Source organism: Lathamus discolor, chromosome 2 (genome assembly GCF_037157495.1).
Source record: "Lathamus discolor isolate bLatDis1 chromosome 2, bLatDis1.hap1, whole genome shotgun sequence".
Classification (NCBI taxonomy): domain Eukaryota; kingdom Metazoa; phylum Chordata; class Aves; order Psittaciformes; family Psittacidae; genus Lathamus; species Lathamus discolor.
Genome location: NC_088885.1, coordinates 113,047,111 through 113,108,058, shown reverse-complemented (window position 1 = coordinate 113,108,058; position 60,948 = coordinate 113,047,111). Strand labels below are relative to the sequence as shown.

General features: G+C 40.4%; 1 protein-coding gene across 3 annotated transcripts; it reads left to right on the top strand.

Annotated features, from left to right (window-relative positions):
- Window positions 1-2,665: 2,665 nt before the first annotated feature.
- On the top strand, window positions 2,666-45,062 carry SS18 (SS18 subunit of BAF chromatin remodeling complex). 3 transcript variants are annotated; one of them, XM_065668155.1, is made up of 11 exons: window positions 2,666-2,841; window positions 6,711-6,787; window positions 8,098-8,182; window positions 20,937-21,090; window positions 26,497-26,718; window positions 34,333-34,500; window positions 35,236-35,340; window positions 37,503-37,595; window positions 38,337-38,459; window positions 41,151-41,284; window positions 43,377-45,062. In XM_065668155.1, the coding sequence occupies exons 1-11, from the start codon at window positions 2,773-2,775 to the stop codon at window positions 43,401-43,403; spliced, it is 1,257 nt and encodes a 418-aa protein (XP_065524227.1). In that variant the 5' UTR covers window positions 2,666-2,772; the 3' UTR covers window positions 43,404-45,062. The 3 variants fall into 3 exon arrangements, with proteins under 3 accessions (XP_065524227.1, XP_065524229.1, XP_065524228.1); XM_065668156.1 differs by lacking the exon at window positions 37,503-37,595 and having other exon boundaries at window positions 2,667-2,841; XM_065668157.1 differs by lacking the exons at window positions 35,236-35,340; window positions 37,503-37,595.
- The last annotated feature ends 15,886 nt before the right edge of the window (window positions 45,063-60,948 follow it).

The following is a 60,948-nucleotide window of genomic DNA, read 5'->3' as shown; positions in this document are numbered from 1 at the left end:
TGGCTTTAAACTGAAGGAGGGTAGATTTAGATTAAACATTACAAAGAAATTCTTTATTGTGAGGGTGGTGATGCACTGGCACAGGTTGTCCAGAGAAGCTGTGGCTGCCCTGTTCCTGGCAGTGTTCAAGGCCAGGCTGGATGGGGCTTTGAGCTATCTCTAGTGGAAGGTGTCCCTGCTTATGGCAGGGGGTTGGAACTGGATGATCATTAAGGTCCCTTCCAACCCGAGCCATTCTATGGTTCTATGATATTAAAAGCAGTATGTATGTGCCTGACATCGTACCCACATTGTGTCAAATGCTGTGATCACCAAGAAACCCCAATATGAAGTATTCTTTAAACAGTGGTTGGGTAACCAGGCTATGAGAGCAAGATGTTAGACTTGTGGGAAGAGGAAAACATTTTGGGGAATTCCCAATGTTCCAAGTATTTCATGAGAATATGCTTGCCCTCCAGTTGCTGAAGATGCCTGCAGCCTTGGGGCACTTTCAGACACGTCACCAGCTCTCCAGAGCTAAGTATATACTTCTGCTGAAGAAATAAATCCTCCTAATTCTATTTGCAACTGGCTAAGAGATGGTACTTCTGATTACATACATATTGGGCCACGGCTGTCTTGCATTTTTCATTCCTATGATTCTTTGTTGTTGTTTGTAGTAAATAGCAATAGTATCAGTTTGAGCACAGAGCTATTAGGACAGTTATAAGTTCACTCCAAGATCCTACAATAATAACCATGAATCACCATGAAGCATATCAACTTTAGAAAAAACAGGTTTCTTCAACCCTTTTTTTTTTTTGCTTTTGGTTTCCTACAAGTGGAATAGTGATGATGATGATAAAGTGTGTGTGGGAGACAGAAAAAAAAACCCAACCAAACAACCTACTAGTCCAAAAAATGGTCACAGATATCATGGTGATGAGTGAAATGGTTAGAAACACAGCCTAATGGATATGCTGGCATCACTCCTCCTCCTCAGCATGATGTACAGTGCAAGGACTGGGCCAGAGACTTTTTCTGGAGAGGAGAGCAAGTGAAATTAGTATCGTCAAGTCAGGGCGCTGTATAATCTGAAGAGACAGGGCAGAAGCAGTGCCATTTTGGTAACAGAGAGCATCAGGCCCAGGCGGTGGGCCTTTGGAGAAAGGGATGGTGTAGGAATACAGGAACAGCTTGGGGCCAACAGCCTGGGAACTGGCTGTCAAAGAAAAAAAGCAGGGGGTGAGGGGCGGTCTCAGTAAATCTTACAGCAGCAGAGCTAGGAACAGTGATCTTCACGGGGCTGGGGAAAGGAGCCAGCCTAGGAACAGTTTGAGGGGAGAGCATGACAGTTGGGAAGCAGCTGTACAGCCACGGGGTGGCCATGGCTGCCACTGACAAATATGTGCCGTAACCAAAAGGGTTAGGGCTTGAGGGAACAGCCAGGGACTTCAGCCAGCAATAGCTGAGAAACAGAGCAAGCAATGCACTGAGTAAGGAACAAGATTCACTTTTTATGGTGGTGTGTCATGTTACTGAGTAGTGCCCCACCACCAACAGCAGCACATGCCTGTGAACTGCGAGAGCAGAAAGCAGTTTACGGAAGGCTACAGCTTGGAAAGGAGACAATCCTCAGAGCTTGTAGTGGGGCACTTGAAAAACACACAGACTGAGAGCAGGGGATGTGCACAGGAACAAGTAGGAGGGTTGGAACTGGGTGATCTTTAAGGTCCCTTCCAACCCAACACATTCTATGATTCTGTGGCTCTATGATGACGCTTTGAAACTCTCATCCCTGTACAGAACAGTCGGACTTTGCAAATCGACATTGTCTCCAAAGGCCGCACTGAAAAAAATCAAGGCGGGATTTTAGCACTTTCAGCGTCTTATAATTTATTGAAAGCTGCAGCAGTAACTGCTTCCCCTTACACCATCTCGTACCCATGGCAGGCAAGCTGCGGCAGCCGGAGGCGGTAGGGAAAGCCGCCCCACACCAGCGAGCGCAGCTGCTCCCCTCCAACTTTCCCTTCACAGTTTGTTTCCCCCCACTGTCAGCGCTGCCAACACAGGCGCTGCTGGAGGAGCGGTACTGCAAACGGCAGAAGCCTCAAGGGCGGCGGCAGCACCTCCCCGGCGGTTAGCACCGCGCCCGCGGCCCCCGGCTGCCCTCAGGGGCAGGCCGGGAGCTACCCCACCGGAGCCGCGGCCGCCTCCACCGCCCGGCACCTCCCTCAGGTGCCTCCCTCCGCCCCGCCCCGCCCCCGCGGCCTCCAGAGCGCGCCGCCTGGGTGCAACCAACTGCCGCTGCGGGGGGAGGGGGGAGGAGAGCGCGCCGCTCGGCACAGCCGGAGAGCGGCCCCTGTACCGTGCGCACCGCGGCGCTCCCCTCCCCCCGCAGGCCGTACCACTTCGCTGCCTGTCCGGCTCCGAGGAGCGTGGGGCAGGAACGTACCAACGCTGACAGAAGGAGAGGGGTGGCCGAGAAAGTCGCGTGACAACTGGAGGTCACGTCTGAACGGCGCAGCTCCAACTCCCGGTCCCGTTGTTTTAGCCGAGCGGTGCAAGCCGGCCAAGGTCTCACTGGGCTCCCTCCTCTCAGTGGGATATGGGAGGAGCCGCGGGTCCTTCCGCAGCCCTTCCCCGGCGGGACGGGGATGGGCCTTCCCGCTGGGCCCCCGCCCCCCCCCGCGCGCCGCGTTCTTCCCGGATCGCTGCCGCCTCCCGCCGTTGCTGGGTGCGCGGGGCGCGTGAGCGGGCGGCGGGGGCGGACCCTCCTGGTAGCGGCCAGACATGTCGGTGGCGTTCGCGGCCCCGAGGCAGCGGGGCAAGGGCGAGATCACGCCGGCCGCCATACAGAAGGTGAGGGCCAGAGAAGGAGAGTGGGCCGGGCCGGGCCTGGGGGCTGCAGCTGCCTCCTGCCGCCGGGCCGCTCGGGGAAAGGGGCGGCGGCGGCGCCCCGGACCGCCAAGGCCCTGGCGTGGGGGGGTGGGGGGCGGCCTGGCGTCGGTGCACTGTGGTCGGGGCAGGGGCGGCCCGGGCCGACGGAGGTGGTTGACAAAGCGCTGCTGCTCTGCACTTTCGCACTTGTTCGGCGATCTCAGGGCATAGGGCGCATGGAGGCCTTGGAGGGGCTGATGTTTCTCTCCTGTCCCGAGCGCTCCTGGGGCCGCGGGCGTGAGTAACTCGTAAGGACTCAGCCTGGCACCGTGGGGAGCTGGAGGAGTGAAGTAACTTTCCTTTGAGGGGTGTCCAAAAACCGGACTTCAGCAGGGGTGTTCCTAAACCCTGCCTGACCCGGAGCTCAGCCTCTGCTGAGCGCTCCCAAACTTGGCCTAGTAGTAAGGCTCCCGCCCCCCTCCAACCTGAAGTGTTATTAAAGAGCATTATGGTCGGAGCCAATGACAGCGGCTCTGGACGACTCCATTTAAGCTGTTGTGGGAGGGAGCAAGTTAACTCGCTAAAGAATCGAAGAAAAGCATGTACAGGATTTGTAATAATCCACGTTCCTTCGTATTGGCAGAAGTGAAGGAGCGTGTTCAAGTTCAGTGGTAACTTGGTGGTATTTGGAAACTTAGTTCAAGACTTGCACTGTTAGCACTCTAAATAGCCATGAATCAGACAGATGTCAGATTATTGCAAGCTTCTCTGTGTAAGAGCCTTTTGAGTACATGGAGCTAACCTCTGATCTAGCAAAGAATGAGTGTCTGCAAGGTGGGTGTTGCAGGTATTGGGATCTTAAAGAAGACCCCAGAGTTACAAGAGACCTGCAGGGTACTGTGCCAGAAGACAGTGCTTGAGAAGTGTATATGAAAAATACATACCCACTGGGTATAAAGCTGCCTGAGGGTAGTTGGTAGAGACTTCTGGTCACTGGTGTGTGTATGGAGAATGCAGACAATTAAGTTTTTCTTGTGCTGTAGTCAAACCATTAATTTGATGGTGGTGTGCTGGCAAAACCCTAGGGTAGTTAAAGCTGAAGAATCTTTGTAATATACATAAGCTGTCATAAGCCCTGGAGGTGTCTTCATGCAGCCGAAAACTGAATTCTCTTTTGGTGGTAGGTGTTTATAACTCTTTCAAAGAACTATTTCTATCAGAAGCTGCTTGATCAAACTTGTATAAAATAGTGCCTGCAGCTGTGTCTAGGATATAGTTGTATTCCTTCTTGTTTGTTTTCCTCTTGGCCCCAGCATTCTTTTCCTTTTTCCCTTCCCCCAAGAGGTTGCACTTGCATAGCTGCAATAAAGAATGCAACCAGCTTAGCTGGCCTTCTCAAGGTCTACCTGTCTGCTAAGCATGAAGTATCTGCTGCCTGCCTCTGGAAGGTGGGAGACATTCTGAGGAGAGCCTTGATTCAAAGCTTTCTTTGTAAGTGTTGTGCTAGACTTTGGTATCAGAGGTGTTAGCCCCTTTTTCCTTACTTTTTATGGTGAAAGTGGCCATTGTGTTTCATGTAAAACTTGGTGAATGTGAAATGTGTTTGTATAGCAGTGTGTTCATGATCCTCTTCAGAGTATGCAACTCCTGCCTAGTTTCTGAGGCTCAGACAGTAACTCAAAATACTGCAGTTCTTTCTGTGTTTAGTGCTTAATGACAGTGTTTCCAGATCCAGTAGTTTTGGGCAAAGTAGTTGCTCAGGGATTGTTCTAGTCAGTTCTGGTGAAATTACTGGTTTGACTTTAGAAGGTCTTGTCTGATTGGCTCATTCTTGCATGGATAGAAATCCTGAGCAGAATGACTGTGTAATGTTTCCAACTCCATACCCTTTTCATAGTAGAGATGGATTAGTCAGAAGAAGAAGAACTTTCAGTACTTCTTTTTTTTTTTTTTTTTCTTCTGTCTGCATAGAATTTGTTTAGGTTGGATTCCTTGAGGAAAAAAAGGTGATGTAATGACACTATTTGTGCTTTTTTTCTGTAAGAAGCATGAGCATTTTGGCAAGTCTCAACTGTGTGGGGAAGAGTCTTGGAAGTGATTCCTGCTAGTTTTGTGACATTCAGCAGCTGAGTAGAGTAGCTTTCCCCTGGGAGGAAGAAAAGGGATAAATCAATGCAAACTTTTTCCGTTTCTTAGAATCATAGGGTGGTATGGGTTGGAAGGGGTTGGGGCAATTCCAGGCACAGCTGCAGGTTGGGTGGAAAAGTGATTCGGAGCAGTCCTGTGGAGAAGGACTTGGGGGTGTTGGTCGATGAGAAAATAAACGTGAGCCGGCTTCAGTGTGTGCTCGTAGCCCAGAAAGCCAACTGTGTCCTGGGCTGCATCAAAAGCAGCGTGACCAGCAGGTCGAAGGAGGTGATCCTGCCCCTCTACTCTGCTCTTGTGAGACCTCACTTGGAATATTGTGTGCAGTTCTGGTGTCCTCAGCATAAAAAGGACATGGAACTGTTGGAAGAAGTCCAGAGGAGGGCCACGAGGATGATCAGGGGACTGGAGCATCTCCCATAAGAAGATAGGCTGAGAAAGTTGGGGCTGTTCAGCCTGGAGAAGAGAAGGCTGCGTGGGGACCTCAGAGCAGCCTTCCAGTATCTGAAGGGGGCCTACAAGGGTGCTGGAGAGGGGCACTTCATTAGGGACTGTAGTGACAGGACAAGGGGTAACGGGTTCAAACTTAAGCAGGGAAAGTTCAGGTTAGATACAAGGAAGAAGTTCTTTACTGTGAGTGTGGTGAGGCACCGGCACAAGTTTCCCAAAGAAGTGGTACATGCTCCATCCCTGTCAGTGTTCAAGGCCAGGATGGATGGATGGAGCCTTGGTTGACATGGTCTAGTGTGAAGTGTCCCTGCCCATGGCAGAGGGAGGTCCTTTCCATCCTTAACTATTCTATGATCATGTAGTTGCAACTCCCCTGCCATGGGCAGGGGTGCCTTGCACTTGGTTCATCTGACTTGGATAACTTGGCTAGTAGCTCAGATTAGCCATGGTTCTGCTGCCTCTTGTCTGATCAGAATGCAAGAGAATGGTTAAAAAGACATGAGTGGGGGGATATGCAGCCATAGGAAACCAAACACTATTTTTTTTTCCTCTTTATGGAGCTTGAAACACCTTGAATTCATGAGCTTTTCGTAGAAAGGCACGAGATCTGTAACTTCCTATGATTTTAGAAGAACTTTATTTTTTTCTTTTGTCAGAAAATTAATTAATATATGTTAACATTCCTGGACAGTTCTGAAGTCTAATAGATCTATTGTGCCCATTATACAGAATACTTATAAAATGCAGCTTAATTAGAGATTCTTAATGCAAATATGGCCTAGCTTTCCAGTGTGTTTCCCTGAAACAGACCTGTCTGGTAAGCTCAGTTTCTATCAATGACAATTTCAGTGTCTTTTTGTATTAAATTTATTAATATCTGCAGGCTTTAGAAGAAAAAGGGAAATTTGAGGAATAAGTTTTTAAGTAAATTCTTTGTAGAGATCAAAGATATGCAAAACTTGGAAAACTTCCCAAGAACTTGCTGCAGAACAAGCACTGGTATTCAGAGGGGCAGTTTCACAAATGTAGCTCTAATAGTGATAAGAAACCCTTAAACTGAAATCTGTAAAACTAATTGGAGGGAGGAAATGGGAGCAAAAGAGTGTTCTGTATGTAATTGGTTAAGTAGAACTTTTTGGAATATTCAATTTTGGCTATTTATAAAAGCTCTGAGAAGAGGAGCAAGATTTAGGCTTACCTTCAGTTCCTTTCCACAAAGAACATGAAACTTACACCAAACTTCTTTATCGTTTCAGATGTTGGATGAAAATAACCATCTTATTCAGTGTATAATGGACTATCAGAACAAAGGAAAGACGTCTGAATGCTCTCAGTAAGACATTAATTCAAATCTACTGTGGACTGGGTGAATTTCCATCTAGATAACTGTTCTTGATTTGTTTATTTCACCTTGTAGGGGAGCTGTCCTGTGAAGAGCAGAAAAGTATTGCTACGGATATTACACTTAAAATTTAGGGGTATTTTTGTTTGCCATATGACTGTCACTTCTGTCACTTTTCAGTGTTGCAGCTTGCCTACTTCAGGTTTGTTACATGATGCTCATAAAAATGGGGACTGTATACCCAAGATCTTTTTTGTCTGCATCATAATTACACTTTGGAAAAGAGGCAGTTTTCTTTTCAAACATTGCAAAATCATGTAGGGATGGACCTTCTTCCTGACAGGATGTTTGAAAACCACCTTCTTACCACTTGCCCAAGAGCAAACCAAGAGCAAACCAGCTTGTCTTAAAGAGTTTGGCTTGCAGAATATCTCATGTAGTCTTGCTGTCTAGTGTGGTCTCTAGAGATTGATCTGGGAGAACTGTGGAAGGAGTGAATTACTAAGGAGTATTATTTTCCAATTTTTTTCTGGCATGGAATGGTCATGTGATTTGACAAATACAAAGTCACAAATGTGACAGAGCATCACAGTATTGCTTGAGTCCCTTACTAAGAGAACTGGTAATTTGGGAGTAGGAGGGGTCATAAATAGTAGCTATTTTTGCTTTAAGTAGGTGCTTTTATTGTAGCACCATTACTATATTAAGCTGTTTGCAAGCCTGTAGTGATGTATTTGTAGTCTGTTCCTGCTTTCAGGGTAATTTTTGTGACCGTGGAATGGATGTGGAGACTCCAGAATGTGGTTCTGAAGAAGAAAAATCATTGGTTCCATAGCAAACTTCCAAATATCAGGGTCCCCCTGATGAAATGTTTGCACTGTTCTTGCTCACAGTTCATGTAGATCTAGATACCATGTATCTGGGGGCATAATAGCTGTCTTTCCCAAGTGTTTGTGATGGCACTGACACCATACAAGCCACAGACACACTCTACGTCTCTTGGTGACTTATTTTGGGGCAGGAAATGAAATAGGTAAGAACAGTGTCACCCAGCTTTAGATTTGTCATAAGGAAACAGAAGTTGTAGAAAAGATAAAAGCACAGATTTGGTGGAGACATTTGGGAAAGACTGGGTAAGTGTTAGGGGAAAAGGCTTTTCATTCCTAATAATGGTACTCTTGCAAGTCTCATGAATCTTGTTTTATATAGGTAACTTTATTTATGTGTATAGAATTAAAATAAATTCTGATGTTGCTGTGTTTATGACTTAGGATCTATTTCGCTGTTGTTTATTTTGATAGATATCAGCAGATGCTGCATACAAACTTGGTTTACCTAGCCACTATAGCTGACTCCAACCAGAACATGCAGTCTCTACTACCAGCAGTAAGTACAAAGTAGTGCAAAAGTAGGGAATAGATTTCATTTGGGTTCCTGGAGGGGAAAAAAAGCCCTAAACCAAACAGAAGTGTTTGAGGTAATGACCAAACATTTGGCCTCTGATTTACTGTAGAGTGAATACATGATGCAGTGCCTCCTCATGCTGTATTTGGAGTAATCTCACTGTTTAGGTCTTGCTCAAAATCTGACTTAACTGAAGACTGTTACTGTGAGTTAACTGTGCAGTGCACGTTTAATCTGGCCTGCCTCATAGATAATATAGTGGTGTGGCTTTTAGCTCCTGCAGCAGTACTGTTTTTACCTTTAGATTAGGGAAAGGTGTTTGGGTATGGAATTTCTTACTTTTTTTTTTTTTTTTTTTTGTTCTCCCCCCTCTGGAATATCACCTATTCTTTTGCCTCAGTGGAATGAGGTTTGGTACATCTTTGTCTACTTTTCTGTACTCTAGGTGAGTTTCATTCTTTGCCTCTCTCTTCAAACAGCAGCACTTTCTAAGGTGGATAATGATAATATGCAAGATACAAGGTTGTACAGGCTTAACCTGAAACACTGCATCACTTTACAAATGAAGCATTTCTTGGATATTACTTGCTATCTTTTTTTAGTCTGAATTTCCCAAACTCTTTATAAGATACCTCAGTTTTTTCCTCCTTTCCACTGTTTATGGAGCAGTAAGGAAAAATACAACAAACGTTAAAATCGCTTGCTATTTGTTTGCTTTTTGTGTTAATCAGAAAGCTTGGGAGTTCATTGTGAGTAGCACAAGGAAGTTCTTTGGTTTTTAGTAGTAAGACTTTTCTTGAATTAATATAGTCTTGATTCATTTCTGTAATATGAAGCTAAAAAGAATGTCTATAAAACAGCCATTCCTAGATACTAGTTTTCACCAGCTGAAATTGAATTACTTTTTCTTTGGTCTCTGGAGAAGTGTTCTCCGATCATTGCTACTAGCAAAGCATCCTTTCAAGTTGGTACCTAGAGGACTACAGAAACAGTGCTTCATTATATCCAACCTGTTGTGCCTGTGGAGGCTTCTCTTTTTATAAATCCATGCTTGTAGTGGGGGGAGAGGGGGAGGGGAAGAGAAACCTTTAAGAGGGCTGTGTGAATTAACTCAACTAATATGTTTTTGGAGGCTTAATTCATATCCTGGTTCTGATGACAACTGGAAATGAATTTGACCTTATCCTAGTCTCTGGTGAGCAGCCCAGTTCTTAAGGTTGAATCTGATGACATTCTCTTCTTAAGAAAATGAAGATAGGGCCAGGGAAGACTTTTGCAGATCAGGACTGAAGTGCGTTTCTGATCTTGAATGTAAGGAATATTCTGCAGTAATGAGAAAATAGTGTAGTGTGGCTTTATGTGTGGGAGGTGGAGAGTCCCCTTTGGACAACTGAGGGAGAAATAAAAAGGTAGCTTCATGGTCTTCCTTTGAAAATTAAATACAAAGTTAATTCGGATAGATTTTTGTAGGTGCTCTGACCTACCACGTCAAATAAATCTTTGAAGGTTTGCCTGAAATGTGGTAACATAATAAAATTATGGTTTTTTTTTTAATGTGTCTAAAACTGTTTTCCCAACAAATTTTGGTCAGAAGGATTTGGGAACATGTGAGTGATGCTGCTGCTGTCTTTTTCAGTGCAAACTGCTTTAGACCCTTTTCCTTTATTGGATTTCTGTTTAAGAGCTGATGAGGCTCAAGTTGACTTGAAAGTATTATGTTTCTGTTCACCATGCTTCTGTGTCAGCTGTTGAACAGTCTTAGTAAATTCAAGGGTTGTGGGTTGCAACAGTTAAATATGGAGCAAGATACTGTGTGTGTAAACATCTACTGTTTTTGATAGTAAAATACATGAACTTCATGTACTACCATTGCAGTAGTTCCCCACTTAACATGGAAGAGCTTGAGTCTGGATAGCTTCTGAAGCTGGATTCTGTCTGATCAATGCATATCTGGAAGGTTGTTCCCTGATAAAATTATATGTTCTCTTTTGTTTACATTTTCTTGTTTTAATTAGGTAAATATACAGTCTCAAGAAATTTTGTAACTTAACTATTGCTTCTTATAAAATGTTCAGTGGTAAAATGAGGTTGAAAAGAGAATGATGCTGTTAAGATAGCATTCACACTAAACAGAAGACTTAAATGATTAGGGTCCTTGAATTTTTAATACAAGCTAAAATGTCTTGAACCTTATGATAACTTTGTATCCTCTCACAATACTACTCAGACTTAATGCTACATATTGTTGGGGAAGAATGCTTGTAGTCAGCTTCTGTGCTTCTCTCCACATCTTTTAGAATGTGCTAAACAAGTGACTGTACATCCTTTCTGGAACTGTAGTATTGCCTGCAGAATACAAGGTAAATCTTAAGCTAAACAAAAGTTTAGTGAAACAACTATGTTATGCAGAGAAATGCTTCTGCAAAGGGGGCCTGCAACTGAGGAAGGGGTGAAACAGGTGAAGCAAGCATTGCAGGGTGTGGGAGAAAGACTTTGAAACTCCAGTGTCATAACAAAGCTTCTGCTGTCTTTGTAATGCATCATAAGTTTAGAGTATTAAATTATGACTTCAGGGGTAAGAGTCCTTCCTTCTCATCAGAAGAGGTATGAGGTTAATCTCCATGAGTCAACCAGTCTTCCCTTGCCCCTGTGAACAGCAGCGTAATTGACGGCAGGGCTGTTTTGGGGTGTTGTCACAGGTGGCTGAGAGTAGTGGCTAGGTCCATGTGTGGAGTTGGTGTCACTTTGTGCTGCTGCTTTCTGAGTTACAGCAGGTAGTCTCTTTCTTGGACAACAGTTAAAAGTCTGTTTACTGCCCCCATGTGGGATAAGCTAGCTTCCCCAAAAGGGCTAGTATGGTGAGTAACACAACACTTGCATTCTTTTGTTTTTCATTGGTGCTACTTTTAAGGGAGTCTTTGAACTGTAGAGACCAAAAATGCAATGTAAGTTTTTCTCTAGGACTTCCAAGAAAACCTCCAAAAAATAGGAGTGAAGTATTAGTGCATTTGTTTCTGAACACACTAAATCTCAAACTGCAGAATCAGCATCTCATCCTCCTGGACTTCTATTTAATTTTTGTTTTCTTGAGAGAGGGTGCTTTAGTGGCATTAAAAAGTAATTGCAAACTATTGAATGGGGAGAGGGGGGAAACCAAAACAATGAAACAAACCCAAACACCCACCCAGACAACAAATTTTTCCACTTGGACATTTTCCCTCCCCCATGTGTCTTCATTTTGCTAAATCTACATGAGAAAACAACTATGACCATCACTTTATGGGAAAATTAGAAGAGGTACTTTTGTCCTGCCTCTTCATTTTGCATTAGTTTTATAAGAGGCAAATGTTGAGGTCTGCAGGAGTGATTTGATTAGGAATATTTGTCTTGGTTCCTTTGAACACAGAAAAAATGTTTTTTTCTCTTCCCAGAGATTTTCTTAAATAATGCAGCTTCCCTTCTGTCAGCATGCAGATCACTTGCTTTCAGTATGTATTTCAAGAAGGTGATAAAAATAAACACTTGTGATTATTGCTCACTTATACCAGTTTTCCTTTACATTGAAAGTGCCGGTTTCTTCCGGTAGCAAGCTAAACTTTGCGTGGAGTGAATTCCAAGGTTACTGATTGTGTCAAGAGTTGTAGAAGCACGTGCACATCACATCCAGAAAAGAAAAATATGGCTTGTCTTTAATAGCTTAAAATAAAATCTGCAAATAAAACTCTCATTGCCGAAGATGAGAGGGACACTAAATTAATAAAGTTCTTGTACTAATGTACCAAATGCCTGAGAAAGTCTGGTATCTGTGGTAGTGTCATGGTTTAACCCCAGCCAGCAATTAAGTACTATGCAGCTGCTTGTTTACATCCCCCACCTTCCAGTGGGATGGGGAGGAGAACTAAAAGGGGAAAGCTAAAACCTGTTGGTTAAGAACAGTTTTATAATGGAAATAAAATATATTGTAATGAAAAGGGAGATGACAAAAAGATTGAGAAATAAAACTGGAAAAGTGATGCCCAATATCATTGTTAGCCCCCTGCTGACTGGTGACCAGTGTGTCCCCAAGCAGCGATGGAGTGGCTTCCAGCCAGTACCCCCTGTTTATATACTGAGCATGACATTCTATGGTGCGGAATATCGCTTTGATTAGTTCAGGTCAACTGTCCTTGCTCTGTTCCCTCCTCCCTGGCAGAGCATGAGAGACTGAAAAGTCCTTGATGGGGGTAAGCACTACTTAGCAACAACTAAAACATCAGTGTGTTATCAGCATTATTCTCAAACTAAAACCAAAACACAGTACTGCACTAGCTACTAGGAAGAAAATTAACTCTATCTGAGCTGAAACAGGATAATTTAGCAGAAAGTCTATTTGTGGTATCTGCTTTACTGCTGATCACAGCTGGCATTGGTCTTTAAACCTGTGGTTTAATTTTGTGTGTATTGAATATTACTGTGTTGATTTAATTCGTTTTGAAGCAGATACACAAAGCAGTACAGTGTATTAGCCTGCATTAGTCTTTCTGAACAGAAGTCCATGCCAAATTGAAGTTCAACTACTTGTAAATTAAATTAATAGAGAACAGAGTAAAAGAAAGGTTGAATGTTTCCTGTCAAAAGGCAAGTGAGCTATTAGTCAGAAGTGGTGCTTTGATTTTGAAGAATAATTGCTCTGATTAAATGTTTGTTAAACAGTTTTCAAAAATCACAATAATTTCTAAAGGCTTTTAAAAAGAGAAACATTAGGTAGCAGATTTTTTGAGAAAGGGAGGAAAGATGTTGCATTTATATATACCATAGTATGTGAGTGCGCTCCAAGGAACTTTCCTGCTGCTCTTTAAATGTAGAGTCTACTGGCAAGTAGAGCCACTGTGGCTGGGATGGGTAAAAGAACTAAGCTTCACATTCCTGCACTGTTATTAGGAACTATCAAGCCAGAGCAAATCCATGAATGATAAAAGCTGATCTATTTGTGCTTGCATTCTCTCTGTAGAACATAATTTCTTAAATTATTCCTTTCTCCAGCTCTTCATACTCTACATTTTTATTTGCTATGTTGATTTTTCATCAGAGAAAAAAAATAAAATTCCTGTGTTTTGTGAGCAAGAAACACACGGGATAAGCCTCCTTTGGTAATAGTCTCCAGCCCCCAGTTAGTTTGGCTTTGTCACTAAAAATGGGAAATGTGGGACATTTAGGTTCATGTTGTAGTACCACTTTACTCTCAGAATTCACCCTGACTGCTGTGTTAGTAATCTCAGATACTCAGTACTTTGAACCAAATGGTAAATAAGACTTTTCCTGAAATTGTACAGTACTAGGGGTCTGTTAAAGATGAAATTTAATTCTTTATTGCTGTCAGCAGCCTAGTTCTCAGGTATGACTGCAATAACCAGTTATAGAAACAATGTGTTATGATATACCTCTCAAGTCTAGTGTATCCATATCACTTAATTGTCTTTGCTCCAAGGCTGGCATGTGATCATGTGTATCCATTTTCCTTCTTTGGGTTTTTTCATTATATTTGACTTCTGAGCACTTAGTGAACACTCTTGATGCCTACATAGAATCATAGAATAGTTAGGGTTGGAAAGGACCTCAAGATCATCTAGTTCCAACCCCCCTGCCATGGACAGGGACACCTCACACTAAACCATCCCACGCAAGGCTTCATCCAACCTGGCCTTGAACACCGCCAGGGATGGAGCACTCACAACCTCCCTGGGCAACCCATTCCAGTGCCTCACCACCCTAACAGGAAAGAATTTCCTCCTTAAACATTTCCTCCTTAATACATGTTCATTGTATGTATGCAACTTTCTGGGCCAACAGTGTCATCTGCCTTTAGCAAGAAAATTGGGTATGCTGCCTTTTTGAAAGAGTTTTCAGATTGTGAATCTTCAGTTTATCCACGTATGCCATGCTTTTGCAATAAAATTGCCTTCTCAAGTTGTTCATTTTGCTCCGGAAAGGCTTTTAAATGTTGGAAAGAAGTTTGGTTGTTGTTGGACAAGATTTCCTTTCGATAGTAATGGTTATGCTGACATAGTAAGAGCTGTACTCTCATCAGTTGTGGTTCTGCTGCGTGGTATTTTAAAGTTGTGCTATGATCCGGAGAAGCAGTCCAGATGAATTAGGTGTAAAGCAGGATATTTTCATTCTGGATTAGTTCAGATTAACTGCAGAACTGTGTAAATGGCTTTGTTGGCACAGCTGAAAGGGTACTATTGGGAAATGGGGAGCACTGGAAGCTTCTGAAGCCAGCAATTCCATTCAAAAAAACCCAAACATCAGAATATTGGTCTTTAAGATGTTAGCATATTAGGAGTGAATTCATAGGCCACTAGTGTACTCAACTTTAAATAAGATCGTGCTAACTCCTGTATGCTACTTTGCATGTATTACTTAGTCAGGTGTGTCCACACGGGGAGCTAGTGCACTGTACACAAACAAATGCTTCTATTGCCTACTAACTTCTGTAGCTGATTGTAAAAATAGCAGCCAGTTCGATTTAGGAGTGTGCTCTGAAGTGCATTTCTTTCATACTTGGGAGATGTGAGTTGCCTGTCTGTAGTACCATACCTGCACAGTAAATACCTATTTCAACCCTTGACAGTTTGCTGCGAGCTGTACTGGGCAGTCTGGTAACATAGATGCTGAGTCCTTTAGCCTGTATGGTTCTGCTGTTTTCCTGATATAAATGCTCTGAGGGTTCTGCAGGATTCTTTCTGCTTTATTTGAATTTGTGTAGAGCCTTCTAGCTGGAATGGAGGTGGAATTTTTCTCTTCGATTACTGCATGCAGGCAAAACCTGTAAATACTGGACCAGATGTTGAATGACTTAAAAGTCAAGAGAAGCAGGAGGTAAATAGCTGTGGAAGCGAAAGCGCCTGCTTTTGAGGACAGATGAGAACTGCATTTTATGGGGGAATTACAGAGTATCTGTGAAGTAATCTAGTTTCTATAGCTTACTGTTCCCCAATTAATGTCCACAGTGAACATATTTATAGTCACTTAAAATAAAACCCATCTGAATTTGTACCAGATTATTCAACTTTTGATTTAAATGATTTCTAGGTGTATCAAAAGATAAGAATTTTCTGTGATTATTTTTTAAGTATCAGAAGAGCTAGTCCTATGTGGACATTAAGTATTTTAGGGTTAGATTTTCTGGTTGTTAAAATGATGCTAGAGAATATTTGTACAAAGAAATACTTTTATACAGTGATACATGCAATTTGAAGCAACTAAAGGTTCCAATTTCCTCTTTAAACAGAGTGTTTAAGCATTACATTTTGCACTATTTTAACATTTTGATCAAATACTAAGTCAGAGTTTCTCTGATTTTTGAAGGTACTGAGATTTAGAAACTGGTTGTCATTCTGAATTTAGAATTCTTTACTGCTGGTGTCACAGCTAGTACTCAGCAGTGAGAGCCCGTATTATATTTGTAATTAACTTCACTATTTAGACACAATTGTAAATGCATTTCACAGAAATCCTTCCTACCCCAAAATATTACACTTGTGGAGAATTGATACAAGTTATTCTTTTTTCTTTTTTTTAAATTCATGTAAGGTATTCTCAGTACTAGAATACCCTGTGCCTTACAGAAGAGGAGTTGTAGTCCAATTAAATAAATCTTGTTTCTTTCAAATATCAAAAATGTATTCCTTTATGATCTTATTTCCCAGTCTGACACCTCAGTACGTACTCTGCAGGTGCCATCACCACCTATCAACAGAATACTGTTCTCTGAGACTGGGACAGGTGCTGTGATATTAGCAATGTGATATTAGCAGGGCAGGGTACCTCCTGGGACGGGATATTTTGCTTCACAGAAAATGGGATTTGAGAACTGAAAACAAAGATGATTGATTAAATCGAGTTAGAGCTTCTCTCAGACAGATCAGAAGGCTTTTATATTTGTGTTCCATGTAGCTTTTAATGGTTATTTGGAGAGAATTTCAAGAAAATTGTATTTTCCATAGTGTACTTCAAATAGCTATTGCTATTTGTATTGATTAGCAGTACTGTGTGCTTAACAGTATCTCCTGTCTTTCACATTTTATTTATGATGGAGCTGATATTCCACCTCAGTTTTTATAGCAATAAATGTTCTATAACCAAATCTTTCAGTCTGCTGTTGATGGTAAGAAAAACCTAATAGGGCAAGAGAAGAGATGATAGATGAAAGTTCCAGATGTACAATTCCACCATGGCAGCTTTTATTGTTTGCTGTCTTGCATTTGACCTGATTTATTATTTAAAAGAAAATCCTCTAACAAAAATGCAGTTTGGTTATTGCATTAAATGTATGCTTTCAAACAACTTTTGGGTTTAGTAGGATTTTGTTTGCTGAAAAGTTGTCAGGTAAAATCTAATGGGTCTTGTCTCTTTTTCCTATTTTCCTTTTCTTGTCTCCTTTTTTGGTTATCAGTGCAGGTTAGTTTCAGTCTTTCTCTTGTTCAGGTTTTCGGAGTTGGACAAAATAGCTTTTAACTTGTTTTATGCTTGGATAAATTTTAAATGCTCATAGCGGCTGTAAATTATCTGTGTGTTTGTGAGCCAAAGTGAGCCAAAAATGAGTGTTTAGCAAGTGAAGCTGTGTCTAACATCTCCTCATTCTTTAATTTACTTTTTACTGATAGTAAAAAAATTAACGATTTCTGCTTCATAATTGAAATAAAATCAGCAATTATTTTAGTTTCCTTTCTGCCATGCATCCAGCAAAAGGAGGGGAGTAGCTTCTCTTTTGGTTCTGTTAAGCTAACTACATTTAGATGTCATTTCACCCTTTATGTTTACACTCAATGTGTAGGGTTCCTGTTCGGTAACTTCCCTTTCACAAAGGATGGGGAATTTCTTTTTCTTTTTTCTTTATTAAGTATTTGTCTTTCAAACAGTATGTGTGGGGTATGCTAAATTTACGCTGATTTAGAAGTTCATCAGCTGTAAAAACCTTCATCAACTCTGACAGATGCAGGGAAGTTGCTGTTTTAAAACAATTTTTTCTTGCTTTCTTCAGTCTGTGACCAGTAGAAAAAACACTTGGGAGAAATTTCACTGGGGAATAATTATATCTGCAGGTGACATTTCTTTTTAATTACTAGCAGGTAGTGATTGGTTTATGACCCTGACATGAAGGCTTGTAAGACACTTTTAAAATATACTGTATAAAATCCTATATAACTGTTTCAATTACATATATATGATTGTCTCTATATCTTAAACTTTGTTCTAGTATCTTCTGTTGATGAATTCCTCAGTTTATGTGATTTTTGTGGTGTCTTGTATGTTTAATGTTATTCCTCAATTTATTGACTATTCTCCTGGGGTTTTCTTTGTTGTTAAAGCATAAATTGGATTATCTACTTTTTGTATGGATCATACATTAAATTGTATTTCTGTCGTATCCTCTTATGTTCATTTCATTTTGAGGCAGAAAAAAACATCTGTCCTTTTTAACTTGTTTCAGGTGATACCATCCAAAGTCTTTAATCACTGATTACCTGTCTTTGCAATCCTTCTGCTTTCACAGTATCTTTCTGTGATTGCTTTCCTGAACTTGAACTGGCATGATCACCAATACCATGACTTTTTTTTTTTTCCCTTGCCTGTTATACCTCGTTCTCAATACTTAAAGTACTGGAGGTAATCAAAAAGCTTTTTATGGATCTTATTTAATTGGTTTTTTTGCCACCAAACTGTTTGGGTAGTGGTCAATTTTGTTTTATTTATTTATTTTCTAGGTTAGTTGCAGTAGGAGTTCTTCTTTCTGAAAAAAGGGTTGTTCAAAATTCGGTGTACTTGCTGTATATTTATCCATGTTGCACCCTGGCACTATTCGACTTATTTTTTTTCTCCTACAATTTTCAGTAATTAGTCTTGCAGCATCTTCAGATGTTGGTGTTTACTAACAAATATTTTCAGGGAACCTCTATATGTCGCTTCCTTCTTTGAACTTCATGAAAGGTTATTGCTTATTTTTTTCCCTTTCAGCCATTTCTGATCAGTGGAAGCATACACCCCCCGAAAACATATTTCTGCAACGGCTTTGTCAAAACCTTGTGTTAAGAAATTTTTGTTAAGCATGCAGCTAAGTGGTTTAATTTATATTTTTTAGAATTTCTAGTAGATCAGAAAGATTTGACTTCCCAATATTGATACTTTACTGACTCATCTTTATCATCCTTGGAGTTTCATAATACCCTAATTATTTTATCATTTACTTGTAGCTTGGGGAACATGTATCACAGATTTATGATTCCCAGAATTGTGCATTGTTCATTTACTTTCTATTCATCTTATTGGGTAGTTTAATGAAAGAATGTTTTTCGCAGCTTGGATCTTTTTCTTGCCTTGTTTTCAAGAATCTGAAGTGGGTTCACACAGGTCTTCAGGCTTTTTCTATATCCAGAAGCTCCTCTTGCTAAATTATTTTCTGGTAGTGCTTTTTGGGGGTGTTTTTAATCACCCCCTCAGTTCTCTCAATTCCTTGTAGTTTATGAAGTTTCTTGTGGGTTTTTGTATCTAATGGGATTTAAAAAATCCTTGTACTTTTTCCCCTGTCCTTGGATGTCTGCCTTCTCAGTGCTGTTTGTTACTGAGTGTTTGTCTTAAACAGTAGTTGTTTTGAAAGCTTCCAGAATAAATTTTAGTGTTGGAATATGTAGTTTTGTCTTAAATGGAGTTTTTTTTTTGTGTGTGTGCGTGTCCATCTTTCCATGCAAAAGGGCATGCCTGTGCTGGTGCAGTTATACTTGCAGGACAGCTAAAACCTGACTACGATCTAATTTTTTAGTACTTCATAGTAATTTTCATTATCAGCCTATTTTGTGAACACTGGGTTTACTAATGGTTTATACTTGGAATACAAGTAGTTCATTTTAATTCTGAAAATATTTCAACTTGGATGAGTTTTTGGCTTTGCTTTCTGCTGACATGGGGCTGTTGTTAATGCTCTGAGCTCTAGCTGCTCGTGTGGAGATACCAACAGTGTTGGTTTTGCTGGTATTCCAAAACATGCTTTCTAAATAAAACTTGAAAACAATCTGTTTTCTTTTTTATGTCTTTTTCTGTTTTACATAATTTGTTAGATACAAAAGCAGGATGAGAGCCCTTGAAAGTGAAGGGGAAAAAGACTTAACTGAAGTCTTCTTAGATTGCTCACTAGTGGAGGAAAATCAAGCAAAACTGAGTAGGATTTTACTCACAGTGTTCAGAGAGTAGAGCTGCCTTTCAGTCTTACCTCTTCTACTTCTGCCATTTCTGCTACAGGATGAGGAAGACTTGCTTATAAAAGGTCCTTGTGGAGGAAAGAAAAGAATTTAGTAAGGGAAGTCATCTACTTGCTTCCATTTTCCTTCCTCCCTTTCCTTCCTCCTGCTGAAAAAAGCCTTCACTAATTTCTTGAGGAATTTCTAAAACTATTGCAGGGAAAATAGTACCTGCTTGAGATATTTGAGGAAATGCTGAGAAAATAAATTAGTACTGCTTCCCTCCTCCATCTGTCACCCAAGTGAGTATGTGTCTCTCTACTACCCTGATGCTACCATCCCCAGGGCCCAAGAGGGACCCTGCTTTACATTCATTTGGAAAACATTACTCTTTTCTACTGTATTACTTGTTGTCTTTACCAACCTCTTGATGAGTAGGTGTAGGTATAACGGGGGCTGGCTAGACAGGAACTTGGGATTCACCCCCTTGTCTCTTTCTCTGAACAGAAATAGGAGAAAATACACGCATCATTGTCTCACAAGAAGGATTTTGCATTGGTAGTCACAGCCTTTTAGAGAGAGTCATCAAAAGCCAAAGACCCAGGCTTTTGCTCTCACAGAGATGGTTTTTATTCCCTGAAAGCATTTGGCTAAGGTATGTGAGGAGGATTGTTCGGTCTCGCAGGTGTTTTTACTAGGAAAGCGAAGCTGGCTACCAGCAGTTTCTGTGTCTCCTTACATTGCTGAGAGTAGAACCTACTGGTAAATTCCCCCTTGTATTTATTGTTTTTCTTGCTCTCCCTCTTTGAACTCTCAAGGTTATTCAGTTATTTTCCTCACAATTTCATTAGGAAATTTGCCAAAAACATCCTTTCTAGGCAGCTGTCTCTGGACCTTTGGAGGCCAGCACTAATGTGCTCTCAGTCTGTAGGGGGTGTTTGGCACGGAATTATGAACTAGGCCTTCAGCGATTCGGGGGAGAGATGGGAAGAGATCGCAAACACTTTACCACAACCAGGTGCAAATTTTTGGTGGTCTGTGAGCATTCAGAGGCTTTTTTCTCACGTTGTACCTATTTTGTCCTGGTGCAAGTTCTGTTAGCAGCAACAAATTGTTAGTGCGAGAGAATTACAATGAAGAGCTGTTTTTCTGCTCAACAAATGTTGCTTTGAAGGGAAAGCTTGTGTGGGGGGGGGAGGGAGTGACCCCAGCAATCTTAAACTGTTCAGATATATTTTAATGGGGCATTGTTTTGTATTGTTTCTATTTGAAAGCAGTGCTCGAAGGTGCTGTGGTGTTGCCTGCATGTAATACTTCATGTAAAATTGATTGGAGTATTAAGCATTTCACCAAAATAAATATTGGAAGGAGTTAACCTTATCAGAAAGAGCAAGAAACACGTTCCAGTGCTTTCTTTCATACCCTGCTGAACAATATAGGCAACTGCTGTACCATATGTACATATAATATATTTGTCAGACTAACTGCTTCTTGTGTTTGACTAAACTGTCTCCTTTCAGCCACCCACACAGAATATGCCTATGGGTCCTGGAGGGATGAGTCAGAGTGGCCCTCCCCCACCGCCGCGCTCGCACAACATGTCTTCAGATGGTATGGTAGGTGGGGGCCCTCCTGCACCACACATGCAGAACCAGATGAACGGCCAGATGCCTGGTAAGTTTTTCTCCTCTAAGACATTAACACCAGTGTTGCCTGGCAACTGAAACGACATGGGGGCTCAAGGGATACTAGATTGTTGATGACAAAACTGCTTTGAATGCCCCCGAGTACAAGCTCTCTTAGAGTTTGTTAGCTACAGAGCTACGTGACCTGTATTCAGTGTTTATCAGGCTGCCCTTGGGCTTTGATGTAGCTGACACACAGCATTCCTCTGATGAACAGAACTGGCTAAATTTAGTCTGTTTGAAACCGTGCAGTACAGCTGGCTTTAGAAGGCTTACTGGGGAAAGGTATTGGCCTGTGGCTGAGTGAACACAAATCCTTCCATGAAAAGATAATGTGAAATCATTGCAGCTAAATAATTAGACAATAATAAAATAGATACACCTTAAAGAGGGCGTTTCAAATGTGGGTAAATGTAAAAAAAATAAAAGATTGCTTTTGTATGGAAAGTCATCCAGCTTCCACTAATCCTCTGTGTTCTTTATGACTGAAGATGTGTTGAATCGTAAGGGATTTGTAAAGAAATGGCCTCCAGGTTATTGTTCTAGGTGTAAATTTTAAGTCAGTTTTTATGCTATCCTGTTTCATAATAAAAAGAAAAGTGCTTGGAAGTCAGAAACAAAGCAGTGAAACAAGATGATAAAATTCCACATTGTACCTACCAGTACTGGCTTTGGGGTAACTATTCCCTTTAGCAGTCAGATCAGAATGGAATAGGCCATGGAAAAGCTTGCTTCTTTATATAGAGGCTGTTTCCCAGAATTTCCACTCATAAAGTCGTACTGCCTGTTTCATGTGAATTGGCTTTCATCTTAAAGTTGCATTCCCAGGATTGCTTTTGTTCAGGACCCCTTCATTTTTTTATTTTTTTTTTTTGTATGGATGATGTTTTCATACAAAAGCTCTTCAAGGTATTGATACTTCCAAGAAAGGAAACTGCTGTCAAAGGATCTTTGAAAATTCATCTCTTGGTGGTCACAAGGAAAAGCTTCTTGACAGTAAACACAGTAAATAACTATGCAAAACTTAATATAAAGTAAAAAATAGAATGATTGCTGTAGTCTCTTATTTCTGTGCAAATCTTGATAAAATGGACCTGATAGTGACAGCTCTTCTGAGAAGAGTAGCTGAATAGCCTCCAGGGACTGTGTGTGAGAAGTGTAATAAAAGATCTAGAGAAGAAGTTGCTTTCATCATACATGTTGGTCATGGTCTGCATTTGCAAGTGGAAAGAGCAATATATGCTGCTCCCTAAGTAGGTCAGAGATATTCTGGTTGTGAAGTCCTCTATCCATCTAAGATCCATCAGCTCCCATGGAGAATAGCATTGCCTCTCACAAATCAGTCTTTTTGACCCTCTAGTGTAATCATATTATTGTTGTTATAGTGATCTTTTCCAAGGAGAAGGATTACTAAGTCACAATGTGAGCATAATGACTTCACTGCAGAGCCACAGGGGAGGAAAGTCACTGCTTAAACATACATATTTCGTAATTAGATAGAATAAGAAAAGAGCTCTTATGAAAACACGTGAAAGGTAAATAGGTTTGTTTTGGTATTCACCTAGACAGATATTTAAATATAGTTTCCAACTAAGCTTTAATTTAGCCTTTTTTCCAACATATTCCCTTTTTTGAATATCTGTTTCTTCCGTTTTCTGTTTAAGGTTGTCTCTGAGGATGTGAAGATTAACAGTTTAGGATGAGGGCATCTCTAATATCAGAAAGGCATGCTAAACTCATTTCATAGTTCATAGTTGGAAAGGGGAAACAGAATCATTTTGTTACGTGGATTACTGAGTGTTTTGGGGTTTTTTGCTTGCTAGTTTGCCTGTTTATGAGCCTTTCTGTATTTCACAGGCATGTATCTAATAATTTCTGCAGTGTATGCCTTTGCTTTCTGTTTATGGGGCACTTACTCTAACTTTATGTAGACACTTTGTAGTAGAAGCCAGATATAAACCTTTAAATATCTGAAGAGATAGATGATCTGTCTAAAAGGAACAAAGTTACTCACATGCAAACTGAGAGAATCCAGGCTTGACAGCCACAAGTTCACCGGCCTGGAAGAATTAAAATCAAGGCTCTTAAAAATACCAGTTGAGGATTTCTGGAAGGCTTAATCTGAGCATGGGCTTCCACCGGCCTGAGTATGGGTGAAAGGGTTGATAGGAGGATCAAAAGAACTGCCTAGTGATGGACAGAGCATGAGTTAAAGTTCTGACATAGACCTGTCCCATTTCCTAAAGGGCAAAGGATAATTTTTCTCATACTTGTGTTCTACTTAATAAAGGACCTGGAGTGCTACTGAAGCCCTTAATTGCATCCCTTGACAAATGAGTGACTCTGTCCTTTTACCAGCAAAGACAGTCCTGATGAACCTTTTTCAGCCTGTTGTGGGACCAGGTGTTACCTATACCTGTGACAGATCATGGCTTTTACCTGAAAAAGTTACTGTCTGAAGAGTTACAGTGAGAGTTTGTGTGATGCAAAGTACATTTGGATTTGGAAGGAGATTATGAATTCGGTTGTGCTGGTGGCAAGTTACCTTCCTGATTTCTTGAGCTTGTTTTATCACATGTAGAAAGCTGAAAGGTAAGACTAGCCTTAGGGTTTTCTGACCTTCATTGTGGCCTTCTTGAATAACAGGTGCTTGTGTATTAATAATAAGTTCTCTCCAAGTAATCTTTCCTTCCTGAAAATGTACTTTCAAATGCGCTTAGGCTTGCTTAAAGCTTTTCAGAGCTAAGATATGGTCCATAAGTGGTTAGGAGGAAAAAGGAGTTTTGTTTATAGTCAAGATAGATACTTACTCCACTAACTTTATTACAACACAGAATCTAATTAGTATAGCATTTGAAACAGTTATTTTAATGGCAGATGCGCTCTTCATATTTCATTCATATTCTGTTCTTCCTATCTGATTTATTTGTATTATAAAAGAATTAGAAAATAACTGTGTTGTGTTTATGTGCAGGAGAACCCTGTGCAGTATTTTGGCAAACTATTAAAAAAAAATGATTTGTAAAGTGTGTTCTTACTGCTTTTCATTTGCAAGGGTTTTTGTTACTACAGACGTAGCTTTTCCTCTGTCCTTGTCTTCTAGCTTCTCACTAACACACTATCTGATTTTGACCCCAGAACATGACACATGCCTGTCATTTCTTATGCCAGCTTTTCCTTATGAGTGATTTCTATTTTGGTGCTACCTGGGACATGCAGTGTAAACCAGTGTTTTAAGGAAGGTATTTTATTTTTTCAACTTCTTTTCTCTTGTGATGATTTTTGCCTTCCTCATTTTGCTTCTTACATTACTGGTCTTAAAAACTTTTTCCACCATGTGTTTGGCTAGCTCTCTGAAATCCATTATTGACAGTTTCTTCCTTTTAAGCAAAGAGGAACAAAACCACTCCCAGGCCCTGACTTTCTGGCAGTAACCCTGTATATTCCTTTTCTTAGGAAGGAAATTAAGAAGGTAATCTTCTAGCAGTCCTGCAATAGTTGCTTGGCACTACAATCTGGCACTTTTCTTCATCTTAGCTTTATTTTAACACCTGAGGATTGATCTCATGGTTAGAGATTATCTCACTTTCTCAGAATTAAATTGTCTTTGTGTTCTCACAGATTTAGGCAGTGTCGAAGAGAGGACAGAATAGGCACCTGTAGTTCTCTGTCATGGTCATAATCCTGTACAGTGAGTTACTTTTTCTGTAGTTGTGCTGCATTCACTCCTGTACAATTCAGGAATCTCTGCTCACCTTGTTTTGCAGGAACAGTGAACTGCATATATGACACCTTTGTCAGCTTTTTCACTTTCTTTGATAAAATAAGCTTATGTGTTCTTTTCATTAAGGTGTCTTGAACAGGGCAAAGGATAAACATACTCTTAAACTTATCTGTTTTTTATGTTGGCTTTTAATAGGGGTGTTCCTTCATCGTTGGTATCTTTTTTGTTTGTAGGTCATTTGGTATTGCCTCTGTGACCTTGTGTACAACTGTGTCTTTCCTTTTGCGTTCATTCTGACCTATATTAGTGCAGTTGTTTCTTTAGCCGAGACAGAACTTGGGAGCTGTTTACATCTGAAGGCAGATATGTGTTCTGGTGTTTGGGTTTTGGGTTTTTTTTCCCCAAAGGGGAGATACGTAACTAAATCACTGTTTTCCTGCAACTTTTCTGGCATAGTTACTTTTAGGTTACTTTTCAAAGTTTTCTGTATTTCTTAGGATTTTGTAGCTTAACAAAAAATCTGTGGTATGTTTGACAACCATGGCATCTTCTTGATGAACTCTGTATATATCAGCACTTGCCTTGTTTACAGTTCACTTACTCTGTCACATGCTCTCTGGTGGTACATATCTTTATAAACTCCTCGTGGTGCTTGTCATATGCATAATCCTTGCATTTCATTTACTTGTCATATTTATATCCAGTCACACCTCTTACTAATTTTACTCCTACTAGCTTCTCACCCCAGCTAAAGTAATGAATAAGCTGACAGGATAGTACTGTAATGTTTAGACTTTTAAAAATACCCATTGAGAGTAGATTTAATTCAGAGAACAAGCCAATTTCAACCTGTGTTGTCAGGAAGAGGGGAGATAAAGGGTGAGGGGATGTAGCTGGTACATAATTACACAGAATCATAGAATAGTTTGGATTGGAAGGGGCCTTCAAAGGCCGTCTAGTCCAATCCCCCTGCAGTGAGCAGGGGCATCTTATGAACAGGTTGTTCTTCCTTTGCATCTTTGCAAGCATGAGATGTGAGCTGATAATTTGGTGGCTGTCCTTCCAGACATCATCTCCTACCCTAGTAATCTGTAAATACAGTTACAGAATAATGGCTATAGATTATAAATTCAAACAATATTAAATATGCCTTCAGCCATTTTTATTCTGCATGTGTTTGTACCATGTCAGTGTTAGTAGTGTCTGACTTTTTTTGGGGGGGGGAGAGGGAGAGAGGATTAACCATTGCAGAAAAGTGTCTAGAATGGTTCGTTTGAATAAACAGAAATGTTATAGCTATTGTGACAATTATATAGTTGTAGTAGAGCTACTAAGCTGATTTTAAACTGCTCTTGTGCAGTTCAGGTTGCAATTTGTGGTGTGTTGTGTGAAAGACTGGGATTGCATATGGTATGGATATAAGATGAACTGTGTGACAATTTACACTTTTGCTGTACTAGCTTCAGTTGCTCAACAAAAGAAAATTGCATAGTAGAACTGAACTACTCCTAACTGTTTTTAAGTTTTGAAATAATGAGTGAACTGTTTTAGCTTTTTTTAAATGTAATTGTATTTAATGAATTTTATTTACTTCTGTGATTCAGTATGACTATATTTGCTTATTTTATGATACTTAATGTAGAACCTTTTTCCCTGTTTTTCTTTCTGAAGGACCTAATCATATGCCTATGCAAGGACCTGGACCTAACCAACTCAATATGACAAACAGTTCCATGAACATGCCTTCAAGTAGCCATGGGTCAATGGGCGGCTATAATCACTCAGTGCCATCCTCTCAAAGTATGCCAGTGCAGAACCAGATGACTATGAGCCAGGGACAGCCGATGGGCAACTATGGTCCCAGACCAAACATGAACATGCAACCAAACCAAGGTAAGTATTAGCTTCTGTAAAAAGGAATTATCTCAGGTACAAACATCTTTAAAGGTCTTTTCCTGCAGGTTTCTGGCTCTAAATGCATTTATATCCACGTTTGGACGACTCAGCGTCTTCATTCTCCCATGTGTCAGTGACTTTTTATTTATTTACAGACACTGAACTGTTTTCAGGTATTGTGTGAGAATCTGGGATTGGATCTGCTTTCATCAGTTACAAATTTGAACTGCTGTTTATCTTTCTCAGACTTTACACTTCCATCTAAGTGTTGTTATTGCTTGAGTTGATAAAATACATCTCTACTCTTCAGTCTCTTGGGTAAACAGAAAATTTAAAGTCAGGTAGCCTTTAGATTTTTATACCTAAGTAATCCTTGTTCTCTGCTGCATGCTATTTTAGTGTGGAATGTCTGTGAATCTTGAAAAAATAAAATCCAGTTCCAGGAACAAATCCACTACTCCCTAGTGTTTTCAGGAGATGTCCTTGAGTAGGCAGTAAAATTCAAAACTGATTTCGTATCTGTAATATTTGCATAGCATAAACAGAGATGATGTATCCTGTTGAAGTTCAAGCACACTGCACAATTAAAATACTGCATTAGGGTCACAACAGACCAAATTATTGAGTTGTGTATATATACTGCATATTCTTATAAATGTGCTTTACAAATCAACAAGCAGTATTGTCAACTTAAGTCTGTTACTACATTGGATCTGGATGTACAACCTGCTAGAAGACATGCTGCAGAAGTTTGGGACTGTTTGTTCCTGAGGAGTACAGACAGATCAAGTGATACTGGTTGGTATGTTTATTATATCACTCAAAAGGTTCAAAACAAAATAAAGACTAAGTTCATGAGAGATCAAAAATAAGTCAAGACAAAACAGAAGTTTCTGCAGTTTTCTTACCAGTAGTGAAAGTGGCAAGTCTGAGTCCTTCCTTGTCCACATTGTTAATGGCATTTTTCTTAAAATGGTAATGGCAGAGGAAACAAAAGATAGGCATATAGCAGAGGAAGCTATCACAAGGGGGAATATTTTTGACTGTCTCTCTGAATTGGCAAGTTATCTGTGTATTCTGAGCAGTACACAATGGACTGGATTTGTGAACATTGTAAGATGCTTTGGAAAAGTCCTGTGCATGCTCGCTTTAAATTTCTCAGTTGCAGATAGTTAGCAATAAATATGTAGCAATATGTGTGAGGGAGCCATCCACTAAGTCAGTCTGCAGAAAACAACTTATTTTGTATGACTGCCTTACAATTTAGGATTAGTGATTATTCCATCTCAAAGCAGAGTTCTTTACTCTTCCTTGTAATATTCCCCTGCTGTATTTTCACTACCCTGTCAAACTTGAAAATTGCTCAGAGTTAAGGCAGAAAGGTACTTAAAAGGTTTCTGTTCTGAACAAATAATAGTACTGAAGTGGCTTTGGGGAATAAAGAATAAAGCAGTATCTAACCAAATTACAGGTTCAAGAATAAGAGCAAATTCTCTAGTGAGAGCAAGAGCTGCAGCCATTGCCTGCCACTCGGGTCACAGTAAGCTTTCAATTGGGTAACTGTTTTTTCCAAATTTTGACCCTTTAGACTCGGCACATTTTCCGTTCCAAGTGTCTGCTTCAAGGCTGGGGTTTTGGGGTTTTGTTTTGGTCTGTTTGTTTTTTTTTTTTTTTTTTTGTTTTTTTGTTGTTGTTTAGTGTTTTTTTGTTGTGGTTTGTTTTGGGGTTTTTTTGTTTGTTTTTGTGCCCCTCCCTTTAGAGCAAGGCTCTGAAAGTTATCTGTTATGCCAGCAAGGTGCTACTTGCTGTATCAATGAAAATACTGTCCCAAATCAGTCAAATTTTAAATACTTACTACATTTCCTCCATTTTCTGCTTTTAGCTGATACGCTTGTATTGAGATTTAGTAACAAATTAGAGGAAATATTTTTTCTATCTTTACTGTCTTGTGACTCGAGGACGACAGGGGAGAAAATGTCACGGGAGTCTGTGAAACTGAGATGTGGATAGGTAGCCATGATCCAGTGTGGCTGGGCAGGGGTCTCAGCAAAGCATGGATAGAGCAGGCTTCTCATCTAAGTAAAGAAACAAGAATGAGCCACTAGGAAATGCATTAGGATGCAGTTTAACAAAAAGGGAACAAACAGATTGTGACTTGAAGATTTCCAAACTGTGTGCTGCCAGTCAGAAATAGAAATGAACCAAAATTTGTGATCCTGTCCTTGTCAGGAGACATTTGTGAACCCCTAAACATGCTTTGTTCCTTTCTCTTGTAAAAGGGTAATCCATATTGAGAATGAGAGATCCTACTGTATCTATCAGTTAATAACAGCACTAGCTAAATATAATGCCAAATATTTTGCAAGATAAGGTCTCTGCATCTCAAGTTGGCTGTTAAAAATTAGTAGATGTTTTTGACCTTAATCTTTTCCTGCATGGGTTCCTCATCTGTAGAGGAATTAATCTGATGTTAAGATTATACCATTTGATTTCACAGGAGTGTTGTGAAAATATATTCATTATGAATATTTGAACATTTAGTTACAAATGCCTTAAGAAAACCTGTGAGTAAATTAATAATTCTGTCTTCCTTCAGTGTTTGAATAGTCATGGTATCTCACATGAACAATTAAGAGGAAGCGAAATATTAAAATAGCTTTTCAGTGAATATCTGCTGTGTACTGAATGAGGCAAGGGGTTTTGGAAAACAAGCACACTGTCAGATAAAGACAGCGTAAACCAGAAATGTTTGATGTTAACTTTTGGGTAGTTTGAGCATAACTTCTGTGTGCATTTTCTAGCAAACATCTTGCCGTATATACAGATATTGAGGCAGATGGTGTTAGTAAGAAAAAATGAAGAAGTGCTAATTAAGAAATGCATAATAACAGAACCCATTATTGGATTTACTTTGTCCCTGCTTTCTATTTATTATTGGTTTGCACTAATTTATAAAATGCTAGCCAGAGGAATATCTTAAATGAGAAGCAAAATTTGATAGTATTGGGTTTTTTATGTAGTCAGTTCAGTTGAAGAAGAGTTTCAGTTGTTTTGGATTTTGGTAACGTATTGTTTTAAGTGGGAGATCCTGTAGATGACTCTTGATTAAAAAGCTACTGTAGCACCCTGGGTCATCCATACGGAATATTGTCTGCCTTTTCTGAAAAGATAGGAAGCAGCATAGCTGAGTGAATGTGGAAGAAGCTCAGTTCTTGCGGGTATATTTCTTTTTTTGTAGGGGAAGCTACTTCTGTTTAATGAAATATTTCAAGTCCTGCAATTTTTTGACTTTTCAGATGGAAGGTGCAAACCCGATTTTTCTGGAACCTGAAACTTACATGGAAATTCCTTTAACTTCTGTTGAACAGATCTTTCACAGCCAGAGACGAATAATAAACAACAGAATTCAAATACTTTAAAAATAAGGGCCAAGAACCTATAGCTTGGCCATCTCAGAAACTTTTTTTTCACGGATCCTTTTGCAAAGCTTGGCCATCTCAGAGACTGTGTTTCTCAGATTCTTTTGCTAGGATTCTGTTCTGTTGCCTGGAGCATTTGAAGCAAAGTTGCCAAACTCCCCAGTTTGCATTTAATGAGCATTACAGGTGTTTGGGGTGAAACAGGACTAGTTTACTTTTAGCAGGTGAACTCTGCATGAGAGCATCCTGTTGACTCACTTGCAGAAGACCACTTGTTGAATTTGGTGCTGATTTATTTATTTATTTATTTATTTATTAAATTACAATTTTATTTATATAAACTTAGAAAAAGTCCATTAAAGTTTTGGAGCTCTTTCAATTACAAGCAAATACAAAGAGATCATGGTGACAGCAGAGATGAGGCAGGTACAAACTTCCTATTCTTTTGTTGTCCACATAAGGAACATAAAGATAGGAGCATCCAGTGTTATCTGAAATAGAAGCCTATTTCAATATAATAGATCAGATTAAAATTGTTTCTGAGGTTGAGAACCTTTTGTGAATGTCTAGCCATCTCTTTATTCCCATGTAAGCAGAGCCTATTATATCGCAATACCTTAGCTGCTTACAGTAGCTATGATGTTGAAAAGGACCCTAAGATCATCATCTACTTCCAACCCCTCTGCCGTGGGCAGCATTGTTGTCGGTCCCCTTCAGGTACTGGAAGACTGCTGTGAGGTCTGCACGCAGCCTTCTCCTCCAGGCTGAACAGCCCCAACTTTCTCAGCCTGTCTTCACACAGGAGATGCTCCAGCCCCCTAGATTGTCCTTGTGGCAGTCTCAATTTTCTGGACATCAAGCCTATTAAAGAAAAAGAAAATTATCTGTACGTTCTGAAACACAGTCATGCTGTAGCTGGATTTGTAGGGTGTCTAGACACAGAAGACATCACAGTTCTCCTATCTTGAAAAAACAAAGATACAAACAGGCACCACAGTGCTCCTTCTTTTATCTGTTTTCTCTAGTGTAAAATGTGAAAGGTAATGTTAGTAACTAAGGAATTTTTTGGTATTACTTCTTTTTATGTATTTTTTTCGTAAGTGACATCTGAAATTATGGTTCAGTTTGAGATGGAGTACTGCTTCTTCAGAAGTTTCAACCATGTCAGCAGTTATTCTTGTCTTCTCACAGCACTTACCACCAGTATCTGAATTTCAGCAGAAGAGACAAAGCTAAGGAGACATTTTTAAACCCTGATTTTTTTCTGCAGCTCTTTCATCCTCAGTACACTTTTGGTCTTGATTTGGTAGGTTTATTTGGGAACCACTTCTAGTTTGCATTTCTGTTCCTCAGTATCTACCTTACATGTCTGAAGATTAGGTTATCAGTTTCCTTGAGTCATTGTCAGGGTTTTCTGTGTTAGATTTGTATCATATTAAATATTATATAATTAATAAATCAGCTTTATTATAGGCTTAATTAAAAAAAACCACCACCACCAAATTTGAACTTCCTTGCCCCTCAAAACTTCCCTATAAAATGGCTCCGTTGTGTGAGACGATAGAGAATGTGTTTCTTCTTTTAGGTATCTTCTTAATAAGAGAGATGTGAACCAAACTGGAAGGAAGCCAGGCACTCTGTTATTAACACACTACACAGTCTGATACAGGGTAGTGAATTCTCATTGTGGCTCTACAAAGCGTTAATGAAGTTCTAATTTAAAAAGCAAACAGAAAACCTCTACATTGCACCATGGGGACCCAACACATTTTATCACATTGTATTGTGACTAATATTAATATTGTTAATTAACAAGCTTTCTTGAGATCTAGGAATATTATGGCAACAAGTTTCTATTCTTTTTTTCAAGGCTGCCTAATGTTTCTCGGTACTTCCAAACAGAGGAGCAGTGAAATGGAATAATATAAATTACCTACTTGTTCAGAAGATCAGAAAATTAAATAGATTTTTGCTAAGTGAAAACCACTTATGGTATCTCTGTTGAAACCATTTTTTTACTTGAAAACCAGGCACAGAAACTGCCATGCTGAAGGATAGAGGCATAACTGGATCATTTTAAAAGTGGCCAATATTTATCTTCAGAGGAAAATGAAGCTTAACAGAACTAAGGCCACTTCTCGCAGAGAGATTTCACACAGGGGTTTAATGGGATTTAACTAACACCTTTGAATTCATACCATTAATTAATTTGGCTTAACTTTCTCTTGAAATCCCACAAAGACAGGATCTAAGTGACTATATATTCCTTTCCTTATATAAATCCATTGTTAGTACTGACTTTAGGTAGATTTTCAGTAAAGTGGTTTCGTGTAGGACCTTCTGCTTGTGCTCCAGCACCTAGTTAAAAGTGTTAAATTCAGTGGCAAAATCTAGCACACAGAAAACCAGATGATGCCTTTTTTTTTTTCCTCTGGGATAGAGCCTAAGGAGTGGCTGTGCTAGTTAGATGTTTTGATTTGTTTTGGTTTTTAGTTAGTCTTGTTGTCTATAGTTTATAAAACGTTAAAGGGGGGGGCGAAAGAAGTTTAGGATTTCACCCTTATAACACTAGTATGTGTTAAGTGGTTTCAATTAGTGCATTATAAAAATAGGTTGTTTAAGAAGTTTAGCTCCTTTCACAGTTCTTTCATCAATTTTTTAATACTGGAACCACTCTTTTCTGAAGTGGTACTAGAGAGGAAGTGAAGAAGCTGTTCTTTGTTAAAAGTCATATCGACCTAACCTGTAATCTCATATAATGAAATGGCCTAATCATCATTTTAATTGCTGTACGGTGTCAGCAGTGTGTTCTTTACTGCCTGTTTTCATTACCAAAGTTTGCATTTCTTCAGTTCAGCCTTAATCGGATTTTTTCAGCTAGTAAAACATGGGCAGTACTTGATCTCTCCTGGTCTTTTCCTGTGGTTCATAGAGATGTGGTGCAACTTTGTATGAAAGAAGATTTTTTGTTACAGGCTCCTTGGGACAGTTCAGTGGTGGGCAGAGCATGGATTCCTGTGGGCTTTTCAGCATACTGCTTGTTGTGTGCTTGCCTGACTCAGTGGTACATGTGGTTTGTCTTTACAGGCTAAATACAATTCTTTATTTTGAAGTAACAGCCAAGTGGCTTGTTGATGGACTGTAACAACGTTTATATTAAAACTATTTCCTAAGGAGCTGGCAATGTTAAATAAATTTTGTGACTTACCAGGTTTTCATCTACACTTCTTTGCAGATGCTTTTTAAAATAAGCAAGCAAAAAATGGTGAAAGTGTTTCATTTACCTTTGTGCAAGAGTAAACTTAATGTCTGTACGGCTGTCTTGGGCTCAGCCGAAACAGTTATTTTTCTCCTTCTTAGTAGCGAATGCAATGCTGTGTTTTGTCTTTAGTCTAAGAACAATGCTGATAACACACCAATGTTTTAGTTGTTGCTAATTAATACTTGCCCCGATCAAGGACTTTTTGGTCTCACGTGCTCTGCCAGTGAGGAGGGGCACAAGAAGCTGGGAGGGAGCAGAGACAGGACACCTGACCCAAACTAGCCAAAGGGGTATTCCGTACCACGGCACGTCATGCCCACTATATAAACTGGGGGGAGTCACCTGGAAGGCCCAGATCGCTGCTCGGATTGGGCCGGGTGTCAGTCAGCGGGTGGTGAGCAGTTGTACCGTGTATCGTATGTATTTATTGTCCTTTCTGTCTTCCCTTTTTAGTTTTATATTCTCTCCCCTTGTTATTTCCCTTATTATAGGTGGTGGTAGCAGTAGTAGTTTTGTGTTATACCTTACTTACTGGACTGTTCTTATCTGAACCTGTGGGAGTTACATGCTTTTGATTCTCTTCTCTATCCTGCCGGGAGTGGGGGGGGGGGGGGGGGGGGGAAGGGGGAACAGTGAGTGAGCAGCTGCGTGGTTCTGAGTTGCCAGCTGGGCTTTAATCACAACAGTAGTTTGAAGAAAAATCGTCTAGAAAGCAGCTTCATGGAGGCACAGTTCTATTTTGCAGTATGGTTCCTAAATTGATCATCTGTGTTTGTATAGGTCTAGAAACAACAAATCCTCATGAGAGCACTAGAAATAAGAGTCTTTTTGGTCTATTTTTAAAAGGCTGGGTTTTCTGTGTTCTGTTTAAAGGGTTTAATCGCAAGTTATGTGTTACAGAAGATGTGTTTGCTACTTTTCCTTCTGCAGGTCCAATGATGCACCAGCAGCCTCCCTCCCAGCAATACAACATGCCACAAGCTGGTGGCCAGCATTACCAGGGGCAGCAGCCACCTATGGGAATGATGGGCCAAGTTAACCAAGGAAATCACATGATGGGTCAGAGGCAGATTCCTCCATACAGGCCACCACAGCAAGGTAGGGCTTCACTTCAGTGTTTTTACATTGGCTTTAAATAGCCATCTTTAAAACTATTTAAAATTACTTTTCTTGCTTACAATTTCTGTAAAATTATTGGGTGTCACAGACTGTTTGTGGACTCTTTTTGTTACCCTTTTAAGGGTGGTTCTTGCAGCAACAGATTACTCGTATCACCACGAAGCGTGAAGACAAGTATTTCTTTTGTTTTGAGTTCTTTCTGACAAAAAGTATGTAAAAATACTCAGCATCTCGGATATGCTGATGCAGAATTCTGTTTCAATATTTAAATGATAGGTACAGTAAAGGAACAGAGTGCCTGCTTGGCTCTGAATTCACTCAATTACAAAAAAGGAACAATGTTCCACAATCTTGCTTCTTTTTATTTTTTCTTTTTATTTTTGCCAGTCCTTTTAGAAAAGGAATAACTTTATTTTTAGCACCTTAGTCTGTTATGCGCATGTTGCTAAAATGATCTCAGAACTAAAGTTTTTTATATATGTGCTCAATCTAGTGGAGCCAAACAACTGTGTGTCTGTGTATATACAGATAGATAAGTTTTATTCTAATTTTCTTTTTTTTTCAAATAAACCAGATTACATATGTTGTCTGAAATGCAACAGTATGGGTGGGGAGTACATTTGAGAAAAATTTCTCATACTAAAAACAGAAATTAGGAGGCTTTATAACAGAGAAAACAAGTTATTTACATATTGACTGGTTGTGGTTTTTCAGGCCCACCACAGCAGTACTCAGGCCAGGAAGACTATTATGGGGACCAATACAGTCATGGTGGACAAGGTCCTCCAGAAGGCATGAACCAGCAATATTACCCTGATGGTAATCTCTCATAAATGTTAACTTTCCCATTTTCTATACCTGCCCAATACTAATGTAGTCATATGCCCAAAATTAGGGAATAAGGCAAGAGTAGTAATTGGATGTCATACCTCACATTTACAAAACCTTCCAAATTCAGAATTGTTACTACAGTTTAAGTTACTATGACAAGTTAATTTTACAACTTACTGAAAGCATGTAATTTGTAACTCCCACTTGAAACTCTAGCAACAGTTTTAGTATTTCAAAATGAAGTGCTGTAATTGGTTTATCTAAAAGTGTGGAGGGTTCCTTAGCATATCTAGTATAATTGAGTTGAATTAAAACAGTTGTAATTTTGTTGTAATTAAGAGAGGGGGCGATATCCTTTTATTAAAGATTTTATCAAAGTTGAAAAACTTGGTAAAAAGATGTGGGTTTTCTGTAAATATTCTGGTTTTAAACTTAGTTTTAGTTTTCATGTAAGTTGCACAAATGTGTTATTGCTGCTATGGTATGGGCCTTCAGTTTAATTTTTACAAAGGCATAAAATGGTCCCTGCCCTGAGGAGATCGTAATTGTGTATCCTCTTTAGAAGTCCCCCCAGTCCTTTTAAAAGAGGCAAGACTAGAACTTTCAGTTTCATAAATCTGTCCTCCTACTTCTTGGCACTTAGAGTGCTGAAGGCCATTAGGTTGTGTTATGAGTTAGAAAAGTTGCAATTAACGTGTTTTTGGGCTGAGCAGAGGCTGGAAGAACACAGATGCTGACTCATGACTACTCTGATAACCGTGTGCGCAACTTAATGGTATCTTACAAAGTTCAAGGAATGTGGTAGATGTTAATGTTTTAAGAATGTATACACAGCAAAGTGGAGTAATTACCAATGCAGCCACTCATTGAAAATAAATGGATACAAGTTGGTTGTTTGAATTTTAATTTATATTAAATTGATTTTAAGATACATCAACCCATGTCTGTATAAGCTTGCATGTGTTATTTGTGCAATTATCTGACAAGTTGCATTAACTCATCAATAAATTTTCATTTTGGAACTTTTATGTTATGCACATGAACTTTAAAGGGTTACAGGCAATTTACTGTAGTAAGGGCAATTCAGTGTTACCATCAACAGCTCTGTGGCATCACAGATTACTTCTGTAAGACCTATTTGTTCTATAGAGTCGATCTTTATCATTACCTCATTATTACTCATATAGCACCTAAAGAGAATATATTGTAGTACTTGTTTTAATGAGTATGTATTTATATTAGATTCAGTCAATGATGTATGGTAGAGTAGCAGAACTAAATATGATGACCTCTTAGTTTTAGAACTTTCTCATTTCCTTTTAATTCCAAAATTTTATTCCAAATTTATATAATCTGTGTAATTTTAATTTCAAATTTAAACATAATTTTGGCTTGTTTTCTTGAAGCTAGCAGTAAGATATATTTTGGTCATCTGTAAGATAAAGTATATTTGCTATAAAAAGCAACAACAGGTAGGGTGTTTACTGCATATATTGGATTCTTAATCAGATATGCCAGAAAAGGAAGGTTTGTTTGCAATGATCCTACTCAGGACTGAAATGTAAGAGGAAAAGATTTCTTAAGACTTGTAGGAATTCTGTTTGTAGGAAAAATTCTGAGAACGTTGCTTTTCTGTTGCTTAAAAGCAAAATTTAATGTAGACTGTGGTTCATAACTTCATTGAGTTTTTTTTTGTTATATTTCACACTGCTTTTAGCATATGCTTTTGAATTGGAGATCAGCAGAACAGGTGTTAGACAAAGTATGATAATTGCTTTCTTTGTTCATTCTAATTTAATTCAGGTTATTTACATGTGAAAGGCTTAAATGCTTTCATTTTTTTTTTTTCTTGAGTGAAAGATAAAGTACTCCCCTCCTCCCCTCCAACAAGGATTATCAGTAGGTTAAGACCATCCCTTGCTGTGATGTTGCTAAAACTACTGCGTTAAGCCTTTTTTTTTTTCCTGTCACATGTTAATTCAATATGAAAGGAAATCATATTAATACGTCTTTGGCTAATACATTTGAAAATTCTTTTTCATGTATATCCAGTTGAAATTTTTTTCATTTTTCTGAGAAATGAAATATTTTGAGGGTTTTCACTCAGAGGCCATTAACGTTTCTTCCTGTCTCTTGTCGAATTGATGTAGGTCATAATGATTACGGTTATCAGCAACCGTCGTATCCTGAACAAGGCTACGATAGGCCTTATGAGGATTCCTCACAACATTACTACGAAGGAGGTATCTATATACCTTCACACACATACGCACATACATTCCCTTTCCTCCCTCACCCGCAACGGGAACAGAAATTACTGCACAACACGACTTATACCCATGCAAAGCTCTTGTAGAATACTAGTTGCTGGCTGTCTTGAAAATTGCAGGGAACTTGAAGTGTTCAGAATAATTTCTTGCAAACACCTAAAATATGTAACCACAATTTGCAATTTCTAACAACAGTAAAATGACTAAAACACTCTAGAGACTTTTTTTTTTTACCTCAATGGAAATTTTTATTTAAACATGAATTTGTTGGTTCAGTTGTCTATCTTTTTGTGTGTGTATATATATTTTGTATAATTGTAGTGCCGTTAGGAAACAGCTTGCTGATCTTGTGTAGCTAGTCTGTGCTCTTGTAGCTGTCCTTAATTTTGTCTTTTTTTTGTTCTTTTTCTTTTTTTCCTTTTATTTAGCATAGTCATGGTCTTATGACTGTGATGTTCCAGTAAATGTAATGCTCGTTTGGCAGAGATGCTGAAAATGCTGCAGTTCAACTTTGCAATACTGGCTTTAACTGCAGTTTGTTTGGCCGAATTCCTTCTCTTTGGTTTGAGTTTTCTTTGTTTTGTTCAGTTTTTGAAATCAATATTGCATTTTCATTTTGTTCTTGTGTTGTTGGCTGTGCATCTTAGAGGGGAAAAAAAAATTAATAAAGTAGGTATCTTTATAAGCTTTTGCTTTCTTGCAATCATCTTACAGGAAACTCGCAGTATGGTCAGCAGCAAGATGCATATCAAGGACCACCCCAACAGCAGGGTTATCCACCACAACAGCAGCAATATCCAGGCCAGCAGGGCTATCCAGGACAACAGCAGGGTTATGGTAAGAACCTGAAGACACAGACAACAATCACAGAAAAGACTTAAGAGACATCCTCATATGTTATTCAATCCATATTTTACTTGGTTGAAAGGCCAAGCTTGTGCAAAAAAGTTGCCCACAATTTCACTGGGCCAAAACAAGAAAGAATAGAAGACAGCATGTTTTGGGAAGTAGATTGTGTTGGCAGTCTGGGACAGTGTGGTGGCACAGAAAAATGAAGGTGTCTGTAATTTAGAAAGACCCAGAAAGACTCTGCTCTCCTGTGTCCTCTGTAAGTGAACACTGTCAGGAGGGCACAAAAACAGCAGAGCCATTTATACCCTGTCATGCATGGATTTGCCATATAGAACAAAGTCTTCGAGAAACTAGTTTAAAATTTCATTCAGCATACATTAATCATTCTTTTTAAATTCTTATACTGATCAGTAAGGAAATGAATAAGCATTACCAATGCAGATTTCAAGAGAGGTTGCCTCATAAATTTGTACAAGTGGTGCAAACCTTCTTATGTATGGCAGGAATCAGAAAACCACTGCCACAAGTGAGATAATACAGCCCTTAAATTCAAGGAAAACCTCCCAGACAGGAAACTTAAAGGATTGGTGTGTAAATACTGTGCATTACATCTGAAAATTTGAGGTCAGAAGAACATACTGAAAATACTGCTCTTTCAGATTTTACTTGCTTGCATATTGTAAAGCTCTACATATTTATTTCAGAAGAAGGAATCTCTGAAATCTAATTTCATATGTTTAACTTTTGGCCTTGTTGGAGGTTTAGGTGCTAAAACTTTTACAGCATTGTGTGTATGCTAGGAGCACAGGAATGACTTGTTTGCCGTGTAGATAAATGCCAGTTAACACATTAAATCCAGTTATGTTGAGACAGAGTTAAATTTTAGGAGGATCCACTGAGATTTAGCAAGTTTTTGCCTTTTAGAGGTTATGAATGAATTGATAGTTTTAAAATAATACTCATGTACTTATATTCTGCTAAATGGAGCACAGGAACAGAATGAAGATTAAAGTGAAGGTCCGTCTAGCTTGCTCTTCTAAAATGTGTAAATAAAGAAATCTAACTTATTCTAAAACCTTAGGTTAAGAAATAATTAGAGGAAAGGAGTGAAGAAATCTGTTCGAGTGAACTCACCCACTGTAATTTGTAAACCCAAATAGCATGCTTCTCAATTTTCATTTTTTAGCAGAAATGGATACTGATGTTCCATTTTTATTTTATAAAATGTGTCACTGAATATCTAGAATTCAACTATAAAGAATGACCATAAATAAATAAAACCAAGTTTTGTTTGTCAGCACTTTTTAGGATTGTAGTATCTCTGATTTAATATTAGATTGCATTCTAATTTGCAAAAATAAATCATGATCCCAGATGTTGTTATCAACCTTTAAGGTTTCATTGCATGTAGAAAGCTGAAACTGCATAGTTGAAGGAGTTTTGGGGCCTGAGGAGGATATTAATAGCCTATGGAACTTTTCTTTTCCAGGTCATCTTTTTGACTGTTATATAGATCCAGAATTGCTAAAAAATTTACCAGCTGATGTCATCTTGATGTCCAGTGCCTATAGCTAAAGCTAACCCTCCCTACCACTGAATGACATTACAGCTAAAACACATCAGTTTCTTCTGAGGGAGCAAAAAAAAAGTATTATTTTTTTAGAAGAAAGCGCTTCTGAAGAACTGCAAATTTCCTGGACTCTGCCCATTTTTAAGGGGTGGTGGTGAAAAGCTAAATTAGATCCACTGGAAAAAATCCATATGAAGTGTCACTGAAGTAGACAGTAGGCCATCTTTCCCAAGGTGGAAAGGAATTAAGTTAATTTTGCTTTGGAACGTGGCTGCATTAGGTTACTAACCTGATGGTAGTAACCATTAGGTTAGCTTCCAGTGGTAGACAAACTGAGTCCCTGTGAATAGTAACAGAGTTTGTATTGACGAAAGAACTGCTTCCTTTTATAGCCAAAAAAGGCTGGAGCCAAGTGGTGGGTTTTTCCATCTGTTTTCTGGAAAGTTAGGATGACCAGCAGAGTATGGAGTTAGGGAGTGCTTTCTTCCATTCCACAATAGCATTTACTCATTGTCACATCTCACATTTTGTGAATGTAATTTGCTTGCCTGATACTCCGTTTATGATTGCCTGCTGTGGTATGGGAACTGACTTCTGGCAGTGCAGCCCTGCTAGGCTCTTCAGAGGGTCCAGATGCTAAACACTGCTGATCATCTGGCTGCTCCTGGCATTAGAAAGTTCTAGGACTGGAGTAGCATTACAGCAGGAGGAGATCCTGTCTCCCTAAAGCCTGAACAGTGCTCATGTTTAGGATTTGTCATTTTTTGCCTTGTTCTCTGTTCTGTGATCCTGTGATAGTGTGCGGAACTACATGCATTCATAATAAGAAATGAATATATAAATAAAGGTAAATATTTCTGTGGTTGGACCACAGGCTCTGTCAGCCAAGGTGCTTTCCAGGGTAAGAGGAGGGCTACTAATCCCTGATATGTTTTTACGTAGGAAGAGTACTAATTGGACAGTAGTGATACTTCTTAGCCCTGCTCAGTTGTAAAATTCAAAGCTTTTACTGTTCTCTTCTTACTAGCACCTTAAGCAATCTATTTTTTTGTTTGTTTGCTTGCTTGTTTTTGGGGTTTTTTTGTTTCCATTTTAATGTTTTCCAGGCCCCTCCCAGAGTGGTCCAGGACCTCAGTATCCTAGTTATCCTCAAGGTCAAGGCCAGCAGTATGGGGGATACAGGCCCACTCAGCCTGGGCCACCACAGCCACCACAGCAGAGGCCTTATGGATATGACCAGGTATGTTTTCATTTGATGAGAAAGTTGTGATTCGTACACACTTACTTGTTAATCTTAGTTTCTTGTGGACATTTAAACTAATGAATTAGAGGACATAGTCTCTCAGGTATGTATGTACAATTCTCTTGGATTTTATTGCCTGGTGAGTTACTCAGAATCATTTATCTGGAGGTGTGATTAGTCATTCTCTTGCAAAGTGTTAATGCAATTTGCCAAAGTAAGGCCCTCCAGGCAGTATTTTTGGACCTTAAAGATTAAGGTGATCTGTTTCATAAGCCTCATGGTGGATGACTAATATGAAAGATGAGGTTCTGAAATCTCATGGTGGATCATTCTTCATTACTGCTTTGCAATAACAATGGTTGAATTTATTTTTCACAAACACAATCCACTAAGCCTCTTCTCCAGCTGCAGAAACACCTCAGGTGTGCAGCTGATGGCCTTCTGCTGTAAAGCCGTGTGGGCAGACATGAATCCTGTTTTTACACAGATTTTCTCTGAGCAGTATAATGAACACTGAACAGGGGAAACAAGTGACCTGGAAATCAACTGCTTCCTTCCATTGCTGCTAAGATAAGTAGTGCCTAAAACTCTGGGATGGAGTTCTAGTGAAGGACTTCTGTAAAAAGCCTGTCTTGTAATTAAAGGATGAAGTGGAAGGTTTATTCCTGTAGAAGGCACTAAACGATAAAAATACAATTTTGCAATATGCATCGTTCAGAAGTGTCATTAAAATGTACACTATTACTTTTCTTGGCATAAATAAAATGGAGATTAGCTAAATGTACATTATGATCAATTTGAGGTCCTAGTGTTTTAGGTATCCTCATATGTCAGCAGAAGATCAGTGAAACTTTCAATAAGAATTTTCCTGTGGAAGTGAGAATAGCCACAGTTGTCCATATATTTAAAGGAGAACAGTTGGCTTGCTTTCTACAGAAATTAGCAAAGACAAGGAAGAAGGAACAATCTCTTTCAGTGTGATAGTTTAGAGATACAATTACTTCTCATTATCTATCAGATTAACAAAATGCTTATGCACTAAACTAATAACTTCCTTCAGTAAATAATATGCTATGGAAAAAATGCTCCACATGTGGTGAATCATGTGGTCAAGGGATCTTAATTTCAATTTGCTGAGTTTTTCTTCTAGCTTTCTTTGCAGTAGAATTGGATACCCCTCTCTGTAGATGGGCTCTACTCTTCCAGTTTGTGCAGTCTTAAGTTCCACTGGGAAACTCAATTATAGAAGGCCTCTCTTTCATACTGGCCATTCCCATAGGAATTGCATTGCTTAAATTCTCATCTGGCAGTTGTTTTGACTGTCTCATGGAAAAAACTGACATTGCACCATAAAATTGAAATCTAAAATGGTACTTAACATGGAATGGTGCCAGGACAGTAGCTTGGCGAATGTGTACTTTTTACCACACAACCTGTTTCTGCAAGCCTTGAAGCCTGTGTGAAGGATCATGGTAAGCATGTAGCATTGATGCTGTCACCTCTGCCCTGCTCTGCAGTACATGACATTCTGTCAAAAGAAATAGAGAATATCAATAAGGGTAATAATCCTATGTATCAGATACCTGGAATAATTGGTTCCCGTAGGATATGTTGACTAGTTGTGTTCACTGGGATGTGCCTTGGGTTTTGAGATACCTATATCAGTCCATTCTGTGATGCTTGATGTATGAATATTTTTAGGTATTTCTAAAAGCAGGTAATTTCCTAAATTACTTTGAATTTGGGTGGCCTGGTCTTTTTGACATAATTTTCAAAATTTGGGTGGGAAGTCACTCCTATATTTTATTTTTGGCAGTGTTTTGCAAATTTCACAGCAGTCTGTTGAATTTAAAGGTTCACTCTTTTGTTCAAATTACCATCCTGGCTTTCGATCTGCATCATCAGTCTTCCACGTAAAGGATTTTTAATGAGATGAAACTGTACCACTTACATCAGCTTATTGTTTATTGTTATTTGGTTTTATCTTCAACAACATCATGGTTTATTTGGATGGTCTTCTGATTTCAGCTTTTAATACAGGAAGAATATGTCTTGTGATCTAATTATGTGTTTTGCGTTTTTTTTTTAGGGTCAGTATGGAAATTACCAACAGTGAAAAAGTACTCACATTCCAGTAGGCAATATCTTTTAGCAGCCATATTGTCTCCTCAGCACTGTGGACATCTTCCTGAGATGAGAACCTCCCATTCCATCTAGCTTTTGGAAAAATCTTGTGGCTGTTTTATGGTATACAGTCTTTATGGGTTAATTGTTAAAGACTGTCGATTCTCAGAAACTGATTTCACATCTCTACTCTAGATGGCAATATTGGACAGAAAATACATGACATAATTTGCAGTGAGTTGACTTTATGTCAAATAGACTGTTACAGACTGAAAGGTGCGAACAGCTTTGTATGTTTATGAAGGTTATGGGAATTTAATATTTTTTCCACAGATTTTTTTTGTAGGGGGAAAGGGGAAATGCACACTTTTTACAGCAGCAATATTTTGTATATTATGTTTTTCATGTGGTGAATATGCAAGACAGTACACTACTCGCTGGGCAGGATAAGAAATCTACTGTTAAAAATAGGTAGGGGCATGATAAGTGCTTGATTGTATAAATCTCGAAATGGTGTACAATAAAGATAACTGAAAAAAGATGGAGAACATCGTACATCACTGATAGGTTCATGTACAAAGAGAATGAGAATCCCAGTTATCTAAATGGGAGCGTAATTAAGGACAGTATAATATAGTCTTGTGCAAAAATTAATTTTTTAAGCTTTCCAATTTTTCTGAGTGAAGCAGTTTTATAAAAATTATTTCTAACATAGTTTGACAGTTTTCTGCAACATTTTTTGGGTAACAAGGTAAATGTTTGGGTTTTATTTCTCAAGTGTTTTGTCACAGCTTTGCATAAGCAAGCTGTAATCCCTCTTAATAATTGCAATAACAAAGAAAATGACAAGTGTTAATTTTACTTGGCTTGAATATGCAAAGAACTTGAAAAAGAGTGTGGAGGACAGGACTGTATTGTATAAGTGTATTTTAATCTTTAGTTGAATAATTTGTATGTAACAAAATAGCCTAGAAGACTTTGTAAAACCTATCTAAACTTTCCTAACTGGGAGATAATATCTTTAGAAAGGGGGCATTTTCTGTGTGTGTCCATTTTCTTGTCGGTTAACATGAGACCAAGGGATGTTTTATAACATCAAATATAAAACCTGTTGGTGAGATAAATGCCAAATTTTGGTTTGAACTGCATTACGGCTTACAGTGTTGCATGTGAGATAGAGGCAGCACCTTGATCAATAGCATAGTACACACAAAAAATTGGTTTTGAGACTGTCCTGCAACTGTGTATCAGATAAATGGATATTCTGTTGTGCAGGAATATATGCATTCAGGAATTCCTGGCAACCTTTATAAAGGACAAAACTTAAAATTAGCCCAGGGGTAAAACAGTATTTCGTTTTAGTTGGTCACATTTGGGGTTTAAAACCAGCTGGTGTTCATCATACGTACGACATCACACATGGAAGACAAGATTTTAAATTTGTTCATCGGTTTTAAAGGGAAAACAGTTTTCTTAAAGTTGGTAGAAAATAAATACACATCAAGGTTTGAACAGATATGGCATGAGGAACATCATTATGAATGAAATGCTTGTAGGTTCTGTGCCAATTTTCCACCACTGTGTACTTCCTCGCTATTTAAAACTGTACTCCATCAATTCTAACGGAAGAATAAATTATTTGTGATTTTAATTTTCTCATTTGTTTCTTTAAATTAGATCCCGATCACTCTGATGTCTCATCTGGAGACTCTGCTGTGGGTTTTTATTTTACAGAAGTTTGGCCAGAATAACCAAACTGTATTTGCATTCTAGGACTTTATCAAAATTCTCTTGCCATAGCCAAGTTAATTAGAATTAACTGTTCAGTAATCAGCATGTTGTGTAGGTTGTTTGTTACAAAATTCTGCCTCTGAAAATGAAGGTCCATGAGGCTATAATCAAGATGACTGAATTAGATAAATGAGTTGAGGAGGCAAAAATGTGTTGAACCCAGCCTGGTGTAGATACGTTATCTCATTTGAAATAAGCTCAACTGACATTAAGAAATAATTTGTCTTGCCAGCCCATCTTCTGTTGTCTTATTCTCCTTTTTAATGGAAACTAAAATTGCAGTTTTAATAAGCAGAATTTCCTCCAGGGTTTCCCTCCTAGAGACTACTGCATTTGCAAGGTTTAATTGTTTTATAACGGTCCTGTTTCGTAAAACTTTTTAATTGGTGGTGACAAAAATTACCTTATTCCTCTGATACTATGCCAGAAGAACAACTTGAGAGGAGATGGCTCCACATGAAAGTATTCCTACTAAAATTATTTATTAAAAAAGAACCAATTTTCCCTAAACAAAACAGAAGCAGGAATGCATGACAGGACCAGGATAAGATAGCAGGATACTGGGTTCATTTTAGTAAGTACTCTTTATTAAATAAACCCCAAACAACAGGAAACCAGTAAGAAAGGTGTTACATTTGGCATTATACATGTAGAATGTAGAAAATAAGACCTAAGAAGGAGCCTGACACAGCAGATCATATATGTGAACAGATACTATACAGATGTTCAAAGTAAAAAGGAGTTAATGAATTCAGTGACAGTTATCATAGTGCTGTGATTTTGCCATCATACTTTGCTTTTCCTTCTCAGACAGTTTTATTTCCTTTCCTGCTCTGTGAATGACTCACAGAAGGGAGAAGCTGGCTCACTGTTTCAAATGAAGTTGTCTTCACAATGTTGTAACATAAGTAAGCAAACATGCCACTTTCTAGAGCAGGATATATGTATATTTTTGGAAGTAGTTCCACTTTCATATCTAAAATTACTTTTAAAGTTAAAAGTGATTAACATTTTTGAGAAAATGCTCCTGACTGAAGAGGAGCAAGGACTTCATGCAAAAATACCACTGTACTTCTACAGTTCTCACCACACAGGATGCTGAAACACTTTAATATGATTAAGAAAAAATAAAAAATCATATTTTAGATTCAAAAAAGGGGACAGAATACTTAAATTTACAAAATGAAGAGAAATTGTTGCATCAGTAAGGCCAGGTGGAATTCAGCTGGAAGGCTCTTCCTTAGTGACATGGTTTAGTGGTGGCCTTGGCAATGCTGCGGTAGAGCCTGGACTTGAGGATCTCAAAGGTCTTTTCCATCCTAGTTGATTCTATGATAAGACCCTCAATCCGCTAGAATTAGTGTAAAAAAAAATCATAATACAATCTGCTAGAACTGAGCTTTATTTATATGTTCACAAAGCCTCAAGTGCTCCAAGAAGCTGCTACTGTGAAAAGCTGCAGTAAGGTGGACTGCGAAGCACTGAAAATTAGGCAAGCTGGGGGCAGAGTAGGAATAAATGCTAAATATACAGGATTATGGAGATTGATAGTAAGTTATGCCAGAACTCTACTGGGACCACTGAAGAACACCAAATAAATTGGAGAAAAGAATACATGTTCTGGTAGCAAAATGAAGTGGAAGTGGTGCTGCTTAGATTACACAGGACTTAAAACTTTTTGGAAATGCAGTAGGCTGTAGCAGAACGTAAGAAGTAGGTGGTGTTTACAAATAACAAAGTAGGTTCTGGGTGGGTTAATACCGATTTACTCATATGCAGTTAATCAAACGTCAAGTGAAATTATGTGGCTAGAGCAGTAAGACTTCCATTTAGCAGGCACTGAAAGTCACAGTGTCACCAAACTAAATGTTCAAAAAGCAGTGGTATGGAGCACTTGGCAAAGTCCCTTTACAGCGAGCAGAGTTTTATCAACCCCCTGAACTGCTGTGTCCATCCTTATCTCTCCCATATAGGAAAAAGATCACTCGGGTAAAAGATAAGTGGGTGATGAGTGGTCAAGAACGAATGAAGTATGTTTGTTTGGGATTCTGTATGCCAGAAGCCAGTATGTATAAACCAGTGGTACAGAACAGTGTGAGTTTTGCAAGGATGCAGACCACATGATGAAAATTAAAGGCAACACTTTTAAAACTGATAACAGGAAATGCTTTTTATGACAAGCACAACTGCAGACTCAATCCTGGAGATATTACTGAAACCAGGGGCTTAGTAAGATTTAAAAAATTGAATTGGAGATACATACATATGAGAATGTGCACAGTTACATTCAATCAGATGAAACATTTTATTCTGAAAGAATATAAAACCTTGTGCTTCACAGCTTTATACAACAAGCAGCCTGTTGGAGTTTAGAAGGTATTTCTGTTGGTGCCTTGACAGTAAATATTGGGAGTATATTTAGGTTTCTTTTTATCATAACTTCTGAGAACCTCGCTCTGCAAACCTGGAAACGGGCATCATTAGCAGCAGACGGTTGGTTTAGGTTGCAGAATTAAACAGATTTCAGTCTGAACTGGGGTGGATATTCTGTTCAGAAAATTATTTTTTTGCACTATGGTGAAATGTATCACCAAAATAACGGGAGCGCTGACATATCTATGTTTCAAGCTTGCAAGGTGCTGGATGCCTTCACTCCATTCTCGTAAGCTTCCCGTGATTCAGTTTTTCAGGAAAACTTCTCGACTAATCCATGTCTCATTTCCCATGCCTAGATCTGATGATTTTACAAGAGGAGGTTTTTGCAGTGTTCTAATGTTTTCTAATTTACCCTTACTGTTTTTCACTTGGTCTTATGAAATGAAGGTAGTAAAAGTATGTCAGTGGCTTCACAGATGTACAACTCACGTTTCTGGTGGGGAAGAGCTGTGGGGCTGGAAAGAAAGCTGCCGGAATAGCCAGAGCTAATAGTCTGTGAATTCTTCAGAGCACAGTGTTACATTCATTTGCCTTGACACTTTTTAAACAAGTGGTGTAGGTGAATTTCCATATAAATGCTTTTGCATTTTGGTTCATAATTTTCATTTAATCTAAAAGTTAATTTTACACAGCATAAATTCTAATCACCTAGTGCAGTTGGTGTTGCCAGAAGTGCTGGCATCTTGACACAGGGCCATTACAGATACTTCTGCAGAAAAATGCCATTTGCTAGGGCAGGCTTGGTAGAAATGCACATTTTGTTTGTATGAAATTAAGTTCTGTCAGTTGTACCTCCTGTCTGGTTTTTAGCAAGCTTCAAGTGGAGAGTTTTTAGTCTTCAGTATTCAGTGCCGACTTTACAGTTTCCGTCCTTATCTTCTCTCAGTCCAGAGCCTTTATACTTCCTTTCTGTGGAGCTACAGTATAAACAAGTGCCTCAGTTTTGAGTTTCTATCTAAATGCTGGTTATGGCTTTACTTGTTGAGAAAGTTTCTTGCCAAGTTGGTACAGTGTCAGTCTCAAAGGGTAATGATGAGTATATCTTTGTTTGTTTGTTTATCCCCAGCAACAAAAGGGAACATTTTAGGTCTACCTCTTCTCATTTGCGCATCTAAATAATTACATCTGTCTGTTTGCTCCCACCCATGTTTCCAGCTTGGATAAAATGTTTGCCTTCTGTAATCCATCATTTAGAAACTCACTGTTGGGGTGAAAGGGTTCTGCCTGTGAACACCAGAGATTTTCATTTCTTAAGCCCCGAGAGCCTGCCCATGAGTATGATGAAGTATTTGCTAGCTTGACACTGGTTTCCGGTTTATCACCTGCTTCAGTACCCATGTGGACTCAGGAGAGGGAAGAGCACAGCAAAACTGAGGCAGGCGTGAAGGTTTCTGTTTCATCCCCTAAAGTTCTTGGCTGATGGCAAGTGGCTGATTTTAGGAGCATAAATAGATGCTTGGTGGGTACCAGGGTATCTGCAACTGCTACAAGTACCTTGTGTGCATGCTAACATGTCTAATGGAGCCTGGTGTTCACTGGTGCTTGTTAAGACTGTTGCTATGCTCTTGCTATAAAGAACAGCAGTGATACTTTATTACTTCAGAAGCTTAGTTCTATATGGCCTGTATTATTGCCCTTCAGTTTCACACTGCTTCATGTTTTCCTGCTCTCTGGCAGCAAACAAGGAAGGCAGACAACCAGGAGTCTTAGGTGAGACCCACTTTACTGATGAAGCAGCAAAGAACATGGAGATAAATGAATTTGCTTCAGTAGTTCTTTTGACTGGAAGTTTGGAATTTAAAAGGTAGTAGACTTGAAGTCTATGGGCCAAGCACAATAGAGGTGACCTGCTGACTAAGTTTTCTTGATGCTCTGCCCTGTTGCCATTATTGAATTGACTGCCAACAGCTGTTTGCTATCTGAATGAACGCTTGGCAGTATGTTGGCATGACCAGTTCAAATCGGTGTTTTGAAGTGAACTGGTGGGCCAAAGCACCTTCTCTTGAGCTACTGATGTTTCCACTGAGTTGTTGCAGGAGAATGCTGCAGGGTGTTGCGCTGGCTGATGTGCATTTGTGTCTTTGCAACACACTGGTCTAATGACTCAGTAACTCGTAGGCTACCCTACATTATGCTGTCAATCGTGCAGACAGTCTGTATATTTAGATGCATATTGAGAAACTCTCTGCTGCTGTTTCTCTCATCATGGCACCATTTTAATCATCTGTTCTGTTTTTATAAGCCATGACAGCTTACCTTTTGACCATGCCCATCTTCTAGAAAGGCAGCAGGCAAGGCTCATCTTGAAGCCTTTCGAAGATGCAAAGGTAGATTTGCTGCTGGACATACTGGAAGATATCTGTGACAAAGAACAGGTAGCAAGTATTTACGGAGCTGGCCATGTTGATGCTAAGATAATCTATAGTTCCTCCTATGTGTCTTGAGACCACCTTCTCCATTGCTATGAGGAGGCTCTGAGCTCAAGAGACAGCTATGAATTAGTGGATTTAAATCATATTTATCATTTGGAGGTGGGGCTTTTGGGTGAGTACCTATATAGAGGACTACTCCCTGAGTGTCTAAAAGAGCACAATAACTTCCAAGTACCAATGCGTGTGAGGGAGAGGGTGCCTATGAGGCTTGCTTCTGTTTCTTAGTGGCTGATGACTTTGGAGTGTCTACTGCAAGGAAGGTGGACAGCAAAGTCCACCTGCTCCTGGCAGAATTCATAAGGTCATGTGGAGCCTCACCAAGCACTGAGTCCACAATTTCAGCACTGTGGTCACCTGTGACTACATCAACGAGATGTAGCTACTCCTTTTATATGGGGCCTCATGGAGGTGTACTGACTGGCATCACTGGCCCATGCTGGGGCATGCTTCTCCAGCACCATCTTCTGCACATGTAGGTCTTGAGAGCAGGAGATACAATAATATCTTGGAGCCAGCGTTTTCACTAATGCAGGAGTTGATGGTAATGGGGAATGGTAGCTGTGCAAACATGTCTTGGGAAGGGGATGCAGTAGAATACAGGCAGGTTCCTAGGGAATTTTGATACAGAAGGCATGGGAAATGCAATGGAATGGAAGAGGTCTTCTGTGGTCTCATTCTCATCAGTGAAGAGGAATCACCTCTCAAATCAGGGCTTAAAGACAGCTCGAGTAGAAGATCATGAGGAGGTAGAAATTTACTCTTGGAAGGAAGGAGAGGAGCAAATAATGTTTTCAAGAGCAGAACCAATGTTGCCCATCTTTGCATTGTAGCATCAAGAATAACTATGGTTGGATTCTCTGACGCTTAACGACTTGAGCTCTAACAACAGCCTTTGCTGAACTGAGGTATTAAATCTCTCTTCTTTCCTAGGTGGGTTGTTTCGTGACCCCTATAGGAATGTAATGTCTTGAAACATCTCTCTGAGTGTTGCATGAAATTTGTCAAAGAGTTCGCTTTTCCTCAGGAACCCTAACAAACAGCAAACTTCCACAAAGAAGATGTCTGTAATCTCAGAGAATAAAGAGGAGATGCCTTGGGGGGGGGGGGGGGGGGGGGGAGGAAGTCTAAAAAGGAGCTCAGGAGAGCTGGCAAGTCCTTACAGAAATTGTATTATGGGTAGATGTACAAATTATCTCAGTGTGGAGGATCAAAAGCTCATCAGTGCCTTCAAGCAAAAGAAGTGCACAGAAAGCTCTCATTGTTAGGATTAAGCTTATAAGAATAGTAGAACATATTGAAATAAAATCAAGGCAAGCCACAGAATGAACTGGAACTCTTCAGTGATACTGAATCACAGAATCACAGAATAGTTAAGGGTTGGAAAGGACCTCAAGATCATCTAGTTCCAACCCCCCTGCCATGGGCAGGGACACCTCACACTAAACCATCCCACACAAGGCTTCATCCAACCTGGCCTTGAACACTGCCAGGGATGGAGCACTCACAACCTCCCTGGGCAACCCATTCCAGTGTCTCACCACCCTAACAGGAAAGAATTTCCTCCTTCTATCCAATCTAAACTCCCCTGTTTAAGTTTTAACCCGTTACCCCTTGTCCTGTCACTACAGTCCCTGACAAAGAGTCCATCCCCAGCATCCCTATAGGCTCCTTCAGGTACTGGAAGGCTGCTCTGAGGTCCCCACGCAGCCTTCTCTTCTCCAGGCTGAACAGCCCCAACTTCCTCAGCCTGTCTTCATACGGGAGGTGCTCCAGTCCCCTGATCATCCTCGTGGCCCTTCTCTGGACTTGTTCCAGCAGTTCCATGTCCTTTTTATGTTGAGGACACCAGAACTGCACACAATACTCCAGGTGAGGTCTCACAAGAGCAGAGTAGAGGGGCAGGATCACCTCCTTCGACCTGCTGGTCACGCTCCTTTTGATGCAGCCCAGGATACTGGTAGAGAAGGAGGAGGTGGTCCATTACTGCACAGAGAACAAATATGCAGGCAGTGTTGCTGAAGAGTATTCAAGCTTAGGACATTGCTTCTAGACTTAGGTAGGAATAATCAGTTATGCAACTACCTGGTGAGGAACAATTCATTAGGTACATATAACTTACTATGGTTACAGCAAACAATGAGATTGCAACCCCTATTTTAGGATCAAAGAACTAGTAAAGTAACAGCGATAATAACAATAGAGTCTAGATTTGTTATCTTAGTGCCCATGTCAGACCAATTTATGGCAGGAGGAAAGACAGTGGGCACATTAGAGGTAGGATCTTGGTGGGGATAATTATCCCCAGAGGACTACTGGCAAGAGATGAGTATGGAGAGATGATGGTGGGTGGATCTCAGAGGGGAATAACATGTATTGATCATATTTATCAAACACAGTGAGCTGACCACAAGATCCATAATAGTATATTGTCTCATTATAGTACAAAACATATATTAGGTCAAACATAGATTACACCTTTACTTTTAATCCCCACCACCACTGAGGGAGTCATGAACTTCCAGCAAAGGATATGGTGGCGAGGGAGTAAATAAATGGTCTTGCAGAGAACCTGCCAGCTGCCTCATCCCATGGAAATGGATGCTCGGAAACCAGTAGGTAAAACTCTCATTTCAAACATCAGTCGCTGCTGCTATTCAGCTGCACTGTTCCTCCTTTTTTATTTCAGAAAACAGCCTTTAATTTTTAACTTTGCCTACCCAAATTTACGATGTTAGGATTCAGTGGGTCCCATACTCCTGAGTGATTTTCAACCTGATTAAGCATCAGTGCAAATCTCCCAGTTGGTGCTGAGAAACTGGCTTCTGGGGAGATGAGAATCCAAGTTCTCTACTGAACAGGCCATTCTTAAGCACCACTATCTTCTGTGGTTTGTTTCTTTTTACTACCAAGCACCTAAGGATGCTCAGGATATCCTCCCACCATCATCAGCTGAGCTGGAGATGTGCCGTCTGGGGCTGCAGACAGTGCTTGTGCTGTTGTCACCACCGCAAAAGGAGGTCCCATTCTCTAGACACCCTTGCCTGAGCCGGGCAGCACTGGGGTGGCACAGCGGAGAGTCCCTGCAAGACACGGATCTCAGCAGAAACTGTTCTTCAGAGGTGTTCAATTGACGCACACCTGCTGCTTTAGAGCATGCTACTGGTGTGTACACAAAAGCAGGTACTTCTGAGGAGAGCTGAAAAGATATTTTCACACCATCTGTGGATATTTCCTAGTGAGTAAGCACAGGGACCTGCGAGCGGGGCGGGGGGGGATATACTGTGGGGTGACGACCATATTATCCATATTTTGATACTTCCTGTAACATCTGAGGCCACGGGAGCAAAACAAACATTTTTGTGTTATCTCCAATCCCCTCACATATTTAAGGAACATCCCTCAGACTCCCCTTAAAGGTTTCTGAACAGGATCCTAAAGACCGCAGCTCTCCGCAGCAGCCGCAGCTCTGCTAAGCCACCAAGACCCGGTGGTTCGATTTCAACATCCCATTCTCCAGCAAGTTGTTGAAGCTCCATAGCAAAGCTGAGTACTTCAAATCCTGCCAGCTAGAGCTCAGTCCTCATTCCCACATAAACACAACCATTTTGCAAACATGATCTGATATTAATTACCCCCCTGGTACCCAAAGTCAGGATTTCCTGATGCAGCCCGCTAATGTAAAATGCATTAGTGAAAATGCTGGCTCCAAGGGGTTAGGTTCTCTAAATAAACATAGCGAAGTTGTTTTTTATTCACAACTCCCAGGCTATTCTGAAAGACTGATTTCTCCAACAAGAACAAAAAAAGACAGACTAAAATCATCCTTGGGTTTTTAATAGGTTATAAATGCCTTTTTTCTATTTGGTTGCAGGAACGGAATGTCAAGTCGCAGATCAATGAAATCTGACTCTTTCTTGCCTTAGAATGAAGTTTGTCCAAGCTCCTTTCTGCAGCCGTGTACTTCGTGTTGTGTCTCCAGTGGCACATGGATCACAGGACAGGATTGCACTTCTGACTTCTGGGCTAAGGTGGCAACACTAGAATTCAGGGGTAAAAAGGAAGTTTGTAAGAGCTAAGGAAGATTATTATACATATATGTATAAATATTAATTTTAAGGCACTGCCTTAGAGTTATTTTTCTTCCACTAAAAATGGAAAGAGGACTCAAACAAAGCCAGCTTGCAATGGATGAGAAACGTTCAGCTCTGTTAACAAAATGTGGCTGTGAGGCCAGTGATTTCCATGTGAGAAATCGCCCGTGTCCTCATTGGCAATACCAGCTTAGGGCATTGCCACCTTCTGCCAGTACCACCGGGCACTGCCTTCGGGTTCGCGCCAAGACTTGGACACGATCTGGAATTTGATCTGGCTTGAGCAGAAAAAAAAGGAAATTAAAAACCCCAACCAAACTAAACCGAGCTGAATCTCCCAAGCCGTTCCCAGCACTGTTGCCCTGGGACACTCGGCAGGCACAGTGGGTGGTAAGAACGAGACATCAGCAGCAGGAACTGACCCAGATGTGGCTGCCCAAAGCTAGTTCTTACTGAGCTGCCGCTGCAGACCGAGTGCCAGCAACAAACAGCCGGGGCTGTAACCTTGTGGTCTGAGGGTGAGAGCATCCTGCCCTCTGCGTGGAGCCTGGCATGCTGGGGTTGCCAGGAGAAGATCCCAGTGTGGGGCAGGACTGGAGAGCACCAGAGGGAGGTGAGCTCTGCTTCCGGATGCCCTTCTGTCTCTTGCTGGCCACACCACCGGGTCCTGTGGTATAAAATTTCCACACTGGCTAATAAAAAGCAACCTTAAATGCCTGTGGGAGATGCCACAGAAGTCACAGACCAACAGGTCATAAGCCAGCTTGGACTGCCCTGCCTCACTGATGGCTCCCCATCCTGATTATGCCCAGGATTGTAGAAGTGTCTTTGGAAGCGGGATCCTTGTTCTGCCTCTTCTATTGTTTGCATTTCCCTACCTTTCTTTCCTTAGGGATCAGGGAAAGGGAGTGTGTTAAAGCCCTAGGTTAGCCTTTTTGTTTTTGTATTATAACGAGGCTGAAACAGTAGTAAGGATTTCAATCCGCAAATGGCAACTACTGTACAACTAGATTGTCAGAATAAGGTGTACTCAGTCCTCTTCCCGTTTCAGAGCAGCTAAAGATACATGCATTGGTATGGTAAGATCATGTACCAATACAAGCATCTTTTCCACACCTGATTTGAAACCCAAATGCTTGTTTAGTATTACTCCACTACAAATAAATAGAGTGCTGTCCAGCACGTACAACAAAATCCATCCAGCTAATGGTCCCATCACATTCACAAGGAGGGCTGAAACCTGCGATGAGTTGAAAGACAATTCAGTTACAATTTCAACAGGATACTTGTCCAGATCAGATTTTGTCTGAATCATCTAATGAGGCAAACTTAATTGCTAGAGAACTGCAGCATTTTTTTAGAGCAGCTTTGAAATGTTAATTCTGAGGGTAAATGTTTCAACAGTTTATGTACGCCATGTTTGGTTACAAATTTAACTTTCTTGATTCCAGCGAAAACGAAAACCCTTTCTGTGCTGGCATTCTAGCCTTGCATGTTCTGTTCTTTAGTTGAGTCACACCCTAGAAACTGGTTTACTTTTGTCTTCCGTGCATGTGGAGGGATGGGTGGAATGGCGGCTGCGGTCTGCTCCGGAAATGTTCCTTAATCTGAAAAAAAAGAAGTTTGCTTTCGGTGCAGGTTTTGTGCCAGGGTCAGGATCTAGGGGAGGGGGGTGAGGGCTCTGGAATTCCAACACTAAATGCCTCTTTTCTACCCAGAGTTTTCAGAATTCATTCTTTGTTGCATAGGTCTGAAAGGTTAAAAATAACTGCACCTCCTGAGCCTTCTCCCTGGACTGGGTTCTTCCATGGGATTCTGTGAGCTTTTTCCACCCAAATTGGGTCAGCCTCCCTGCCTAATTTTAAAATCTCTGGGATCCATCGCTTTATAAAAATCTATGAGAACTTTCCCATTATATAATCCCAGCAGTTACATATGCGATGCTCTGGCCCGATTCTGCAGAAGCTTGATTTTTTATATTGAAATGGCAATTATTAGTTTTAAAGAGCTGTGAATGCCTTATGGAAAATTATGGGGGAAATTCTTCATCTGTGGAGTCTTTCCTCTGTCTCTTTATGCAGACCGCTTCCTTTTCAGGCAGGAAAACTACAGTTAAAATGAGAACGTTTGCTGATTGAATTTCAGAAACTGCGTTTGAAAGTGAAGGTTGCGAAAGTACATTTTCTTGTGTTGGCTCCAGTTGTGTTTGTGATCTATTTTACTCCCTGAAAATGTAATTACAAGAAATGGTAATGAGATCACAAATATCTCTACAAATATTGTTTTTGTAGACGTTTTGATAGCAGAGCTGTTCATGCAGCTAGCCTGCGAGGTCTGGGAAGAACTCAAGCAAGATTAAATAATGCAGGGGACCATAACTATCAGATCAATGAATAAACCCAAATCATTTAGGTATTTATGTAAAAGATCTCATTGTTTTTCCGGTGTCTGCTTTGAGAGACTCTTCTTTGCTATGATGCTCGCATAGTACTTGACAACTGACTCTTCACATGCTAAACCAGTGTCCATCATACTCACCTTTATCTGTGCTCTGGCTTTTCTGGTGATATCCAACCATTTCTAGGCTTAGGCTGGGTATTGGAATAAGAACTTCTTTGATCTGTGCAGCACCTAGCACAGTGTCATCCTGATGCACGGCAAGGGCTAGAAGATGTTCCTGCCAACCAAAAGAACAGCGTCTTTGGGGTTTGGAAATGACATGAGGAATCATTCAAGATTCAGCTCCAGGAAGTAAATCACTAAGTCAAACTGTTCACGTTAGCTGTGACGGGCCGCTCGGTAGCAATGCATGGTTTGGAATATTATTGTAAACAATTTGACAAATACTTCAGATAATGAACAAAGTAATAAAAAATCAATGTCTGCTCCCAGATAATTTGCGAAAAGGAAAAAGGAGTATATTTATCAAATATATTGTTTCTGCAAATAGTTCACCTCATGATTTCAGAGGGGAAATAGGTAGGAAGGGAAAATGAGCTCAACAAAACAAACATCGGTTTGTATGTCAATATCCTTGTAAATGGCAATGACAGAAGGGAAATACAGCTAATTCGATAGGGGAACAAAATAGTTTCTGAACTGAATATTTGGTTGTGGCTCTCCCAAACCTCCCCCGCTCCATAAAGATGACAAATCCAAGGGGTCACACACTGCTGCCTGGTGCACCCCTGCACTGCAGATGGAGGCGCGAGAGAGTCCCGGCTGTGCTGCTCCAGGAGCGCTTCCCAGCTCTCCCACTCTTCCAGTCGCCATCCAGCACCATATATTTCCTTTTGCTCTCTGTTTGTCTGCGCCAAATGGCTGTTTGGGAAACAAACAGGCACGTTTCTGAATTCCAGGGGAACAGCAGCCCGGCTCACAGCAGATTTCCTTATGACTTTTTAAGGACAACATTAATATCATTTATAGTCATCTTCATCATTTCTGCTGACAGAAACAACCGCAGAAGAGGGAAGCTTCTTCCAAGAGATTGACTCTGCCTTGCTTGTGGCTTCCCCCTTAATTAGGAAGCCAGAGATATATGTCTGAAACCTACCTCAGACGGAGCCGGGCAGGTTTAGAAGCCCCAGGACATCTGTCATGTCATGTACCCCAGGCCCTAGCCGAGGTGCAGATATGTCTGCATGACCCGCTGTCACATCCTGCCCCAGGTGGCATTGCGTTTCATGCGGGTCCCCTCCCCAACTCCCCCAGTTTGCATTTCAGTCTGGTGAATCATGGCGCTGGCTTTGGCTGGGGTAGAGTTAATTTTCTTCACAGTAGCTGGTGTGGGGCTGTGTCTCAGATTTGTGCTGGAGACAGCGTTGATTACAGAGGTCTGTTCTGGTTACTGCTGAGCAGCGCTTACCCAAGGCCTTTTCTGCTCCTCATGCCACCCCAGCACCCCAGCAGGCTGTGGGTGCACAAGAAGCTGGGAGGGGACAGAGACCAACAGCTGACCGCAGCTCTCCACAGGGGTATTCCAGACCTTATGGTGTCAGGCTCGGCATATTGACCTGGGGGGACAAGAAGGAAGGGGGCACATTTAGAGGGATGGTATTTGTCTTCCCAAGTAGCGGTTACACGTGAAGAAGCCCCGCTCTCCTGGTGTCACGGTTTAAGCCCAGCTGGTAGCTCAGAACTACCCAGCCCCTTGCTCACTCACTCCCCCATTTCTTCTCCTCCCTGTCCCCCAGGGAGCAGGGGGCTGAACCCAGGACACCTGGGGATGGCTGAACACCACGGGAAGGGGTGAATTAATTCCTTGGTTTGCTTTACTTGTGCACACGGGTGTGTTTTACCTATTAAACTGCCCTTCTCTCAACCCATGCGTTTTCCCACTTTTACTCTTCCAATTCTTTCCCCTATTCCCACCGATGGGGGGTGGCCGAGCAGCAGTGGGGTGCTTAGCTGCAGACTAAAAAAATAACTCATTTTGTTTCTGCTTGGAGTCAGTGTGACTTCTATGGGTTATTTTTCAGTCTGATCAGATACAGGAGAGGAAACAAAGGCCATAGTTGAGATCAGGATGGAAAGGAAAGCCAGAGGAGTAGGGAAGATCTGCCTGCGCCCAGACCCCTGGTGACCTGCAAAACCAGAGCCAGTGACCTGGGAAAGCAAAGCAGTCAAGTGTATGTGTGTGTGTATGCATGCGGGTGGGCGGTGGGGTTCTGCCAGTGCCCATGTGCTTTTCCTTTGGAGCACACGTTCCTCCTTGCTCCTGTGGGAAAAAGAAGAACATGAAGTCAAGGTTTTCACTCTCAGCTCCCTGCTATACACAAACGGCTGGAAAGAGTCCAGGGAAGGGCCACAAAGATCATCAAAGCACTGGGAAGCCTGGTGTATGGGAAAAGGCTGAGAGCTGTGCTTGTCCAGCCTTGAGAAAACAGGTTTTGGGGGGACCTTATCACCATGTTCCAGTATTTAAAGGGTGGCTACAAAGAAGGTTGAGACTCCCTGTTTACAAGGAGAACACAAGCAGTAATGTTTCCCTGGTAAAGTTACTCCTAGGGATATTCTGACAGGACACAAGTGGAAAACTTCTCACAACGAGAACAATCAGCCATTGGAACAATCTGCCCAAGGAAGTGATGGATTCCCTACGCTGGACACTTGTAAGACTCAGCTGGACAGGGTGCTGAGCCATCTTTTCTAGACCATGGTTTGCCTAGAAAGGTTGAACCAGACGATCCCTGAGGTCCCTTCCAACGTGGCATTCTGTGAGTCTGTGATCTCCTTCCCCTAGAAGGATGGCTGGCATTGTTCCCATGATGACGACAGACAGTCAGCGGCAGCAGCACTTTGTGCCTGTGGAAATCCTGAAGGGCAAAGGGGAGCCATGCTCTTCTGCTGCTGGAATAATGCACAGAGAACTGGAACCCTCAAGCTGCCTGTGGGTCCTGGGACCTCGGAGGGTGAAAGGCGGCCCTGGTCAGGGCTGGCAGTGGCTTCCTGTGCTGTCCTCATGTCCTGGCTGTTCAGCCGTGGGCTTCAGCACGGCTTGCCGCTCCCCAGAGCGGCTGAGGAGCAGGCCCCTTGAGATCTATGGCCACCCCTCTGATCTCTGTGCTGTGTTCCCAAAACAGAACCTCATTAGACTGTAGTGGGGAGTCTCTGATAACACAAAGATTTTCTCTGCCAAATACCAGGACCATAAGTAAGAATGAGACTGCAACTGGAGAATAGGCCATCTTGAGCCACTTAAGAGGTCTCTTCTTTCCCATTGAAGCCCTAAAACAAGGCAACATATATTTGCGAGTTTTACCTTCCTCCTTTCCACAGTATTATCTTCCATTAGTAGTAGTAACCTTTTAAGGATGCATTTTCATTCTGTGAGTATCCTACTACGCAGAGAGACAGGCAAGCATGGCATCCACATGAAAGTCTGTTTGCAGTGAGGAGGAAAATGACATCTGGAGAGGGTAGGTGCCACTGAGCTCTCCAGCCTCGGCAAATACTTTTTTCTCGGGTTCTTTGGGGGAGAATGTGTGTGCATAGCTCAGTAATAAATGCCCACACGATTAAACTCATTTTGGGGTGTCAGATGCTCTTCTGCTATGAGGCACATGCGAAGTCAGGACACCCTACAGCAGGGAGTTGAGTAACAGCACTTGGCAGCAGACGGTGGGCACTGAAAGCTGCTGTAATCAATGAAGGTTTATGCAGTAAATGGCTTGTAGTAGTATTTAAATCTCAGATGTCTGTGGAAAACATCAACTTGAAGAACCTTCTGTCCTCATTACTTTAGAGTGTGTTATTCAAACTAGACACAGAGCATTGAGGACTCTAAAGTTCCTTTAAAGCCTATGCAAAGTTACAGATTCAAATTCACATTTTAAGCACCAAGGAAATATGACTTTCAAACACTGACTGTAAATTCTGGTTTTAAAAGTAGTAATGAAATGCCCACGGAAGAGGGCTGTGTATCATATCCTCTTTTGTTGGTGTCAGACATACTCCTTGGCTTGCACAAAAACAAAACCAAGAGCTGGGAAAGCCATTACAGGAGGGATGGATTTCAGTTTGTTGAGGTTACACAAGTCTTGCCCTGACTGCTCTTGTTTTACAGGAGGCTAAGTGGGTATCTCCAATGTGAGGGAGCCTCTCCAGGTGCAGCAGCCGGGCAGGCAATAGCAAGAATCCAGTAAAACACAAACAAAACCCAAAGAAACCCAGACCTGGTCTGCCCAGGAATAAGACTTTTCTTTTACCTACCTGACCCCATCTGTGGAAACAGCACTTGCGGTGCTAGCATTTTTCATTCATTCAGAGAAGAATGAATTGCCTT

Coding starts and splice junctions, on each gene's coding strand:
- SS18 (XM_065668155.1), top strand. CDS start 2,773: ATGTCGGTGGCGTTCGCGGCCCCGAGGCAGCGGGGCAAGGGCGAGATC. Junction 34,501..35,235: donor ATACAGGCCACCACAGCAAG/GTAGGGCTTCAC, acceptor GTGGTTTTTCAG/GCCCACCACAGCAGTACTCA. Junction 38,460..41,150: donor AGGACAACAGCAGGGTTATG/GTAAGAACCTGA, acceptor AATGTTTTCCAG/GCCCCTCCCAGAGTGGTCCA.